This window comes from Anomaloglossus baeobatrachus, chromosome 5, assembly GCF_048569485.1.
Source record: "Anomaloglossus baeobatrachus isolate aAnoBae1 chromosome 5, aAnoBae1.hap1, whole genome shotgun sequence".
In the NCBI taxonomy this organism is placed as follows: domain Eukaryota; kingdom Metazoa; phylum Chordata; class Amphibia; order Anura; family Aromobatidae; genus Anomaloglossus; species Anomaloglossus baeobatrachus.
The window spans coordinates 450,022,930-450,095,018 of record NC_134357.1 but is presented as its reverse complement, the minus strand read 5'-3'; positions in this window follow the sequence as shown (position 1 = coordinate 450,095,018).

The following is a 72,089-nucleotide window of genomic DNA, read 5'->3' as shown; positions in this document are numbered from 1 at the left end:
CAATTGCCATGGACGGGAACGGAGAGGCACTAGTAGTCCCGCTCCACGCGCCAGATCAGCCGACGTCCTCGGTATTAGCTCAGATAGGGTACCTTCCAGAGGGGACTTTGTTCCCTCCTTTGGTTAGGTTTGACGGTAGCAACATCAGCCTTCAGGATTGGATGGAGAGGGTTCTGAGTGCAGTTAAGATGTATAACTTGACTCCGGAGTTACAGCAGAAGTAGCTCTGAATGCCCAGACTGTCCGGGATGCCTACCCTCTTCCGCGGATTGAAGAGTCGTTGTCCGCCCTAGGTCATGCAAAGTTTTTTCGACTCTGATTTGGCAAGTGGGTACTGGCAGGTACTAGTGGCCAAGAAGGACAAGGCGAAGACGGCTTTCATTCTACGTATGGGACTCTACGAGTTTAATCGCATGCCATTTGGCCTGTCCAATGAACCGGGGACCTTTCAGCGGTTGATGGAGCACTGTCTGGGTGACCTCAACATTGAGTCGGTATTGATATACCTGGATTATGTGATAGTGTTTGGAACTTCATTCGAGGATCACCTCCAAAAATTGCGACAGGTCCTAGGGCGGTTGCGAGACTATGGTCTCAAGATCAAGGCCAGGAAGTGTCAATTGTTTCAACATCGGATAGAGTACTTAGGACATGTGGTCACCCCAGAGGGGATGCAGCCGGCCACCAGTAAGGTGGAGACAGTTCAAAAGTGGCCACGGCAAATAACCTACGAGAGGTGCGGGCCTTTCTGGGTCTGGCCGGGTATTACTGAAGATTTATACAGAAGTTTGCTTATCTGGCCGGCCCGATAAATGAGTTGCTGAGGGGCACGGCTGGGGAACCCAAGACTCGGCCCATCGAGTGGGGACCACATCGGCAAGAAGCCTTTGAAGCAATGAAAAAGGCTTTGACGAGTGCCCCAGTTCTGGCCTATGCGCGGTTCGATGCCCCATTCTTGTTATATACTGACGGGAGTTTACGGGAGTTTACATGGTCTGGGGGAAGTGCTAACACAAATTCAAGATGGACATGAGAGAGTAATTGCTTATGGCAGTTGGTCTCTGAGGGAGTCAGAGCGCAACCCCGACAACTATAGTTCCTTTAAGTTGGAGCTTTTGGCACTGGTATGGGCCATGACGGAAAACTTTGATGAGTATCTGACGGGTGCCGAAGTGACTGTAATGACTGATAATAACCCATTAACACACTTTGGGAACGCCAAACTAGGAGCTCTTGAACAGAGGTGGATGGCTCGCCTTTCCAAGTAACAATACCACATCCAGTTTCGGTCAGGAAGGGAGAACAGCAATGCTGATGCACTCTCCCGAGTTCCTGTAGGATTGCCCACCCAGAATGCTGATGAGGAGCTAGAGGACAGTGAAACACCGAATCTCGGTCTATTACCTCTATTCCAGAACTTGGCACATTCAAGAGGGGTGGCTTCTGGGATGCCAGTGGTGTTGGGGAAGACTTTGGATGATTGGGGGAGAGTCCAGGATGGCTGTCCGTACCTACGGAGAGTGAAAGAGTGACTCTGGACCAAAGTCTGGCCAGGGCCAGAAGAGAGGGCCTGCCTGACCACAGAAGGCCAGAAGTTGCTGAGGCAGTGGGATAAGCTAAATGTTATCCAGGGAGTCTTGTGCCGGACTGTGTACTTAAAGTCTGAGTTGCAGTACCGACAACAGATTGTTATCCCTATGTCTTTAGGATCAGAGGCCGCCCGGGAAGCCCATGAGAGGGGCGCCCATTTTGGGAGCGATAAGACCTACAAGTGGCTCCAACAGCTAGTATATTATCCTGACTTGGGAGATATGGTAACTGAGGCATGTCTAAAGTGCCGAGCTTGCGAGTTGAGTAAGAGTCCCGAACAATGGGCCACTGTCCAGGCCATCTTCACGTCTGCACCCCTAGAAATCTTGATGATTGACTATGTACAGATTGGGTATTCTGCCTCAGGACACTCATACTGCTTGGTCATGACAGATCATTTTACAAAATATGCAGTGGCCGTACCCACCATTGACCAGACAGCAGAGTGAGCAGCTGAGGCAGTCTGTAAACACTTTAAACAGGTGTTTGGGTGTCCAAAGAGGATTCATTCAGATCAGGAGGCATACTTCCAGGGCGCCCTGATGACTGAGCTGTACCAGCTTTATGGCGTAGAGCGTTCCCGCACAACCCCATATCACCCCCAAGGGAACGGGGCATGCGAGCGATTCAATTGCACCTTGCTCCAGATGCTGCGGACTCCGGAGGATAGTCAAAAGGCTCGGTGGCCTGAATACTTTCCTGAACTGATGTGGGCCTATAACAACAGGGTACACAGTACCACCGGTTACTCACCACATATGCTCATATTCGGGAGAGCCGGACGGGAAATCGAGGATCTCCATATGCCTGATTCAATGGAGCCACCTCCGAGAAATAACACTGCATGGGCGCAAGAGCACCGGCGTCGGCTGAGAGCAGTGCACAAAGTTGTGGGGTAGTGCCTCAAACAAGTGGTACACCCCAATCCGAGACCCGTGCATAAAGACGAGTATGCTCCGGGTGACCGGGTGAAGGTTAAGGCCAAAAAGCCAACTGGGAAGTTGGATGGGAGGTGGGAGGCAATCCCATATGTGGTGAAAAGGAGGGTAGATCCTGCTGTACCGCCCCGCGGGCTCGGCTGCAACCACCGAGCCGCTCGGATCCGTGCTCGTACGGTGGGTGGTGGCTCGAGTCTCTCACGGACCCGGGGGTCACGTCGCTCTGCAAGGGAGTTGGCGCTATACGCAGGGACTTGACGGGGAGTTCCACGGCCGGGGCCACGGTGGTTTGGTTTGGGATGTAAGGTCGTGACGCCACCCACGGTTGTGGTGAATAGATGGACATCACCACTGCCGTTAACTAGGCCTCCCGGGGACGGTGTTGCGCAGCTTGGTGTTGACCCCTCCGTGGGTAGGGGAATGATGGTCCCGGGGGAGGTGTTGAGGCGTGGGAGCGGGTGCGTGCAGGGTGCTTATGCTGTGCGGCGCAGTGCGCGGCCCGAAGGCACTGCTGTACTCACTATGACACAATACACTGGAGTCTCTGGTAAACCAAATGGGGTGATGAACGGGGCCCGCAGCCAGCTGCAGCTTCTCCCAGAATAGGTTGGTGGTTTCCGCCTTTCTCCTGCACCTCTTTGTATGAATGTTTGACTCCTATGCCTAAGCAATGGTAGTCCGCTCCCCGACTTGTATATGCCGTAGGAACCCGTGTGCCCGCAGACGCTGGCCCTTTGGGTCTCTCTTGTGTCGTTTGTTCTCCCGCCTCCAGGCCTGTGAACTCCTCGGTGGACGGAGCCAACCACCTGGCTCCGCCCCCTGGTGTGGACATCAAACCTGGAGGGTGGTGACAAGGGTTTCTAGGTTGGTTGCTGTCACCAACTTGGGGAGGGGGTCTTGTGTGTGTGACTACCTGGGATGACCTGACTAGTCCAGGGCGTCACACTGCCATCCCAGTCTATGAGGTGGAGCCAGTGGGGACTGAGGGACCCTCGCGGAACCTTCATCGTAACATGTTGAGACGCTGCACCTTTGAAGAGCCCAAGGTGACAGAGGAGGTGCTTACCCCTACTCTGAGTACAGCGGAAACCCCTTTAGTTGAGGAATGGTGGGTTGTCCCTGTCCCAGGACCAACTGAGGTTCCATCTGTGGTAAGCTTGCCACCCAGGGAGGGAGTTGCGCAACTGGCATCCCCTCCCCCAATGAATGTACTCAAAGTTCCCAATCCTACGACTCTGCGTAGTACAACCAGGTCCAATGCCGGAGTACCTCCACAGCGCTATGCGCAAGACGAATTTGTATGGGAAGGGTTGCCGAGGACGTCAACCTCAAGTGGAGTGACATGTGATAGGGTAAGAGTGTATTAATGACCTTTATCCACTGTGAATGCAAAATGCTTATTTACTGTTCATCGTATGCATTGTTACTGACCAGCCACAAGAGGCCGCTGTTTTGCATCTGCCTTTGACTGTTTGGTTACTATAGCAACAGCTCAACAGACTTCGGCTGTGGACTTGGAGACCTGAGGAGGTGCTGTGTGTGAGCTGCAGGGTAAGCGAGAGGTGTGCGTAACAGAAAGAAGCCGCCGCAGAAACACAAGTAAATTGTGAGAAGACTCGTGTTAGAGTTTAGTGAGGAGGACCGTGACGCGTGTGAGCAGCATCCTGTGCCGGAGACCGCCATTTTTTAATTGCTGGCTATACTGGTCACCGTGAGAGGATCTTCAAGTCTCTGTTTATGGCAGCTGGACACCACGGTACCCGGGTACGGTAGGCTGGGCCCAGGACTGCATGCACGTAACACTTTGTTTTGGTACCAAAACACAAATCGGTTCTGCTTAGGCCGACTATATACACAGTAAGACTTGCTGGCTCTGCTCTGTCAGTTACAGTTAAAACCTTAAAGGGACAGCGCCACATGTTTGCATTGACTGTTGCTTTAGAAGATTTCCAGGACTGCGTTGCTGAGCTGTGTAGTTTGCCTTCCCACTTTTACCATCTGCATTATCTGTGAGGCTTCAGCAATTAAGGGTATTCAGGGGGGTTAATGGGTTTTGTTTATGTTTAGGTAGATAAGTTGTAAGCTCTTGTGCTGCACCACTGGTAGGGTGTGTTCAGAGGGATTACCAGGTATTAGGCGACTGTTTAGACAGTCCCTTGGTTAGGCAAAGGTTGGTGAGAAGGCGGCATAAATCGCCATTACGGGTGGCGCAGCACAGGGGTGTAGGCTTTTGGCCTTGTAATTATATTGTTCTATTCTTTCTGTTTTATGCATGGTTTTTTTATCTGTTTTGGTAAAGTAAAAAAATCATTTTTCAATCCAACTGCCTAGAGTCCTTTTCCTGGTGCGTGGTTTTGCTGTATACAGGGGAGCCCACCCTGCACACGACTTACAAATGGACTGTCGCAGGAAGTAGCTGCAGCAGAGTAGGCTGAGCTACCAGCTACCGCTACAAACGGTAGCGTTCCCAGTTGTTCTCAAGTTAAACTCTGAGAGTTTGTAAAGTTAAAGTGTATTTCCTCCCCTGTGTGGGAAGAGTATTTAACCTGTTATCTTTTCCAGTTCCTGCTTAATAAAACTCTAGCTGCTCTGTAGCTCGGGGAGGAGCTACATTTAACCAAGAGGGAATGTAGCGCCCCTGAATACATCAGGGTGCTACAGGGAACTGCATCCTGTCACCGAGGGTGCAGGGCCTACCCCCTATGGTTCCAGGTTCTCAACAACGGTGTCATTAACATCCGAACTACAAATCCCAACCACACCTCACACCATGACCTGTACAGACACACCAGTGGGTTGGTCAAGTTGGAGCACGGCCGCCCACCTAGGGGTCAAGCAGACTGGTGGGAGGGTCTGAGTCAGAACAGTGTTAGCCCTCAAAGAGTGAGGAGTTGTAGCTCCTAGGGAGGCGACAGGTTGGGTCACTAACAGTGGTCCAGCACCATAGGAGTTGGGGACCGGTGGTAGTGACATTGGAGAGGGTGTGACGGACATAGTCTACGAGGACTGTCGGCATCAAGACCCCAAAAGAACTGACCGGTACCGAGCACGGCGGGGTACAGGACCTTAGATCAGGGAAGAGCTTCAGGCGCCTTGATAATTAACCTGTGGAGGATAGTCTCTTTATGAACTTTCCCCAAAAGCTCAGAGATTGAAGGCATCAGCACAACGCGGGGGATAGGGTTCTCCAAAGCACACAATCCACTAAAATCCCAAGTGCCAACCATCAAGATCACAGCTGCCATACGCACAGGTAGCGGGGCCATGAAAGCTTCAAGCCGAGGGGCCACAACAGCCAATCAATTTGTGCATGGAAGCAGGGCTCCGGACTTACCAAGTGACACCGGTGGGAGCGGGACCTGGACAAGCTCCCCCACAGAGACTGCGGTACCTAGAGACTTTGGTTTACCATCTGTGTGATGTCTGTTTATTCCACCTAATCCAGCACCAAGACTACCGCAGTGAGTAACCTGACCCCTGCATCCTGCTTTCCCCAAGGCTGAGCCACCCGATCACCAAACCTCCTTACCCCCCACCATCCGGGGCCTTCCCTACCTGCGGAGGGACTGACACCTGGCTGCCTCCACACCATCTGCCCTGGTACTCCCTTCGGCAGCGGCGGTACTCCCCTTACCGCAACCCGCAGGTCACGAACATTTATCCCCTGTAAATACTCCCTTTACATTTGAGTGGCCGCAAGCCCCCGGGTCCGGAGACCCTCGAGCCACAGCAACCCCAGATCCGACCAGTTCCAGCACAGACATAGTGGCCCTGGGGACGCTGAGTGCATACGCTGGCAGCACTGGAAGATGCTTAGGGCCCAAGCTGGCAGCACTGCAGGACGCTGAGGGCACAGGCTGGCAGCAATGCAGGACGCTGATGGCACAAGCTGGCAGCACTGGAAGACGCTGAGGGCACAGGCTGGCAGCACTGCAGGGCGCTGAGGGGACAGGCTGGCAGCACTGCAGGACGCTGAGGGCACAGGTTGGCAGCACTGGAAGACGCTGAGGGCACAGGCTGGCAGCACTGCAGGGCGCTGAGGGCACAGGCTGGCAGTACTGCAGGTCGCTAAGGGCACAGGCTGGCAGCACTGCAGGATGCTGAGGGCACAGACTGCTAGCACTGCAGGACACTGAAGGCACAAGCTGGCAGCACTGCAGGACGCTGAGGGCACAGGCTGGAAAAACCTGCTGACAGATTCCCTTTAAATGTATTTTATTGGGATTTTATGTGAGTTTAAGTATCTTTGAAGTATGCAGGAAAGGATACATGGTTTCTAAATATTTAAAAAAGTATAAATCTGAAAACTGTGTTTTGCATTTGTATTCAGCCCCCCAACCCCCGTGTCAATACTTTGTAGGACCACCTTTCCCTGCAGTTACTGCTGCAAACCTTTTGGGGTATGACTCTACCAGCTTTGCACATGTAGAGGCTGAACGTTTTGTCCATTCTTCTTTGCAGACTTTCTTTAGCTCAGTGAGATTGGATGGATGGAGGTGTCTGTGAACAGCAATTTTCAAGTCTTGTCAAAGATTCTCACTAGATTTAGGTCTGGACTGTGACTGTCCCATTCACACACATGATTATGCTTTGATTTAAACCATCCATTGTAGCTCTGGCAGTATGTTTAGGGTTGCTGTCCTGCTGGAGGGTGAAGTGTTACATCTCGTGGCTCTCCTGAGGCAAGGACTGAGGCAGTCTCCCATTCCTTGCCTGCCACGAGCACTCCTGCTCAGCAGCGCCGAAGGTCTGCCAGACTGCGCAGTGTGCAGGAGATACCTTCTCAGAGAGGCAGCAGAAGGGTGACACCTAGTGGTTCTCCTGTTTCAAGGAGTGAAGCGGTCTCCCATTCCTGGCCTGCCGCAGACTCTCCTGCTCAGCGGCCCCGAAGGTCTGCGAGGCTACGCAATGTGCAGAGGTTTACTGCTCAGGGAAGCAGTGAGATTCCCGTTATCTCTGCACATTGTGAGACCGAGGATCCCGCCTCTATTTCTCAGAGGCAGGAGGGTGAGCATGTGCAATGCGTGGTGGGTCCTGATTCGCTCACTGACGTCACACGGCTTGATGACAAGGCTGGTGACGTGGTGAATCCTGACTGGCCAGGCTGGGACGTCGTGGACCCTGATTGGGTCAAGTCCGTCATCTCCGCCTCGCGCCCGCCCTCGGGTGGAGCTGCACCTCCTTAAAAGCTCCCCCTGCCATCATGGCGGCGTGCGACCGTCCTTCTATGTTTGGATGTCTGGCAGCGTGCTGCCACGCCACTGCTCAGGCATTACTGTCTCTTGTGGGCTTGGCCCTTGCTGCTCCGGCAGTACCTCGTTTGCAGGCCGTGTTCCTGCCTTGCTGCTCCGGCAGTATCCCCTTCAACAGGCCGTGTTCCTGTCCCAGGTGAGCTCCTCGAGTCTCCACCGGACTCACCTGGTTATTGAAAGCACACGTGCGTGGGCACCTCTGTGCTACCCTCGTGCCATATTCTCGTGACTTCCACTGGCACACGTGCGTGGGCACCTCTGTGCTTCCCCGTGCAACAGGTACACCGAGCCGTGAGATCCGTGCCATACAACCCTCACGGGTTAGGGCAGATCGGTGTACATAGATCGTCTGTGACATTCCAGACGATCGCTAGCAGCAACCCGCTCACTCTTCACCCACCATAGCGGCGGTCCCTTACACCGCACAGTGGACCTTGACCGGCGGAAGCTGTCCATTTCCCATCTTGGCACGCTTCCCTGGGCCCCCCTCGTAACAGTGAAGTACGTCCCAGTCTCAAGTCTTCTGTAGCCTCTAAGGCGGGCTTTGCACACTACGACATCGCAGGTGCGATGTCGGTGGGGTCAAATTGAAAATGACGCACTTCCGGCATCGCATGCGACATCGTAGTGTGTAAAGGCTCGATGATACGATTAACGAGCGCAAAAGCGTCATAATCGTATCATCGGTGCAGCGTCGGCGTAATCCATGATTACGCTGACGCGACAGTCCGATGTTGTTCCTCGCTCGTGCGGCAGCACACATCGCTGTGTGTGAAGCCTCAGGAGCGAGGAACATCTCCTACCGGCGTCACTGCGGCTTCCGTAGGATATGCGGCAGGAAGGAGATGGGCGGGATGTTTACATCCCACTCATCTCCGCCCCTCCGCTCCGATTGGCCGCCTGGCGTGTGACGTCGCTATGACGCCGCACGGCCCGCCCTCTTAACAAGGAGGCAGGTCGCCGGCCAGAGCGACGGTCGCAGGACAGGTGAGTCCATGTGAAGCTGCCGTAGCGATAATGTTCGCTACGGCAGCTAACACTAGGAAATCGCTGTTGCGACGGGGGCGGGTACTATCGCGCTCGGCATCGCAGCATCGGCCTGCGATGTCGCAGCGTGCAAAGTACACCTAAGGCCGGTTGCACACTTTGAGAGTTTGGTGAGTTTTTACCTCGCTTTTTTTTTAGCCAAAACGATGAGTGGAGCAATCAGAGGAAAAGTATTATAGAAACACGGGCACCACTGCTGTATTTTTTACCCACTCCTGGTTTTGACTTACAAATAATGAGGTAAAAAACTCTCCAAATACTTAACATTCCAGTTTTGCCCTGTATTTAGCTCCCTCTATCTTTCCATCAACTCTGAGCAGCTTCCTTGTCCCGGCTGAAGAAAAGTATCCCCACATCATTAAGGTGCCACCTCCATGTTTGACGGTGGGGATGGTGTTTTCAGGGTGATGTGTAGTGTTAGTTTTCCGCCACACATAGCGTTTTCCATTTAGCCCACAAATTTCTACTTTGGTCTCATCTGACCAGTGGACCTTCCGTCCACATGGCATGTGGAGGAAGGTGCTTTCGTCAAATGAGACCAAAGTAGAACTTTGTGGTCTAAATGGAAAACGCTATGTGTGGTGTAAAACTAACACTACATACACTTAAGATTGTAGCTTTAACTTGAAAAAATGTGGAAATGTTCATGGGGTATGAATACTTTTTTAAGGTACTGTGTATGCATATGAGTCTGCTAAATTTGGGTCAGGAGAAAGTCCTTCCTCACACCGATTTTCACGAACTCCTGAAGGAGCCCTAACTGGTAGTTGTGTGTATGCGCAAACACAGCAAAAGGTAATTCACGGAGCGCTGATTTTCCCTACATCTCTGCCACCATTTTACACACCAGATCCATCCACTCTCGTTTCTGGAGACGCACAGCCCATTCTGCTTGCATATGATGCTGCAGATAAGACTTGTTTACTCAGTTTATGGGATAAGTCATGCAAGCTTGATTTGCATCGGATCACAAGTTCCCTCCAGGCTGCGAGTGCTGCTGGATCATGGGAGCGACGTTTAGTTCCAGTTAGATGAGGAATTAGGTGGTTTTATTTCAGGAGCCTGTAAATCATAACAAAATGCTAATGCAATCTGCTGAAGTTATTTCTAGCTGTTTTGCTGAATGGGGCGGCGTTGATTTCCGAGCAAAAATATATAATCGAGAAAACCTGATACTCGTCTTTAGCAACAGATACTGGATGATGACTACAAGATTTTCTTTGTAACGACAGCTTGAAAAAGGAGAGAATCCTCAAGCAGAATAGTATGTAGGGGCGTAACAGTAACAATCACGGTCATAGAGGTCACTACTGCGACCGGGCCCGCGGGGTTGAGGGGCCCGCCATGAAGAGAAGCAGTCGGCTCCTTTCAGTCAGAGAAGAGCTGCACTGTCCCTACAATCTCAATGGGAACTGCCAGGCAGCTCTTGGCTCCAACTCCTGTATCTTCTGTCTGCGACTTCAGTCTGTGTGTGTGACAGTTGGTTGGCTGTGGCAGATGATAAATTAGGTGAACACAGTGGCGTACCACCAATTGTGGCAAGCCACGTGACTGCTAGAGGCCTGTGAGTCAGGGGGACCCATTGACAGTGCATGCCGGGCCCCAGCCAAGGATCGCATTTTCAATTATGCCGATACAATTGCAAGCAATGATGAGAGGTGGGGCGGAGTGCTGCCTCTCTCATCATTCTCCTGCTGTGTCTGCAGCGCTTTGACTTGTCAGCACAGCGGACCGTGATGACGCTACTACTGTGTGCTGCTGTGCTGAGATGCACAGAGCGGCAGAACAGTGTACACGCTAAGAAGACTGGAGCAGCGGGGGAACAAGGAGAAGTGAGTATGTATTTAATCACGGTGGGCAGACAACTATGGGCGTGTATTAAATGATATGGGGGCTGTATGCTACTACATGAGGGTGCAAAATACTATATGGGAGCTGCATACTGCTGTATGGAGGAATATAAGGGGGGCATAATGTTATATGGAGGAATATAAGGGTTGCATAATATTATCTGTGGGCTGCATAATACTATATGGAGAAATATGAGGGCTGCATACTACTATATGGGGGCTGCATAATACTATATGGAGGAATATAAGGGCTGCATACTACTATATGGGGGCTGCATAATGCTATATAGGCAGGGGCAGGACAGTATCAGGGATCACAACAGCGACCAGGCTCAGAGGTGCAGGCGGCCCTTTGGCCCCAACGTCTCCTTCAGCTGGATGTGCATCCGAAGCTGCAAATCCAGCTAAAATGCATTGCGGTGCAGAGACCCGTCGGGTTCCTATACTGCGATATATGCTGCCAGCTAAATAGAAGCCACCAGCTTTCATCTGCATCCCAGTGACTAAGGGCGGCACATGGTAATTACATCATGCATTGCAACAGCACTGACACCAATGAAAGCTGCCAGCCACTGTGCGCTTGCTACACAGGAGGATGCTGCACGGTTTTGACATGACACAAGTGCCGACTTTATTTATAGTCAGGGTATTTTTTCTACAATTATCTCCTGGTTTTTTTCTAGTCTTGAGGCTGCAATTCACATGCTTGTAATGTTGCATGTTTATTGAACAATTGTCACAGCTCAGTTTTTTTGGTGTTTTTTGTCTGTTATCTTGCTTTAATGCAAGTTGGGGGTGCAGCCCTCCTGATACTGAGGCTGAACAATTACCTGCTTCTCACTTTTTGCTGTGTATTTAATCTGGGACCCAGCTAACCACTTTACCATCCATATTGAAGTTTTGACATGACACAAGTCAGGTACAGAATATGTTTTTAACTTTAGTATGTTAGGGACTGTCTCAGATGGGTACACCGTGACGAGGTGAGACAGCTTCTTACCTTTTTGCAACGATGTAGGAGCCAGGGAGAGTGAGTACAATGTTGTTGTTTTTTATGAGAAGGGTGGCATATTTACCAGGATGGGGACATATATACCAGGAGAGAGACAGCAGATACCAAGAAAGGGACAGTATGTACCAGGATGGGGCGGTATATACCAGAATGGGCCCAGTAGGGGGACAATATAGACCAGGAGGAACCCAGGAGGGGGACATTAGATACCAAGAGGGGGACAGTACGAGGGGCGATCCAAAAGTAATGATAATCAATAATAAACACAATGAATATATTAAAAAAAATATTTTTTATTTTTCTACATAGTCTCCTAACAAGTCTATACATTTAGTCCATCTCTTTTCTAAACTTAGAATTCCCTTCGAAAAAAATTCTTGATCTTGACCCTCAAAAAAATCCCCAACAGCGGTTATCATGTCGCTATTGTCGTCAAATTTCTTGACCCGGAGGTGTTCCTTGAGGCGAGGAAAGAGAAAGAAGTCACTGGGGGCTAGATGTGGCGAATAGGGGGGGTGTTCCACCAGTTCAAAGCCCGCTTCTTGAATGGTTGCCATGGCAACTGCAGCTTTGTGAGCCGACGCGTTATCTTGGTGAAACAGCACTCCAGCCCGCAGTTTGCCACACCTTTTCTCCTTGATAGCCTCCCGCAATCTTCTTATTTGTTCTGCGTAGTAGGAGCCCGTAATAGTGGCTCCCTTCTTCAAATAGTCCACCATAATAATTCCTTGAGCGTCCCAAAAAACGGACGCCATAACCTTCCCTGCTGAGCTTGACACGTTGAATTTCTTTGGCGTCGGTTCGTCGGCTCGTTTCCATGTCATCGATTGTTGTTTAGTTTCGGGATCAAAGTGGTGGATCCAGGTCTCGTTCATGGTCAAAAAACGTGACAAAAAATTCTCCTTGTCTGCTTGGAACTTTTCGAGATTTGCTATTGAAATGTCAACTCGTTTCTTCTTTTGCTCGTCGGTTAACATTTTTGGCACCCAATGTGCGGAGACCTTTCTGATATGCAATTCTTTTGCAAGGATTCTTTGAATACTGCCATATGAGATGCCTGTGACCTCAGCTACATGCCTGATAGTCACTCTTCGATCTGCCAATACAACTTCTTCAACTTTTTTCACATTTTCTTCATTGAGGGACATGGATGGGCGTCCTTCACGATGTTCATTTTCCGTCGATGTTCTTCCCAGCTTAAATTCCTTGGTCCAGCGTGCAACTGTGGTATATGGAGGAGAAGAGTCCCCCAATGTTTCCACCAAGTCGCTGTGTATGTCTTTGGTAGTCATTTTTTTCAAGCAGAGGTATTTGATGACAGCTCTGAGCTCGTTTTTTTCCATTTTGATGTTCACTCCTCGGCAGTTCATATTCAAATGAATGTAGTTCCCGGGAATCGTGGCCTATTTAAGTGATTATTTTTTTCCTGGACTAGTGGGTACCTAAGAGAGAAGAAAACATTTTATTTTAATTTCTGTGTGCAATAGAAATAACCGATTATCATTACTTTTGGATCGCCCCTCGTATATACCAGGAAGGGGACAGTAGATACCAGGAGTGGGACAGTATATACTGTACCAGTAAGGGCCCAGTATGGTGACATATATACCAGGATGGGGACATATATATATCAGGATCGGGAGATTTTTAAAATGATGGAGTTATACATACACCAGGATGTGGGCTAGAATGGGAAACATATATACCAGGATGGGGGACATACATATCAGGATGGGGGACATACATACCAGGATGGGGGACATATATATGAGGATGGGGGCACATATGCCAGGATGGAGACATACCAAATGGGGGCATATATACCAGGATGGAGAACTTATTCACCAAAAAGGAGCCCAGGATGGGGACATTAGAACAGGATGGGGGACGCTACTACATAGTGTGGGGGAAACTCATATGTCTTTATAGGATTTAGAACACTAAATGTATATCCATCGAACTCTAGTTACACCACTGATAGTATGTAATCCTGAAGTAGTTGTATATAAATAATTGGAGTCATAATAGTGGAGCTACATCTGCCCACGTCACCGTCTGGATCCACTCTACCAAAAGTGATAGGACAGTCATTGATCTCAACTCAACTCTGCCGTCCCTTGCACTTACAGGCTCCGTATGACTGGTTTAATTGAAAATAATTTTGTCCAGTTTTATTATAGTAGGCCTTTTATTTTTACACTTTTTTTTAAGTTTTAACTCACATAACATCACCATATAGCATCACTACAAAATTGCCATATATAACTGAAATAATACCATTATATGGTGAAGAAATAATGTCTAGCTTAGATTAGACAAAAAAAACTACACAAAATAATTGGCAACTAGTAACAAGGAATACCGATGCTAGAAAATAGCGCTGACTTGCAATAAGGTATTATCTACAAATGATACATGCATGTATTTAAATGAAATGCTGAATAAAATGCTGAAAAGCGTCTTTGAAATGCACTAGAAAACACAAAATGGCAAGTGTGTAGAAATACACGTACCCTAATCTGTACTGAAGAAATATAGAAGTGAGTAAAAAAAAATGGAAGTCTGAACCAGACTTAGGCGGGCTTTGCACGCTGCGACATCGGTAACAATGTGTTACCGATGCTGCAGCGATAGTCCCGCCCCCGTCGCACGTGCAATATCTAGTGAAAGCTGCCGTAGCGATTATTATCGCTACGGCAGTTTCACACGCACATACCTGCCGTGCGACGTCCCTCTGGCCGGCGACCCGCCTCTTTCCTAAGGGGGCGGGTCGTGCGGCGTCACAGCGACGTCACACGGCAGGCGGCCAATTGAAGTGGAGGGGCGGAGATGAGCAGGATGTAAACATCCCGCCCACCTCCGTCCTTCTCATTGCAGCCGGCAGCAGGTAAGGAGATGTTCCTCGCTCCTGCGGCTTCACACACAGCGATGTGTGCTGCCGCAGGAGCGAGGAACAACATCGCACCTGTCGCTGCACCGGCATTATGGAAATGTCGGAGGCTGCAGCGATGATACGATAATGACGCTTTTGCGCTTTTTCATCGTATCAAAAAGGATTTGCACGTTGCGATATCGACTGTGACGCCGGATGTGCGTCACTTTCGATTTGACCCCATCGACATCGCACGTGCAATGTCGCAACGTGCAAAGCCGCCCTAAGATAATGATGAACTATTCAAGATTAATGCTGAGAATTAAGCTAAATTTAGGCAAAATATTGGTAGCACAAGGCAAAGCACAAGTGCAAGGGAAAGAGTCTCATGGTGCAGCTGTAATATGGAGCCCCATGTCTATCAATGCTAAAGTGTTACCTGTCCCAGCTCTAGCGCCGGGCCTTGCTCCCTTTTTCTGTGGCCAGCTCCTGTCCTAGAGCTTACTCTGGTCTTTTATTCAGTCTCAAACACCCATGCCATGTGTGTCTGAGTATTTATAAAGCATAGTTCCGAGATACCATGTTTGTCAGGAGGTGCATTTCCTTCCACTTGGCTCAGCTCCAGCCAGTTGTCAAATTATCTCTTCTGTTACTCCTGACTTTCCATCTAATATCAGCATTTATTTATAAGCTCAGTCCAGATTAGGCTACTTTCACACTTGCGTTGGACGGCTTCCGTTGCTATCCGCAGCCTTGAGGAATTACGGTAACCATTGCAGGAAACCGTTATATTCCTCATAGACTTCTATTAGCTACAGATAGCAACGGATGGTCTTGTGTTGCATCTGCTGCACGACGTAGCGTTGTTATTTTGACGCTGCGTCGGGCGGAGGGAACGCTGCATGTAGCGGTTTTTGAGCAGCGCAATCCGTAGGATTTCGCTGCGCATGCTCTCTCTGGCTCCCTGCACACGTAACCAGGGTAAACATTGGGTTACTAAGCAATGCGCTTTGCCTAGTTACCCGATATTTACCCTGGCTACATGTGCAGGGAGCCCGACGCTTTCCCGCTCAGCTCCGCCCCCTCCCGCACTCCACTCCACATGTACACACGCATGCACACACACACTCACACTCACCTGTCCCCAGCCTTGCATTCCTCGCTGCACTGACATCCTCAGCGCCATGGTCCCGCTCGGCTCCACCCACCCCGCACTCGACCCCCCTCACACATTCTCGGCGACTGAACGATCAGCTGATCACCTGGCGACCGGCTGCTGTGAGCGATCAGCTGATCACCCGGCGACCGGCTGCTGTGAGCGATCAGCTGATCACCCGGCGATCGGCTGCTGTGAGCGATCAGCTGATCACCCGGCGACTGGCTACTGTGAGCGATCAGCTGATCGTTCACAATAGTCTGCCGCCGGTAAAACAAAAGAAGGAAAGAAGAAAAAAAAAAAAGATTCCGTTGTTTTGTACGATTCATTGCATCCGTTGTGCCACTAAATGCAACACATCCGTTGCATCCGTCACACAACGCAATGCAACGGATGCCGTTCAACGCAAGTGTGAAAGTAGCCTTACCTAGGTGTTGTTCACAGCTACCATTATGCTATCAAAGAACAAGAGAAACATGGAGTAATAAATAGTGCAAAAGTAGTAACAAATTTTATTCAATTATATGAAAATGAACAAGACACAAAAAAGGGGGGGAAAAAGGGAAACACTCATCCTCGAGTTGCTCCACTTTGCCCTTACACATAATTTTTTTGTTTTTAAGGACCAATTTTACCTTCAGGGGCGTGGCACTGCGATGGGCGCGGCCTGTGCGCCTTCGTACGCCAATCTATTCCTAGGGTTCTGGGAGCGTAACATCTTTGGCGACGGAGGCGTCGGGGCCAGCGCCCATGTGCAGTGCTGGCTAAGGTACATTGATGATGTTTTGTTTTTTTGGCAGGGCACGGTGGAGCAACTCGATGTTTTTATGGGGCTACTTAATGTCAATGATTTTGGCATTAGGCTGACTTATAGGCATAGCAGCAGTAGCATTGATTTTTTAGACATCAAAATAGAGGTTGGAGCTGATCATTTAATACAGACTGATGTCTATCGTAAGAGTACCTCGGTCAATGCTCTGCTGCATGCCTCGTCAGCCCACACACCCGCCACCATTCGTGCTATCCCTACCGGCCAGTTCCTAAGAATGAGACGCATTTGCTCGACCAATGATAAGTTTGAGGCTCAGTCGGCCGACCTAAGTGGCCGCTTCAGAGAGCGTGGCTACAGTGGGAGGATGGTGAAGAAGGGCTATTTGAGGGCTAAAAAAAACCCCAGGGCGCAACTCCTCACCTACAGGCCCAAACAAACGTCTTCTGGTGGTGAACCAAGGTTCATCAGTACATATAATCACGAGTGGGGCACCATGAGGGATATCCTTCATAGGCATTGGCCGGTTTTACTATCTGATCCAATATTATCGGGGATCCTCACGGATGCTCCACTCGTGGTAGCGAGACGTGCCAAGAACATTAAGGACCTGTTGGTGAGGAGTCACTACGTCCCAGATATTAAGAATCCCTTCAGTACTCGGGGCCCAACCCTTGGATGTTTTAAGTGCGGTCACTGTTTGGCTTGCAACAACATTGTCCGCACTAGGACATTCTTCTCCTCTGGCCACGTAAAGACCTTTGAGATCCGGAAATATATATCATGTGGCACTACACATGTTGTTTATTTTGCCACTTGCCCGTGCTCTCTGATCTACGTGGGGCTTACTTCACGTGAGCTCCGCGTTAGGGTCAGAGAGCACGTGCGTGATATTTCGGCAGCAACATCTGCACAGGATCTCACTCTTCTCAAAACTCTTCCCCGTCACTTCAGGAGATTTCATAATTGTGATCCCACACTTCTTGAGGTACGTGGAATTGACACAGTTAGTTGTGGCTCCAGGGGGGGAGATATAAAGAAAAAATTGGCTCAATGTGAGGCCCGGTGGATTAGTACTCTCGAAACTCTTGTTCCTAGAGGACTTAATGAAGTCATTAGTTTTGCATGTTTTCTTTTCTTTGAATGATTCTCTCCATGGTCCTCTTTCATGAACATTTTTTTCGCCACTTTTTAACTGATTTTTATTATAGTATTTTTTCTTGTAAATATTTTTATGCTATTTTACACCAATTTTCCATGTTTTGCCCCCTTTTCTCCCCCCCCTTTTTTCTTTTGAATTCTGTGCCTCATTGCCCTTATTTATTGCATTCTTTACACCCCTATATAGGTGGTGCTCAGTGTGAATACATTGGGTATCCATCCTCTGTTGATGTCTGGGAACCTTTTGGATTTGGGACCCATTAAGTGAAGCTAAATCATACTTATACCAACTACTTCAGAGTCATCTGGATGGGATTCTCGTTCCTGGCTACCTACATGGACTGACTATTGATTGTGGCAGAGGATCGCTATCTGTGTTACCTGGTGTTGCGTCTCCTATGATACTTATTGATCTGTATGTCTGCACTGTCTGTATACTCGATTTGGCCCCGCCCCACTTGGTCATATGATCGGACTCCTCTTTGCCATGTTACTGATGTTTCCCTGACTTCCTGGTCTGCCGCCCTCCAGCACGCGCCGGCTTGCCGGCCCCTCCCCTCTCTCTGATGCGATCGCCGTCTCATTGGACGGGGGCACGTGTGTGGGATGTGAGTCACGCGTCCCTGCTCCCACGTGCGTGTCCCTGGTCTGACGGCGGTCCTTCAGTGGGGAGGTGTGGCGCCGTCTCCCGTGCGCGTCATTTCCGGTGGGCGTCACTCCAGGAAGCCGCATACACAGCGGGCTTTATAAATGAGTGAGGCTTTCTATCTTTACTACCCTCGCCTTTCCTCCCTGATGAAGCGGTGCCCACAGTGGTAACATTTATCCTGCGAAACGTACGTTGGAGGTTATAGGGGGCTTTCCTTCATGGGGGGTCTCCCTAACTGGGGATCTTGGCTTCATATTTACAACTAGCATTTTGCAAGCAGCTTTTTATATACTGTTATACATTGCACTATGTTGATGGCAGGTGATATAGTGGATTCCACACATGTACTGTGCTTATAGCAGCTTTATGTCTTCATGTTTGCACTTGGCACTTTATAATCTCTGTATGCTGCTATTTTCTGCACTGAATCCACTTATGCACTTAGCACTTTAAAACTATTTATTTATTACATGCTGTCATGTTGGTGTTTGGTCTGTAATATCTGCCAGCCAAGTCAATAAACTGACACCTTGCGATTGTTTCCATATATGCTGCTGCCTTTTCCCCTGGGATCACCATTTACTTTTATCCCCCCATTTTCATGTATTTTATTGTGTTCACATGGCCATTTCCCTTTTTCCCCCCCCTTTTTTGTGTCTTGTTCATTTTCATATAATTGAATGAAATTTGTTACTACTTTTGCACTATTTATTACTCCATGTTTCTCTTGTTCTTTGATATTGCATAGGAGTATGTGCTAGGCACATGTTGTGCCCCATTGAGGGCAACTGTGCCTTATATTGTAATAGATGATGGTTATGAGGTATAGTTTTCTCATCATTATGCTATCAAGTAGCCAGCTTGCAAACTTCTCGCAACTGTTCTTGGTATTGATCTATGTCTCTGCTATCAAGGTAACACATTTCTGCAATCAAGTTATCAGTTTGCCAGTATATATCTGTTATGTGTGTACTGCATTCTTTACAAGCCAGTTTCTAGTTTGCCAATACATCAGTGATATCTCATGGATAACCTTAGATTTGCTACAAGTTCCTGGTTGTATACACATCTCTGCTACCCTAAGGTTAACAATATCCTGCTACAAGTTCTTGATTGCATATGCATCTGTATATAACTGTACTTCTGCCTCCACCTTCATTTGCTGTTTTTAGCTCCGCTTGACCATGTGAAGTCCTGCATTGTCTGCTGTTCAGGTCCTTGCTGATCCATGTGGTATCCATTTCTACTACATCATCGCCTCCGGTTTGTGCTGTTCACCCTGACCTTTAACTTAGAGGATCCACCTCCTGAAACGAGGCCATAACATAGAGGCATCTTCCACAAGGGTGATCAATAGTGGAACATATTGCAGCTGTAATATGCGACTGTTATGGGCAGCATATTAATCTGGCAAATCTGTTTTAAAGGGAAGGCCAGATATACAGTATCACCACTAATAGGGTTGTCATAGTGTAAGGTTTATATGGGTCAATGTGAAGGATGCCGGCTCGTGAGGCCTCCACATTCCTTCGCCAGTTGTAGATCATATGTAACCTCCTTCCCCTTGCTTATTCGTTGGCTAACCGTGGTCCTTTCCACTACCCTGGACAGCTCCTAGTCACTCAACTTCTTTTGGCCTGTCCCAGGTACTCTACCTTGCCGGCGATAGTCACTGAACCCTTCTAAGCCCATCCCGAGGTGGGCCATAGGCTCCAAACCCTTGAAGGATTCCTCTGGGTTACCCGACGGACCCAATTTACAAGGCCACATCTTTACTCCAGGAAGCCCACTGCATAACTGGCCCCTTCAACACCTGTCTCTCTACCAACCCAATGGCCATCTGTTACTCCTCCCACCTTTAATCTAAGCTACCTCTGTAACGAGGAAGTGGCTAATACTGCTACATCCGTACAACCTTTATACATTAAGCTACTTTACATTGGGATAAAGCACATAAACCAGCATAAAACACAGTATGAGTGGGGGGTAATATGACCACCTCCTACAAATGTGTAGCGCTGCAGACACCAATGAAACAAGCTCCTCTGCGTGTGTTACAGTTTTACTCTTATCCCTCACTCATGCTACATACTGTATGATGCTATAGGAACTAATGATTTATGCAGTATACAAGGAAGATCTCAGTTCACTTTGTGAAAAGAGAGCCTGGTATAACGTATATCATTTTTCTCGGCAACACAAGGCCTGTTTACACAAGATGACGAGCTGCCGAGAGCAATGATTTTTAATGCAAGCTTAAAAAATGTATCTCTCGATGAATAAGTGTATTGCTCATTTATCGGCTGATTGTCAGCCTGTTTAGACAGGCTGATTATGGATAAGCGATCCTGGGAACTACAGTCCCCTTTTGTAACAGTGACAGGCACAACAGTCCCCATAACAGAACCAGTCACAGTATAACCACAATAATATGTTGTTATTATTATTAAAGGGCTTTTCCACTCTTACAATATTGATCACCTGTCCTTAAGATAGATCATCAGTATCAGATTGTTGGTGTTCGGACTCACCCCCCCCCCGTCACCCCTTCCCATTGCTGTTATCAGCTGCAGCAGAGACTGAGTGTAAACAGTGAGCAGAGGGTTGGTGTTCTGCTCCATTCACTGTCTATCCACAGCCTCCACTGGAGCTGATAACAGCCGATGGGAAAGGATACCAACATTCTGATACTGATGATCTATCTTAAAGAAGCCCTCCTGTTAACTTATTTTTTTAACTGTTAATTTTTTTTAAATACAAACAAACAGGGAAATAAATATACAAAAGTAAAAACTTTTGATTAAATGTAAAAAGAAAAACATTAAGGGAAACAGCTGGGGGAAGGGAAAGATGGAAGGATAGGGGGGGTGAGTCAGAGACGGAGTCAAGACCTATTGATTGGATGGAATTTGTTAAGAGTACCGTAATCGGAATCTATAGGCATTTGTAAGTGTAGGGGTGGTGAGGCGAATAGAGTATGGTGACTGTATACTGGCCACGGTGACCAGATTTTTCCGAAATAGTTTTTAGTTAATCATGTTCCGTTTATTTACTTCCAGGAAGTCTAGCCCTGGTTTTCTCCAAACTGAAGCAATATTTAATTACATTTGGTGCTGAAGAGGTTAAGGTTTCTTTTCTATCCTGCTGAAATTGACATGTAGCTGCTAATCTCAGCTGCAACCAATCCATTCACTATATCACTCCTTACGCGCTCCTATGCCGGCTATAGTTCATTCTGTGCTGACCTGTGACAGAGATGTCTCACGAGAAAGCTGTGGTTCTCTTTCCAGCAGGATTTGGTGGAGTCCCTCTCAGGAGAATAATTGGAGTTGCTTTTGTTGTATCTGTTTCCCTTGTTTGTCTCCCCTTCCTCATGTTTTCTTTATTTTAGTAGTATGACTACTGTCATGCTGGCTTGCTCACTAGTCAGTTCTAGCCTATGGTGAGCCAGGCCTAGGCACGGATTGTGCCCAGTGGGGAAGGACCCACCTAGGGACATTAGGGAGCTCAGGGATCAGCCAAAGGTGAGTTAGGCGGTGATCCCTTTCTCTGTCATCAGGGCCTACATCTCCCTGGTGTACCTCTCTTCTTGTGCTGCTCGCCGGCATTCCCTCACCCTGTCTGACAGTATGATCCCCCTACTATGACCCCCACACAGCCCTCCATGCAGTCTAATGAGATTTCTTACAACATAATGACCCCCAAACCTCTTCTCACTGTATAATGGCCTCCATTAACCCTCCAAACAGTGTAATGACCCCCACTCAGCCCTCCACACAGTATGATGAACCCCAAACAAACCTTCATACTGTATAATTGACGCCATACAGTAAATGGCGCTCAAATAACCCTCCATAAAGTTATAAAAGCTCCATCATAGCCCTCCAAATAGTATAATGTCCTCCACATAGCCCTCCATATACTGTAGTATAATGCACATATCATAGTTCTCAATAATGCACACCCCAAAGTTCACCATATAATATAATGCACCCCATAGTCCTCCATATATTATAATGCACCCCGCATAGTCCTCCATATAAAATAATGTACACCCCATAATCCTCCGTATACAGTGAGGAAATTAAGCATTTGACACACTGTCGATTTTTAAAGTTTTCCAATCTACAAAGAATGGAGAGGTCTGTAATTTTTATTGTGGGCACACTTCATTTGTGACAAACAGAATTTAAAAAATCCAGAAAATTACATTCTATCATTTTTAAATAATTAATTTGCATTTTATTGCATGAAATAAGTATTAGATGCAATAGAAAAACAGAACTTAATATGTGGTTCAAAAATCTATGTTTGCAATTACAGCGCTCAGACGTTTTCTGTAATTCTTGACCAAGTTTACACACACTGTAGAAGGGATTTTGGCCAACTCCTCCATACAGATCTTCTCCAGATCTTTCAAGGTTTCGGGGCTGTTCTGGGCAACATTGCGTTTCAGCTCCGTCCAAAGATTTTCTGTTGGATTTAGGTCTGGAGACTGACTAGGCCACTGCAGGAGCTTGAAATGCTTCCTTTGGAACTACTCCTTAGTTGCCCTGGCTGTATGTTTCGGGTCATTGTCATGCTGGAAGAGCCAACCGCGATATGTGCTGGCATGAGGAGGGGGATCTTGCATGCCTTGCAGGATTTTAATCCATGATGGCGTACTGTGTTACTAATGGTTATCTTTGAGACTATGATCTCAGCTCTCTTCTGGTCATTGATCAGGACCTCCAATATAGTTCTGGGCTCATTCCTGACCTTTCTCAGAATCATTTTACACCATGAGGCGAGATGTTGCATGGAGTCCCAGATTGGGTAGATTGACAGTCATCTTGTGTTTCTTCCATTTTCTAATAATTGCGTCAACAGTTGTTGCCTTCTCACTAAGCTGCTTGCCTATTGTCCTGTAGCCCATCCTAGCCTTATGCAGGTCTACAATTTTGTCCCTGGTGTACTTAGACAGCTCTTTGGCCTTGGCCATGTTGGAGAGGTTGGAGTGTGATTGAGTGTGTAGACAAGTGTCTTTTATACAAGTAACAAGTTCAAACAGGTGCAATTAATACAGGTAATGAGTGCAGAGTAGGAGGGCTTCTTAAAGAAAAATAAGAGGTCTGTGACAGCCAGGATTCTTGCTGGTTGGTAGTTGATTAAATACTTCTTTCATGTAATAAAATGCAATTAATTATTTAAAAATCATACACTTTCTATATTTTTTTTTTCTGTCTGTCACAGTTGAAGTGTACCTATGATAAAAATTACAGACCTTTCCATTCTTTGTAGGTGGGAAAATTTGCAAAATCGGAAGTGTATCAAACACTTAAGGCCCCCTTACACGCTATGATTTATCTCACGATATGTCGTCAGGGTTACGGTTTTCGTGACGCACTTCCGACGTTGTCAGCGACGTTGCATGTGACACCTACGAGCGACTCCCAACGATCTTAAAAATAGCGAAAATCGTTGATCGTTGACACGTCGTTCAGTTTCAAAATATTGTTCGTCATTTCAAACGCAGCAGACATATTGCTACGTTTGACACCCTGTCAACGTCGAACAACATCGTTAGTGCATCCGTCATCAGCGATGCGGGCGTGTTACGTGCAATGCTCCACGCCTCCTCCGCTCTGTTTGGTGGTACCAACTGCATTCTGATTTGGCAGGTATGGTTGATAAGGCGGACACAATTATACGCCTGTCGTTGCTGGAATCGTTGGGAGAATTGCTGTGTGACGGTGTGAACACGACCGCCTTGGTCAAACAATATATCGCTGAACAATGTTGCGTCGTTTATGAGATGGGTACGTGTGACCGCTACAAAACGACCTACGGGAAATCGTGGCAACGATCTGGGCGTGTCACATCGCTAGAGATATCGTTGTGTGTAAAGCAGCCTTTATTTTCCCCACTGTAGTATAATGCACACTTCATAGTCCTACATATAAAATAATGCCCCTCATAGTCCTTCACATAGAAGAATGCACACCTAATAGTCCTCCATATACAATAATGCACACTACATAGCCCTCCATATACAATAATGCACACTCGATAGTCCTCCATATAGAATAACGTGCCGCCCCTGCAGTGGATCGAACCGCTGGGATCCGGGGGTGGTGATCGTTCGCGGCTCAAGGGTTTCCGGACCCGGGGGCTTAGGGGCCACACTCAAATGGAAAGGGAGTATTTACAGAGGATTTGGTATAGTTCGTGACGCCACCCGTGGTGTGTGGTAATTGGGAGTACCGCCACTGCCGTTGGGAGTACCCGGGGTGATGGAGTGGGGCAGCTAGGTGACGTTGCACTCCACGGGTAGGGTTAGACCCCAGGACTCTGGTGGGAGATGCGGGGACGCAGTGCAGAGGTCAGTCGGGTACTCACTCAGCAATGAAGCAGACGTGGCAACAGGGTAAACCAAGTCTCTGAACGCTGTTGCCTCTCGAGGGTAGCTCGTCCGGGTCCCATCCCCCACAGTACTGCCGGTGGTCCGTAACCTGCCTCCTGGCACTAAGTTTTAGATTGTCTGTTGTGGCCCGGTACCTTGGAGCTATCCGGGCCCCGCTCCCCACTGTGGCTAAGTGGAGGAGCCTGCTCTCAGGAGCTAACTCTTGGGATTTCAGTGGGCTGTTTGTTAGGAAAGCCCTATCCCCCTCATTGCACTACTGCCCCCAATCTCTGAGCTGGTGGGAACAGTCCATAAAGGCTCCTCTGCAGGTTAATTGCCGGGTTGCCTGAAGCTTCTCCCCGGCTGCTTACCGTCCTCCTTGACAGGTCCCAGGCACCTAGCCTCAATCCCCTGTGACCGGGGGTCCAACTCCTCTAGGTCCAGACCACCGTCTCCGACCTAGTTTACTTCTCCCCTGGGAGCTTCAACTCCCAGCTTCCTCAGAGTTCCTCACAGCTCGAGGGTTCCAACTCCACTGACTTGACACCTCCCACCTCCCCGTCTGACCCCTAGGTGGGCGGCCCTATTCCTGCTTTAGCAGCCCACTGGTGTGCCTGACAGGTGTGGTGCAAGGTGTATCTGGGATTTGTGAATGCTGGTGGAGGCAGTACTGTAGGATAGAGACCCAGAACCATGGGGGGTTGAATACTGCACGGGTAGGGCAGTTTGTGCAGTACCCAGTGACGGCCTGAATAGTCTAGGGGCGTCACAATAATGTACACCACATAGTCCTCCATATTGTATAATATACACCCCATAGCCCACCATATAGAATAATGCACACCCCGTAGTCTTCCATACAAAATAATGCACACCCCATAGTCCTCCTTATCGTATAATGCACACCCCATAGCCCTCCATATAGAATAATGCACACCACTTAGTAGACCATATAGAATATTGCACACCTCATAGTCCTCCATATCATATAATGTACACTCCATAGTCCTCCATATAGTATATTGCACCCCGTCGTCCCCCATATAATATAATATACTCCCCATAGTCCTCCATATTGTATAACGCACCCGCTATAGTCCTCCATATAATATAATGCACTCCGCATAGTCCTCCATATAAAATAATGCACCCCCATACTCCTTTATATAAAATAATGCTCACCACATAGTCCTCCCTATAAAATAATGCACCCCCATACTCCTTCATATAATATAATGCACTCCCCATAGTCCTCCATATAAAATAATGCACCCCCATACTCCTTCATATAAAATAATGCTCACCACATAGTCCTCCCTATACAATAATGCACACCCCATAGTACTACATATATTACCGTATAATCCACCCCATAGCCCTCTTTACAGAATAATCCACACCCCATAGCCCCCCATATAGAATAATCCACACCTCATAGACCCCAAATAGAATAATGCACACCCCATAGTCCTCCATGTAGAATAATGTACACCCCATAGTCTTCCATATAGTATATTGCACCCTGTAGTCCCCCATATAACGTAATACACTCCCCATAGTCCGCCATATTGTATAATGCACTCCCTATAGCCCTACATCCTGTATATTATAATGCACTCCCCATAGTCCTTCATGTAAAATAATGCTTAGCGCACAGTCCTCCTTATAAAATAATGCACACCGTATAATCCTACATATAGTACCATATAATCCACTGCATATTTCTCTATATAGAATAATCCACACCCCATAGCGCTCCATATAGAATAATCCACACCCCATAGCGCTCCATATAGAATAATGCACACCCCATAGTTCTCCATATAATATAAAGCACACCTCATAGTTCCCCATATAAAATAATGCACTCCCCATAGTCATCCATATAATGCACACTCAATAGTCACCCAAATAGAATAATACACACCCCATAGTCCACTTTATAAAATAATGCACATCCCATATTTATCCTCGATATAGTATTATGGCCACCAGTCTACTCATTGATAAAAAAAAAAAAATATTCACTTCTCATCATTCTCCAGCTACTCCGATCTCAGTGGTGAGAGGTCTACAAGCCCTGCTAATCTCGGCACAGCGGGTGCACAGCCGTGGCGTCATTGCACCCGCTGCGCTAAGACATCAGACGGCGAAGGAAAAGGATAGAGTGGGGAGCGTCAGTTGAGTGCTCCATCCCGATACAGTTTGATGGGTGGGATAGGGATGCATTGCCAAGTCTGGCATCGGCACAGGGGCTTCCCGACCTATCGGCCTTATAGCGGCAAAGTGTATGCCATTGTTAATGGGAGTGCTTCTTTATGGACATGTCATCAATATCGTAAGGCCAGAAAACTATTTTAAAGTAGACAGGACATGTTGGTGATTAAACACCAATTGAATCATCAGATCCATCATTAATATCTATATATATAATTGCCTTATTCTGTCTGTCTGTCTGTCTTGCTCCAAAATTGTGTCACCGTGACAGTGTCACCGTGACAGTGTCGTTAGCGTGACAACTGTCGGATTGGCCGCTGGGCTCGCCCTGGCCCCGCCCCCCCACGGATTGGCCGCTCGCCTTGGCCTGGCCCTGCCCCCCGCATGGATTAGCTGCTCTCCCTGGCCCTCTGCACGCATCGCCCGCTCCAGCGTACACCGGCTCCCGGTACACGTGCAGGGAGCCGGCATACGCTGACGCCTCGCCCGCTCGCCCCCGCCACACACGTTGGCACACTCGGCCCCGCCCCCGGTGGACATAACCTTGCGATGCTGGGATCGTGACGGAGCCGGTGTACACTGGTAACCATGATACACATCGGGTAACTATAGGAAGCGCTTCCCTTAGTTACCCGATGTGTATCATGGTTACCAGCGAACACCGGCTTCTGGTACACATGTGCAGGGAGCCGGCATATGCTGCGGTCAATAATGAAGTGTCATGCAGCGGTGAAAGAGTTAAAGACACTGCAAGACACTTCATTATAGGCAGCGGGCACCCCCAGAAGAGAGAAGACAGAAGAAAGAAGACCCCGCAGTCATACTCACCAGACGCCGACCGGGAGCAGGTGAGCGCATCCAGGTCCTGCAGCGGTGGAACACACACACACGCACACACATAAGAACAGACACACACACATCAGATCACACTCACTCTCACACACACCTCACACACATCAGATCGCATCCACACACTCAAAGCATCCAGTTATATCGCTTACTTCTCGGCGGCGATACTGTGCGTGCAATGACCTTCCAGGACCTGCCGGAGGATCACATGGCCGGAAGCATGTGGTATCTCCGGATGTTGTGAGTGTGTGAGCGCATATGTGCGATATCGTCAGTGTGTGTGTGCGTGTATGCGAATGGATGTGTGCGTGCATGCAAATGGATGTGTGCGTGTATGCGAATGGATGTGTGCGTGTATGCGAATGGATGTGTGCGTGTATGCGATCGGATCTGTGAGTGTATGCAATCGGATCTGTGCGTCTGTTCTGATGTGTGAGTGTATGCGATCAGCTCTGTGAGTGTATGCAATCGGATCTGTGCGTGTGTTCTGATGTGTGAGTGTATGCGATCGGATCTGTGAGTGTCGGCAGAAGGCAGAGGAGCACGGCGTGCAGCACAGCTGCTGGGACCATCCACCGGAGGGCACAGGGAGAAGTGGGGTGTGAGTGTATGCGATCAGATGTGTGCGTGTATACTGTCTGGTGTGTGACTGTGGAGCACGATGGGGAGTGCGCAGCATGGGGGATGGAGCACGATGGGGGGTGCGCAGCATGGGGGATGGAGCACGATGGGGGGTGCGCAGCATGGGGGATGGAGCACGATGGGGGGTGCGCAGCATGGGGGATGGAGCACGATGGGAGTGCGCAGCATGGGGGATGGAGCACGATGGGGGGTGCGCAGCATGGGGGATGGAGCATGATGGGGGGTGCGCAGCATGGGGGATGGAGCACGATGGTGGGTGCACAGCATGGGGGATGGAGCACGATGGGGAGTGCGCAGCATGGGGGATGGAGCACGATGGGGGTGCGCAGCATGGGGGATGGAGCACGATGGGGAGTGCGCAGCATGAGGGATGGAACACGATGGGGGTCCACACCTCCCCCCAAAACACACACACAGCGCCACACGCGCACCGCACAACACACCACACACACACTGGGAACCACAAACACCGCCCTACACAGACACCCACACACAGACAATGCCGCACACACACAACACCCAACACACAAACACCGCGGCATACACAAATATACGCACATACCGCGCAACACACACACTGGACAAAACATTCCTCCCCCCAAAACACACACCCCACACCCACACAAACCGCGCAACACACACAGCACTACAGACAGACAACACTGCAGACACACAGCGCTCCACAAATAACGCAACACACAACGCAACACACATACAACACCGCTCTCACACACCCCCACACCCAGACAACACCCAGAACATTTACAGCGCCCTACACAAACACTGGCAACTACACACAACAACATTGATATATATAACAAAAAACATACATTAACTACACAATAAATTCTAGAATACCCGATGCGTTAGAATCGGGCCACCTTCTAGTTATAATATAAGTACCTACTTAGGTCCCTGATTAGAACAAAAACCTATATTTGACATATACTATTCCATGATCACTTATTCAATAAAGTCCAAAAATAGACAATAAATATACAGAATTTATAGATATTTTTATTTGTGAAGCCAGAGCACACTACAGCAGAACGTGATGCTCAATAAAATCATCAACACAGAACACACAGGGCAGTGTCGTCAATCAATTATAGGGACAATAATACAAAATGAGGATACAATGATTAGAGATATACATAATTCATCATACAATGTAATGTCAGAAACTGCATATAAAGTGCTCATTTGTAGTGCATTAAATCCTCAATCCATAAATACCTGATAATATCTGTGCACAGCACAATGATCAGTACAGGAAATATGTATAAATAAAGTGCTTCGTTATAGTACATAGAAGGCTAGATACCTAAATATTAATTTGCATTTTTTATATATATATATATATATATATATATATATATATATATATATATATATATATATATACATACATATATATACGGTATATATATATATATATATATATATATATATACTGTAGATAGATACACAGCTAAGGTAGTCTATAATACAATAGCACTTTACTTATAAATGTATGTACAGCATATCTGAACACACATGCATCATTGAGGGGTATATTCTTTGGATATGCAAGCACTCATATGTACAGTATGTATATCAGTCATTAAATTGCATATTGATATATGGCACAGAGGTCATATATGTTAAATTAATAGTCAGCAAATTACAACCAGAGTATTACTTATCAGCGCTCATGCATTCTTCTGCAGACAAGTATATATTTGGCCTAAATGACCAGAATTGCCATAGATAGTAATAACATACAAATTTTTTTTTTTAGGACATGTCGGTGGTTGTAATGTTCTACTGTATTTCCAGTGTACACTTGGGCCTCCTTCAGATGTCTGTGAGACCCATAGGAGTTCTGTCCGTGTGTTTCACAGTTCGTATTTTCCCCCCAGTTATGGATCAAATATACCAATGCGAGTTTATAGGATGGGGAAACTCAGTGACAGTACAAAGATGGCATCAATGCACAGTCCATGTGCTGGCTGTGATTAACATTGTAATGGGTAGAGAAAACTTTGAAATTCGTTTATTTCATCAGTGAAAATCACTTATGAAACGCTTATGGTAAAAACTGACAAATGGAGAAGAAACTGGGATCCAAAACATTGACCAACAACACTGCTTGTTTTCATATACCATAAAAAACCCAAGGATCACCCATCCATGATATGTGGTCTTTGATCACAATACCAGGAGTGACCGGCTTATCTCCTGACCTAAGCTAATTGCCCCATACATGTGTACGAGTTGGTTCAGGTGAGGCTTATCTCCTGACCTAAGCTAATTGCCCCATACATGTGTACGAGTTGGTTCAGGTGAGGCTTATCTCCCGACCTAAGCTAACTGCCCCATACATGTGTACGAGTTGGTTCAGGTGAGGCTTATCTCCCGACCTAAGCTAACTGACCCATATTTTTTGTATGAGTTGGCTCAGGTGAGGCTTATTTCCTGACCTAAGCTAACTGCCCCATACATGTGCATGAGTTGGCTCAGGTGAGGCTTATCTCCCGACCTATGCTAACTGCCCCATATTTTTTGTATGAGTTGGCTCAGGTGACGCTTATCTCCCGACCTAAGCTAACTGCCCCATACATGTGTACGAGTTGGTTCAGGTGAGGCTTATCTCCCGACCTAAGCTAACTGACCCATATTTTTTGTATGAGTTGGCTCAGGTGAGGCTTATTTCCTGACCTAAGCTAACTGCCCCATACATGTGTATGAGTTGGCTCAGGTGAGGCTTATCTCCCGACCTAAGCTAACTGCCCCATATTTTTTGTATGAGTTGGCTCACGTGAGGCTTATCTCCTGACCTAAGCTAACTGCCCCATACATGTGTATGAGTTGGTTCAGGTGAGGCTTATCTCCCGACCTAAGGTAACTGCCCCATACATGTGTATGAGTTGGTTCAGGTGAGGCCGGGTATTGCAATTCGAGCACAGACTATAAATCTTGAATGTGTGAACCTGACCATATCTTCTGTGGGCCACTCTGGCAGCTAAAGAAACTATGCCCTTGCCTAATAAATCCAACTGATTAGTCAGTTTTATTAAGTAAGTACATTACTTATGTAGGATAGCTGAATTCTCTACAGTATTCTGCAGTCACCAGTAGAGGGCAATGTTGTTCTCCAGTAGAAGGCCCAGGACTCTTCCTCTACTTAGCTATAAATGGTGACATTGTGATTGTGGCAAGGTCACAGTATTATTGTGCCATGTGCATTAAGAAGCTATGATAAATTATCATTGTCTCTTTGCATGTTTTACACACAGGCTCATAAGGTTCTCTTATTTAGCAGAGATGATGTACCATCAGTGTTTGTACAATGGAGGATGGCTGATACTGACACTGTTCAGATTTAAAGTGCATTTATCAATTATGTATAATGGTTGAAGCTATTCTCTTATCAGGACCAAGACATTAATGTACTGAAAGGTACCTTCTGCTACGATGAAAGGCCTTCAGTAGTCCAAAATATGCCTGTGTTGGTGCCTATTTTATGGGATGGTGTTTATAAAGCATGTATGATGTTTTTTAATTGTATAAGAATAAACTAAAAGATTTGCTATGTGAATGTTGGCATTTTCTTGTGTCTTTCATCTGTGACAGGGATAAATGTGTGTATAATTCTGACTGGAGCACTAGGACAAACAGTCCATGCCCTAATTGAGGAGCACCCTTTAAGTCCTCTGTGGAGCACAATCACACAACCTTCAGTATTGAACATTTCTGCAGTGTGCATATGCTCGATTAAGTCTGACGCTGGCCAGTGCCAAGGTCAGGGTGTTCTTTCTGAGTGGAGTTAGTTTAATCTGGTCTTCAGCCTCTGTAATGTATATTTAGCAGTCTCAGTGTCTCCTATGTTATGTATACAGCAGTCTTGGTGTTTCCTATGTGATGAAAATACAACAATCACAGTGTCTCCTGTTACGAGGGGGACCCGGGGAAGCGTGCCAAGATGGGAAATGGACAGCTTCCGCCGGTCAAGGTCCACTGTGCGGTGTAAGGGACCGCCGCTATGGTGGGTGAAGAGTGAGCGGGTTGCTGCTAGCGATCGTCTGGAATGTCACAGACGATCTATGTACACCGATCTGCCCTAACCCGTGAGGGTTGTATGGCAGGGATCTCACGGCTCGGTGTACCTGTTGCACGGGGAAGCACAGAGGTGCCCACGCACGTGTGCCAGTGGAAGTCACGAGAATATGGCACGAGGGTAGCACAGAGGTGCCCACGCACATGTGCTTTCAATAACCAGGTGAGTCCGGTGGAGGCTTGAGGAGCTCACCTGGGACAGGAACACGGCCTGTTGAAGGGGATACTGCCGGAGCAGCAAGGCAGGAACACGGCCTGCAAACGAGGTACTGCCTAAGCAGCAAGGGCCAAGCCCACAGAATACAGTAATGCCTGAGCAGTGGCGTGGCAGCACGCTGCCAGACATCCAAACATAGAAGGACGGTCGCGCGCCGCCATGATGGCAGGAGGAGCTTTTAAGGAGGTGTAGTTCCACCCAAGGGCGGGCGCGAGGCGGAGATGACGGATTTGACCCAATCAGGGTCCACGACGTCCCAGCCTGGCCAGTCAGGATTCACCACGTCACCTGCCTTGTCATCAAGCCGTGTGACGTCAGTGGGCGAATCAGAACCCACCACGCATAGCACATGCTCACCCTCCTGCCTCTGGGAAATAGAGGCGGGATCCTCGGTCTCACAATGTGCAGAGATAACGGGAGTCTCACTGCTTCCCTGAGCAGTAAACCTCTGCACATTGCGCAACCTCGCAGACCTTCGGGGCCGCTGAGCAGGAGGGCCTGCGGCAGGCCTGGAATGGGAGACCGCTTCACTCCTTGTAACAGGAGAACCACTAGGTGTCGCCCTTCTGCTGCCTCTCTGAGAAGGTATCTCATGCACACTGCGCAGTCTGGCAGACCTTCGGCGCTGCTGAGCAGTAGCGCTCGTGGCAGGCAAGGAATGGGAGACTGCCTCAGTCCTTGCCTCAGGAGAGCCACGAGATGTAACAGTCTCCTATGTGATGCATATACAGCACTCACAGTGTCTCCTATGCGATGTATACAGCAGTATTGGTGTATCCTATGAGATGTACACAGCAGTCTCAGTGTTTCCTTTGTTATGTATGCAGCAGTCTTGGTGTTTCCTATGTGATGTATATACAGCAGTCTTGATGTCTGCTATGTGGTGTATAGACAGCAGTATCAGTGTATCCTACAATATGTATCCAGCTTTCTCAGTATATCCTATGTGCATTATATATGTAGTGGTAGAAGGGGGAAGGAACCGCTGTGCAAAACTCAAGTATAGTGCTGTAGACAAGGAGGTTGAAGCAAATGCCAGTTTTATTGAACAAAGGGATATAAGTATCGGAAATCCAACTAACAAGGTGGTGACGATATACCCGTGGACGAAGTCATAGGTAATCAATGACAATTCCCATATAAGTATACAGGGATTGTGGATGGAGAACGCAATGACAGATCACTGATCTACACAGTTATGTTTAAACTGTTGCAATACAATGGTGACCAGATATAATAACAAACAGTATAGGCTACTGTACTCACTACAGTCCTGCCTGGCTCCTACTGGCAGAGCCATGTTTCTCCAATGCTCTAGAAGAAACCTTCCTCTATGCCCTGATGCAGATTGGCACCGGTACACTCACAGATCTGCAGAGATGTAGTAGAGAAAAATGATATGTGATGTGCTCTTAAGCCATAAGTCTGTTGTGTCACTCGTGGGGGTAGATACCGCTTCTTAACCCCTTCACGACAGACCGATTTTGTACTTTCCGGTTTTTTTTTTTACTATTCTTCTTCCGAGAGCTATACCGTTTTTATTTTTCCGTCAATATAGCCATGTGAGGGCTTGTTTTTGCGAAACAAGTTGTTGTACTTTTGAATGAAACTATTAGTTTTACCATATAGTGTACTGGAAAACAGCAAAAAAAATCCAAATACGGAAAAATTGCAAAAAAAGTGCGATTGCACGATTGTTTTTGAGATATTTTTTTCACTGTGTTCACTATATGGTAAAACTGATGTGTTGATGCAATACCTCAGGTCAGTGCGAGTTTGTAGACACCAAACATGTATAGGTGTACTTTTATCTAAGGGGTTAAAAAAATCAGACGTTTATCCAAAAAAAGTGGCGCACGTTTTGTGCTATGTTCCGCCACCTGCAGCGTTCTCATTTTTTGGGATCTGGGACTCAGTGTGGCATCGCGCTGCTGTTTTTAGTGGTACCATTTTTGTGCAGATGCTACAATTTGATCGCCTGTTATTGCATTTTGCGCAAAATTTGCCGCAACCAAAAAACTTAATTTTGGCATTTAGAATTTTTTTGCCGCTACATTGTTTACCGATCAGATTAATTGATTTTATATTTTGATAGATCGGGCATTTCTGAACGTGGCGATACCAAATTTGTGTGTATTTTTATTTTTTTAACCCTTAAATTTTCAATGGGGCAAAGCGGGGTGATTTCAACTTTTAGGTTTTTTTAAATTTTTCAAAACTTTTTTTTTACTTTTTTTTTATTTTCTTGTACCCCTAGGGGACTATAAGGATCAGCAGTCTGATTGCTCTTCCATATCTACTGATCACAGCTACACCGCTATGAACAACAGATATGCTCATCTCCTATCTCACACAGTTCTCAGCCGTGTGAAATAGGAAGTGAGTCTGTGAGCTACAGGAGTAATCACATGACCCTGTGCTACCATGACAACTATCGGATCCACGTGATCACGTCACGTGACTTCCGGTGTCGGGCGGTGAGTAAAGATTAACTGCAACCGCTATTATAATGGCGCTGTCACATCTTGACAGCTCCATTTAAGGGGTTAACAGGTACGGGCAGATCGCGGATCTGCTCGTGCATGCTAGGCCCACATGTCAGCTGTACAAGTCAGCTGACATGTGAGCGAATCCCCCCGGCTGCCCCTGGGATTAACACTATGACCGCTAGGACGTAATTTTACTGTCGGTCGGTAAGGTGTTAAAGTCAAAGAGGCTAGAAACTACCGGGCATGTTCAAGCATAATGTCACTTAGTCCTTTGTTTAGGTCTGACCCCTACATATACAGTAATATTGATGTGTCCTATGTGATGTATATTCAAAAGTTGCAATACCTTCTACGTGATGTATATATAGCAGTCTCAGTGTATCCTGTGTGATGTATATACAGCAGTTACAGTGTATCCATTGAGATGAATAAAGCAGTCTAAGTGTATTCTATGTGATGCATATACCGCAATCTCAATGTTTCCTATGTGATGTATACAGCAGCTTAAGTGTATCCTGTGGTGTACAAGCTTCAGGAATTTTGAGCATTTTCAGAAAGACTATTTTTGTTTTTATCCTTTTGTTACCTTATTAGTGCAAAGTAACAAAAAATGTATGATCCACTAAAAAGTCACAAAATTTGAGTCAAAAATTTCTGCCATACATAAAATTACTTTGCATTTATGCAAAACGCTTTGAAGTTGCAATTAATGAATTGCTCATAAACATCTGTGAAACAAGAAAACATCCTCCATTGGCAAACATTAAGAAAAAAACAGTGAACACGTTAAAAATAAATAAAAAAAAGAGAGTATAATTTAGAAGAAAAATTTAACATAAATCTAACATAGCCTAAACCCCCCGAGAAACTAGACAAAAATATTGCACAACTTCACTAATGAACTGGGCCCAAAGGGTATGTTCACATGGAGAACTTTATGTGGATTTTGAAGGCAAATCCATATAAAAGAAAGCTTGTTGTGAACAGAACCTTAAGTGGGCTTTACACGCTATAATATATCTAACGATGTTGTGTCGGCGGGGTCACGTCGTAAGTGACGCACATCCGGCATCGTTAGTGTTGTTGTAGCGTGTGAAACCTACGTGCGATTGCGATTGTACGAAAACACGTTGATTGCATACACGTTGTTCAAATTCTAAAATTTGAGCGTCCGGTTGTTCAATGTTCCCGAGGCAGCACACATCGTTGTGTGTGACACCCCAAGAACGATGAACACAGCTTACCTGCGTCCCGCCTGCAATGCGGAAGGAAGGAGGTGGGCGGGATGTTTACGTCCCGCTCATCTCCGCCCCTCCGCCTCTATTAGCCGGCTGCCGTGTGACGTCGCTGTGACGCCGAACGTCTCTCCCACTCCAGGAAGTGGTTGTTCGCCGCCCACATCGAGGTCGTATGGAAGGTAAGTGCGTGTGACGGCAATTAATCGTTTGTGTGACACGGGCAACAAATTGACCGTGCCGCACATATGATGGGGGCGTGTGCGATCGCATACGATATCGCATGTGTAATTGTAACGTGTAAAGCAGGCTTTAGTTAGTTACACATATATTCTACTCTGTTTAATTGTCCAAGCAAAGTGGATGTGATTCCATGAGAAGAGGCCGCTGAACTCTGCAGTTTTGGTGCTTTTTTTTCCTCTACAGGTTTCTATGTGCAGCTTAAAAAAATGCAGGAAAAAGCTTCTCTGTACAATAAAAAGACTTAAAAACGCAGATTCACATCTGAACCAAAAACACATTAAATAATGGAGAAAAAGGCATAAACAAATGTAGCAAAATGGATTGTGTAGTTTGGTGCAGACAGCAGCAGAAACAAAAAGATACAGAATTTATGCAATGTGTGAACACGGCTTTATAGGCACAAATAAGCAATATGTCATATAGTGACACATATATATATATATATATATATATATATATAAGAAAATTCTGTCTGCTATGACTATGAATGAACAGTCTGGTCATCTGCTGAATGACCTTTACTGCCAAATGGGTGTGGGCAAAATTAGTCTTTGTCCCTCTTTTCTTTCTTCAAAAGATGGGAGGTATGCATACTTAGTGTGTGTGTGTGGGGGCATTTTTGGGAGCATGATACTTTATAATGGTCAATAAAGGGATAATGCAGGTGAAACCACTAAGGGGCTTCAATAATGACATAATTACTGTTATATAATCATCATGTTGATGTGGGGGCTCTCATACTGAGTAGTGGGCTGTAGGGGCCTTCATTCTAAGTGGGGGCTGTAAGGGCCATCATATTGAATGGAGACATCAAACTGACAGGGCATTATACCATGTGGGGGCCATGATACTGTTTGTGTGGGGTTACTATGGGGATATAATACTATGGGAGGAACTTTTGAGGCACTGTGGGAGTATAATACTGTACTGGTAGCACTGTGGGGACATCATAATAACAGGGCATTATGCTCTGTGGAGGCCATGTTACTCTTTGTGTGTGGGGTGACAATGGGGATGTGATACTATGGGAGGAACTTTTGAAGCACTGTGGGAGTATAATACTATACTGGTAGCACTGTGGGGACATCATAATAACAGGGCATTATGGTGTGTGGAAGCCATGTTACTCTGTGTGTGTGGGGTGACCATGGTGATATACTATGGGAGGAACTTTTGAGGCACTGTGGGAGTATAATGCTGTACTGGTGGCACTTTGGGGACATCATACTTTGCTGGGGGCACTGTGAAGTCATCATAGTGTGTGTGAGGTTGAATGTGTGTGTGTGTGTGTGTGTGTGTGTGTGTGTTTGTATATTCATTGTGGGAATACCATACTCAGTGTGTGTGGGTGGGGGCAGTTTTGGCAGCATGATACTCTATAATGGTCATAAAAGGGGTATTTCTGGTAAAAACACTAAGGGGCTTCAATTATTACGTAAGTACTGTTATATCATCATCAATGATCATATGGTCGCGCCCAGGGAAGGGGGTATTCGGTCCCGGGCGGTAACAAATGGGAATGTCGCTCCTGTGGCCGTTGCCCGATCCCATGCCCTGGGGCTTCTTTTGTAAAAGGGGGTATTTACAGGGGTGAATAGAGTTAATGACATGTAACGCCACCTGCGGGTTGCGGTTAAGGATAGAGAACCGCCTCTGCTAAATGTGGGTACTCCCAGAGCTGATGGTGGTTGCAGCAATGGTGTTAGGCCCTCCACAGGTAGGGCCGTGCCTGGGAGATGATGAGGGATAATAATGGAGACCACACTAGGTTGTCTTTAACAGTCTCTACTCACTTGGACCCAGGGGTTGCTGGTTCAGGTCCCTTGGAGTATCAGTGCCAATGTAGTGACTCAGGTTGCTCTGTCCCCGGGACTCTCTGTTGATTGGGTCTCCGAAGCGTGGAGCGTTTGGGGCCCAACTGTTCTTTTTGGGGTACAGTCTCCTTCTCCGTACGGCGAGCAGTGCGGACCCTGTGGGGAGGTAAGTATACGAACCCCGATCCTAGTTTACTGCTGATGCCCCCGGATTATTTGGTTCAGTGAAGTCCGTAAAAGTGTCCTCACCAGGCAGGTATTTATCAAGCCGTGTAGAACTGGCACCTGATCTAGGGCCCTGTGTCACGTGCGTGCTCTGGTCCCAGCGGTATCTCCGGTACACGACCTGGCGACCTCTCTCCTGTGCCCCCAGGTCACCGTTGCACAGACCCACCTGAGGCACGTCCGCACACCTCTCCTGTGTGCCACACTTCTCTAGACTCTCTACTGACTGCTGACCCCTCCCAGTAGGCTGACTAATCCCAGGGACTCGTTCCTTTCCATGGCGACCATACCCTTACATGGTTAACCCTCTATGCCCGGAGTGGAGAGGAGAACTAGGATTTTGGTTGTGCTTTGATAGTACACTGGTACTCCATGTCCCAGGGGGTAGGTCCAAGAGGATGCAGTTCCTTGTACTGCCCTGAGTGTCTCAGGGGCTCTACAATATCACCAAACTATGTCAGGTGGATATAGTTTGTTTTAAAAGATGATCAGATATTAGCACTAATAGCTGGAAAACATATGAACTAAAACAAGCTTGTAGTCGGACGACTTTCTGCACACATCACAAAGTGTAAGTGCACTGTATATGGGGAGAATGCGGATAGAAATGTAATGTAATCAGATGCACTGTGTGATTAATCTCACATACACAGGTCACTGACCCTCCTTTGGCTTTCCTACTATTGTGTCATCGTGAGCTCTGGGTTTAGGAAAACTGCAGGTTCTTGCGAGGTGGAAGGGACACTTGGGACACCCGTCCTCTTCCCCTCTATTGTCATAATTTTGGCCATATCCTAAGCTGCTATATATAGATTCTAACATGACATTCCGGGTATGTCCCCTCCAGCTGTGAACAGCAGATAATAATGGGGTCATAGTAAATGTACAGAGCATCCATCAAATGTTCTTCCATGTGCCCACTCCATTCAGAAATCCTCACCTCATATAGGGGCCTTTTATTTCTATCACCACATACAGTGGGTACGGAAAGTATTCAGACCCCTTAAAATTTTTCACTCTTTATTTCATTGCAGCCATTTGGTAAATTCAAAAAAGTTCATTTTTTTCTTATTGATGTACACTCTGCACCCCATCCCCCATCTTGACAGAAAAAAACAGAAATGTAGAAATTTTCAAAATTTATTAAACAAGAAAAGCTGAAATATCACATGGTCATAAGTATTCAGACCCTTCTATCTTCGTCTCTTCAGACCAGAGAATCTTATTTCTCATAGTCTGGAAGTCCTTCATGTGTTTTTTGCAAAATCTATGAGGACTTTTATATGTCTTGCACTGAGGAGAGGCTTCCATCAGACCACCCTGCCATAAAGGCCCGACTGGTGGAGGGCTGCAGTGATAGTTGACTTTGTTGAACTTTGTCCCATCTCTCTACTGCATCTCTGGAGCTCGAGCTCAGCCATAGTGATCTTGGGGTTCTTCTTCACTTTTCTCGCCAAGGCTCTTCTCCCACGATTGCTCACTTTGGCTGGATGGCCAGGTGTAGGAAGAGTTCTGGTGGTCCGAAACGTCTTCCATTAAGGATTATGGAGGCCACTGTACTTTTAGGAACCTTGAGTACTGCAGAACTTCTTTTGTAACCTTGGTCAGATCTGTGCCTTGCCACAATTCTGTCTCTGAGCTCCTTGGGCACTTCCTTTGACCTCATGATTCTCATTTGGTCTGACATGCACTGTGAGCTGTGAGGTCTTATATAGGCAGGTGTGTGCCTTTCCAAATCAAGTCAAGTCAGTTTAATTAAACATAGCTGGACTCCAGTGAAGGAGTAGAACCATCTCAAGGAGGATCACAAGGAAATGGACACCATGTGACTTAAATATGAGTGTCTGAGCAAAGGGTCTAAATACTTATGACCATGCGATATTTCAGTTTTCCTTGTTTAATAAATTTGTAAAAATGTCTACATTTCTGGGTTTTTTTTTCTGACAAGATATGGTGCAAAATGTACATTAATGAGGAAAAAAATGAACTTTTTCAATTTACCAAATGGCTGCAATGAAACAATGAGTGAAAAATTTAAAGGGGTCTGAATACTTTCCGTACCCACTGTACTTTATGTTTTTTTCTCTGTTTCTTGAAGAACAAATTGAGCAAAAAAATAATATCTCATTTAGAATTTGGGACCATAATGAAATCTAGCAAAGTTCAAAAATTTTGTACCCACAGAGAGATCCCAAGTTATGGCCTTCAGAGCTCTGGTCATAGAATTTTGCCCTCAAGATTATTCAGGATGGAGTTCTCTGTTAGGGTGTATCTAGGTCATTTTTTAACTACTTAAAGCTCAGATCCACTTTCATCACTAAGCTGTTATCATACTTCACTTTAGGTATCACCAAACTGCCACTATGCTTCACTGTAGGTATAACCAAGGCACCATCATGCTTCACTGTAGGCATTACTGAGCCACCATAATGTTTCACTGTAGTCATCACCAAGCTGTCAACATGACTTACTGTAGATATTAGTGAGCACTCAACATACTTCACTGTAGGCATCACCAAGCTAAAAACATGCTTCATTGTAGTCATCACCAAGCATCCAACATGATTCACTGAGCCAGCAACATGATTCATTGTCGGCATCACCGAGTGCCATCATACTTTACTGTAGGAATCACCAAGCCATTAAAATGCCATACTGTAGGTATCACCAAACTACAATCATGCTTCACTTTAGGCATCACCAAGCTACTACGGGAAAATGCTTGACTTTAGACATCATCGAGCCACCATCATGCTTCACCATAGTCATCACCAAGCAACCAAAATGATTCACTGTTGATTTCACAGAGCCACCAACATGCTTCACTGTAGGCATCACTAAGCTACCAACATGCTTCACTGTAGGTATCACCAAGCCACCATACTTCACTGTAGGCATCACCAAGCCATTATCATGCTATATTGTATCCTTCATCGAGCTATCATGCTTCACTGTAGGTATCACCAAGCCACCATCATGCTTCACTTTAGTCATCACCAAGCCAACACCATGCTTCAAAGTAGTTATCACCAAGCTGACACCATGCTTCAAGGTAGGCATCACTGAGGCGCCATCACACTTAACTGTAGGCATCACCGAGCAACAACCATGTTTCACTATAGGTATCACAAAGCCACCAACCTGCTTCACTATGGACATCATCGATCCTCTACCAGACCATAAAACCCAGTCTTTCATAGAATCATAGAATAATAGAGTTGGAAGGGACCTCAAGGTCCATTGGGTCCAACCCCCTGAGAGTGCTGGTTTTCCTACATAATCTCAACTGTGTGGGAGTGTGCTTGTAAACCAAGTTACTCTTCGAGCAAAGCAAAATTTCAAAGAAAATAATGCAAGCTCAGACAATTCATTCCATAACTTGTACAATGTCCCATCCTGGTCCCCTATAATGCATTCCACACATGCACACAAACACACATGCACAAACAAGCACAAACACGCACGCACACACACATAATATGCTCACCTTACCTTCTGTTCCATTGCCGGCCTTTTGGTTCTTGTAGTTCGCTGGTACAGTGTTTCGGGGGGCTGTCTGATAATAACTTAAAGGAGTATCAGACAGTCAGGGTCCACCGTGCAAAGACTCTGCTGCAGACTATGGCAGAGTGCAATACCTCTGTTAACTCACAGAAGGATATAATAAGTAAGTAAAGCAATTCCTCCCTTACTTGGAGGGTGTGTGGAATGATCTCTGTTAATAATCACAGAGACAAAGGCAATGTGTGCGAAATGGCACCTACCTAGGTCCGCTCTTCTAGTGGTGCAAAAGAGACGAACAGCAGCGTAAGCCGCACAAAGCTCCTACCTGCGTTCGCTCCACTAGTGTGCGAGGACACGAACCACTAGATATGGCACCTGCCTAGGTCCGCTCTTCTAGTGGTGCAAAAGAGACGAACAGCAGCGTAAGCCGCACAAAGCTCCTACCTCTGTTCGCTCCCCTAGTGTGCGAGGATACGAACAACTGCCAGACGCAGTATAAGGAACGTTACCCTAGCGGCAACGTCCACCTACGAGTCGAACCACAAGGCCCAGCCAGACCATGTGCCTCAGGCACCTGCCTATGTCCGCTCCCCTAAGAGGTAAGGATACGGACAGCAGCCGAAGCTGTAAGGTATAAGAACGCTACCCTGCCGGTAGCGCTCACCTAGCATAGACAGAGGAATGCCTAGAGGAACGCGCACAGAGCGTCTACTCTTATGCATGAACCAAGAGGACTGAGCGCCATGCGGCGTGTGTCAGGGTCTTATATAGACTCTGTGCCTCATCCAAGATGGAGGACACAAGAGCCAATCCGCTGCCAGAACGACAGGAGTGACGTCATGCTGGCCTATCACGGAGCAAGGCATCACAAGCACATGACCAGCGACCAATCGGCATAGAAGGTGTCAGAGACATGTGACCTCGTGTCAGCGATGATGTCACCCGCACATGTGCAATGGCTCCAAGATAGGACTTAGTCTCCGGCGCTCGCACATGTGCAGTAGCAAGAAATCTGGACTTAGTCTCCAGCGCTCGCACATGTGCAGTAGCAAGAAATCTGGACATAGTCTCCAGTGCTCGCAGCAACCGTAACAGTACCTCCCCCTCAAGGACCCCCCTCCCGGCGACGCAGGTAATCGGCAACTAAGTCGGGAGCATGGACAGCCTCCTCAGGCTCCCAAGAGCGATGTTCCGGGCCGTAACCCTTCCAATCTATCAAGAAGAACCTGCGCCCTCTAACCATCTTAGAACCAACTATGGCTCGTACCTCATAGCTAGAGCGAGAGGAATCAGAGGCAGGAGAGTACACTTCACGAGCGTGAGGTAAAATAGCCGGCTTTAGCAGTGAGACATGGAATTTGTCATGAATCCTAAGATGGACGGGTAACTTCAATTGGTAGACTACAGGATTTACCTGTCGAAGAACCTCATAAGGACCCAGGAAGCGAGGAGCAAATTTGACAGAGCTCACTCTCAGTCTCACGTGTTTTGCAGAGAGCCACACAAAGTCCCCTGGAGAAAAGACAGGAGCCGGGCGACGAAACCGATCGGACACCGTCTTCATACGGTCCTTAGCTGCTTGGATCGACTCTTGAGTCCGATCCCAAACCTCTCTGGCATTAGTTGCCCAGTCGGCCACAAGAGGAGGAGGTGCAGCAGCGGGAAACGGTACCGGTACCCTAGGGTGTTGCCCATTATTGAGTACGAACGGTGTCTGCCCAGTGGCCTCAGCCAGCGAATTGTTAAGGGCAAATTCTGCCCAGGGTAGGAGGGAGGACCAGTTATCGTGGTTCTCAGCAACAAAGTGTCGAAGGTATATAATCATAGATTGATTGGTACGTTCAACCAAACCATTGGTCTCCGGATGGTATGCCGAAGAGAGATTCAACTCAATTTGCAGAAGGCTACAAAGATCTCGCCAGAAACGGGAAGTAAATTGCGGGCCTCTATCACAAATGATACGATCTGGCATCCCGTGAAGCCTAAAGACATGCTTGAGGAATAGTTTGGCTAGTACCCTGGAAGATGGGATTCTCGATAACGGTACGAGATGAACCATCCGGGAGAAATGGTCCGTAATGACCCACACAAATCTATGTCCCTGTGAACATGGAAGATCACCCACAAAGTCCATGCCTACCACCTCCCATGGTCTATCTGGCACTGGTAAAGGATGCAAGAGCCCAGCCGGTCTCTGCCGTAATGGACGGTTGCGAGCACACGAGTAGCAGGAACCGACATATCTCTTGACGTGGCTGGCTAAGTGTGGCCACCAATACCACCTCTCCAGTAACTCTCGTGTCCGCCTAATACCAAAATGCCCACCCACCTTTGAGGTGTGGGCCAATGACAGTATATCATTCTGTCGATCAGGCGGAACAAAGGTCTTGCCCGGTGGGATTTGGTCTAACGTCACAGGGGAGAGCGTATGAAAAACCCTGGAGGGAAGGATAAGACGAGGTTCGTCAATCTCTTCCTGGGTAGAAAGCATAGAGCGAGACAGGGCATCTGCCTTGTTATTCTTACTCCCAGACAGATAGTTGATGGAGAAGTTAAAGCGGGAGAAAAACAAGGACCAGCGGGCTTGGCGAGGATTCAGACGCTGAGCGGTTTGTAAGTACGTCAGATTCTTATGGTCTGTATAGACCTGGAAAGGATGTTTCGCTCCTTCCAGCAAGTGACGCCACTCCTCCAAGGCTAATCTCAAGGCGAGCAGTTCCCTATCCCCAATGGTATAGTTTCTCTCTGCCGGTGAAAAGGTTTTCGCAAAGAAGAAACACGGCCTTTTTCTACCTGCACCGTTCTTTTGATACAAGACCGCACCAGCACCCACTGAAGAGGCATCAACCTCTAAGAGGAAGGGCTTACTCTCATCGGGTCTTTGAAGAACGGGTGCAGTTGAAAAGTGTCTTTTTACTGCCTCAAAAGCCTGAGATGTCTCAGTAGACCAGGCTTTGGGATTAGCACCTTTCTTAGTCAAGGCCACCAAAGGGGCCACCAAAGTAGAAAAATGGGGTATGAACTGCCTGTAATAATTTATGAATCCTAAGAAGCGTTGCACCGCCTTCAAGGAATGAGGTTCGGACCATTGCAGGACAGCAGAGAGCTTCGCAGGATCCATAGCCAGGCCCTCTTGTGAGATAATGTAACCCAAAAAAGGCAATGAGGACTGCTCGAATACACATTTCTCGAGTTTAGCAAACAATGAGTGCTCCCTTAAACGGGAAAGGACACGAACGACATCCTGACGATGAGTCTCCAGATCAGGAGAAAAAATCAGGATGTCGTCCAGATACACCACTACTGAGGATAACAGTAAATCCCTGAACACATCATTTACGAAGTCCTGAAATACTGCGGGTGCATTACATAACCCAAAAGGCATGACGAGGTATTCATAGTGACCGTCTCGGGTGTTAAAAGCGGTCTTCCATTCGTCACCCTTTCGAATTCGTACCAAGTTATACGCACCCCGCAGATCCAACTTCGTAAAAACTTGAGCTCCTCTCAGTCTGTCAAAGAGCTCCGAAATTAAAGGTAATGGGTATTTGTTCTTTATTGTGATTGCGTTGAGACCCCTGTAATCTATGCAGGGACGCAAATCACCCTCTTTCTTCCGAACAAAGAAAAACCCAGCTCCCGCGGGAGAGACAGACTTACGAATGAACCCCTTCTCTAAACTCTCTCTTATATAGGTCGACATGGCCTCCGACTCAGGTATCGACAGGGGGTAAACCCTGCCTTTAGGTGGAACTGAACCTGGGATAAGGTCTATGGCACAGTCATACGGCCTATGGGGTGGAAGAACCTCAGCACCCTGTTTGGAGAACACGTCAGCGAAATCCAGATAGGGTGTAGGTATGGGAGAGAGATCAGTAGATGCAACCGCAATGACCTTAGGTGGTAAGGGAAGACATCGGGACTGACATTTCGAACCCCAACTAATAATGCTGTCAGACTCCCAGTCAATGTGAGGAGCATGAGTCCGAAGCCATGGGAGACCCAGAAGGATGTCGTCTATACCCTCAGGCAAAACAAGAAAAGAAATCTCCTCTATGTGACCCTGAGACAGGGAAAGGCGCAAGGGAACTGTCCTCAATGTAATGGAGTCAGACAACATAGTTCCATTAACAACACGGACAGGAATAGGCGCCTCTAACATGATAGAGGGAATATTGTGTCCCTTTACAAATCCTGAGGACACAAAAGTCCCGTCAGCTCCGGAATCCACAAAAGCCATAATAGGCCATGTATTCTCAGATAACGAGAGCTGACCTGGGATACAACACTTAGAGGGTGCAGAAGACGTCTCTAGTAACCCCCCTCTAATGGTTACTAGACCAGGGAGTTTCCCTGACGACTAGGACACTTGTTGGCATGGTGCCCAGTCTGACGACATACGTAACATATAGGAGGACCAGACTTGCGTAGTCTGGAAGACGTATGACCTAACTCCATAGGAGTGGGAGATGTTTCAGATGCTGAGGAAGATGGTAGTGGACCCTCAACAACTGGAATAGCCCGATGCTTAGGGCGTGAGGAAGAGACCTCGAGTCTACGTTCCTTATGGCGTACATCGATCCTCGTTGCTACTGTGATCAAGTCCTCCAGAGAAGCAGGGACCTCACGAGTAGCAAGAGCATCCTTGACATAGCCTGCCAACCCTCTCCAGAAGATAGGAATCAACACCTTCTCTGGCCAATCTAGTTCTGCCACCAGAGTTCTAAAAGCAATGGCATAAGAACTAGTGGATAACGAACCCTGAGATAGATCTAACAGTCTCAGGGCCGCATCATGGGTAACCTGCGGACCCATGAATACCGCCTTAAGAGCATCAAGAAAGTCTTGATGTCTCAGAGTAACCACATCAGAGCGCTCCCATAGGGGAGTCGCCCATTCTAAGGCTTTGTCCTGAAGTAAGGAGATGATAAAGCCTACTCTGGACCTCTCCGTAGAGAAGCGAGAAGAGTTGACCTCTAGGTGTATCTGACACTGACTAATGAAACCACGACATGATCTGGCATCGCCAGAATATCTGTTTGGCAGAGCAAGTCGAGGATCATGTGCAGATGTCACCATGGTCTGAGGTTTATCCTCTATACTCTTGAGCCGTGACTCAAGTACTTGTATGTAACGGTGTAACTGCTGATATTCTGCCATAACTGCCAGACCCTTGGCTCAGTCCTAATGTTACGGGGGGCTGTCTGATAATAACTTAAAGGAGTATCAGACAGTCAGGGTCCACCGTGCAAAGACTCTGCTGCAGACTATGGCAGAGTGCAATACCTCTGTTAACTCACAGAAGGATATAATAAGTAAGTAAAGCAATTCCTCCCTTACTTGGAGGGTGTGTGGAATGATCTCTGTTAATAATCACAGAGACAAAGGCAATGTGTGCGAAATGGCACCTACCTAGGTCCGCTCTTCTAGTGGTGCAAAAGAGACGAACAGCAGCGTAAGCCGCACAAAGCTCCTACCTGCGTTCGCTCCACTAGTGTGCGAGGACACGAACCACTAGATATGGCACCTGCCTAGGTCCGCTCTTCTAGTGGTGCAAAAGAGACGAACAGCAGCGTAAGCCGCACAAAGCTCCTACCTCTGTTCGCTCCCCTAGTGTGCGAGGATACGAACAACTGCCAGACGCAGTATAAGGAACGTTACCCTAGCGGCAACGTCCACCTACGAGTCGAACCACAAGGCCCAGCCAGACCATGTGCCTCAGGCACCTGCCTATGTCCGCTCCCCTAAGAGGTAAGGATACGGACAGCAGCCGAAGCTGTAAGGTATAAGAACGCTACCCTGCCGGTAGCGCTCACCTAGCATAGACAGAGGAATGCCTAGAGGAACGCGCACAGAGCGTCTACTCTTATGCATGAACCAAGCGGACTGAGCGCCATGCGGCGTGTGTCAGGGTCTTATATAGACTCTGTGCCTCATCCAAGATGGAGGACACAAGAGCCAATCCGCTGCCAGAACGACAGGAGTGACGTCATGCTGGCCTATCACGGAGCAAGGCATCACAAGCACATGACCAGCGACCAATCGGCATAGAAGGTGTCAGAGACATGTGACCTCGTGTCAGCGATGATGTCACCCGCACATGTGCAATGGCTCCAAGATAGGACTTAGTCTCCGGCGCTCGCACATGTGCAGTAGCAAGAAATCTGGACTTAGTATCCAGCACTCGCACATGTGCAGTAGCAAGAAATCTGGACTTAGTCTCCAGCGCTCGCACATGTGCAGTAGCAAGAAATCTGGACATAGTCTCCAGTGCTCGCAGCAACCGTAACATACAGGATGTGTATCGGGTAACCATCGCGACCGATGCCAGAGCTTCCGCTGCCAGAGCGCTGACGTCAAAGGCAGGAGCCACTTTCCTTTGATTGGAGAATAGGGTAGTTCCCTCTGCACTTAGGGGTACTTTGCACGATGCGACATCGCTAGCCGACAATAGCGATGCCGAGCGTGATAGTTTCCGCCCCCGTCGCACATGCGATATCTTGTGATAGCTGCCGTAGCGAACATTATCGCTACGGCAGCTTAAAACGCACTTACCTGCCCTGCGACATTGCTCTGGCCGGCGACCCGCTTCCTTCCTAAGGGGGCGGGTCGTGCGGCGTCACACCAAGGTAACACGGCAGGCGGCCAATAGAAGCGGAGGGGCGGAGATGAGCGGGACGTAAACTTCCCGCCCACCTCCTTCCTCATTGCAGGCGGGACGCAGGCAAGGAGATGTTCCTCGCTCCTGCGGCTTCATACACAGCGATGTGTGCTGCCGCAGGAACGAGGAACAACATCGTACCTGTCACTGTAGCGAAATTATGGAAATGACCGACACTACACAGATCACCGATTTAATTTTCAACGCTTTTGCGATCATTTATCGGTGCTTCTAGGCTTTACATGTTGCGACGTCGTTACCGGCGCTGGATGTGCGTCACTTTCGATTTGACACCGATGAGATCGCAGTAGTGATGTCGCAATGTGCAAAGTAACCCTTAGACCTTTCAGATATTTGTAGACCGCTATTAAGTCTCCTCTCAGCCTTCTCTTTTGCAAACTAAACCTTTATAGTACCTTTAGCTGGTCTTCATATGACATGGTTTGCAGACCTTCTGGCATCTTGGTTGCGCTTCTTTGGACATGCTCCAATATATCAATGTTTTTTTTTTAAATTGGGGCCCCCAGAACTGTACACAGTATTCAAGTGGTAGTCTGACCAGGGAAGAGTATACGTGAATAATTTTTCATTTTATAAAACGACCCCAATTTAGAGGAGGAAAATAGGAAAAAATAATTTTTAATGTTAAAATGAGGGTCTGTTTTATAATCCTAGTTCGTGTTAATCCTAATGCTCACCAGGGGGAGCGGCAGTGGAGGAGGGCTCAGGAAGGTCACAAAAGGCAGAGTCAGTGATGCAGTGGGCTCAGAGGAGGGGGTGTTGCGGCTCAGAAGGGTTGGCGATACTGTGAGTTTGGTGGTGTCGCAGCGGCGGGCACCATTGATCTGCTGATGGACTGCGGGGTTGTCACGGCGGCGGTAGGTGCCATGATCTGCTGGCAGGCTGCGGGGGTGTTACTGCAATTGAGTGACTCAGCAGGGTCACAGGACGGGGTGTTTAGGTAGCGGGTGCCATTGATCTGATTGGGGGTTCCGTTGAATCGCCCGCGGTGGACACGATAGACTTCAAGAAAATGGCCGCGGAGGTGACGCGTGTGCAGATAGGACTCAGTGGTCATTATCTTTAAGTCCTTCGTGTCAACCATGGGCAAGTCAATGGAGCCCGCAGTCAGATCAATGCACACGCCGCCGAAACACCCCATCCTGTGACCCTCCTGAGCTGCTGCTCCTCCGAGCCCTCAGTATTGCCGACCCTGCCTCCTATGACCCCGCTTTACCACCGCCGCCATTACCAAAGTAAGCCATATCCGAATTGTGAGACGCACCCCATTTTACCCCTAGTTTTTTTTTTGGAAAAAAGTACGTCTTAAAATATGGAAAATCCGGTACCTCTCTTGATCTAGATTCAATGCTTGTCTTGATACATCCAAGAATTTTGTTAGCCTCTTTAGCTGTAGCCCCACACTGTTGGCTCATGTTAAATCTGGGATCTACTATTATGTGGCGCCCTGGACAAGCCAGGGGCCACAGAGCACAACACCCACACACCCCACACTCCCAGCAGGCACATCAAGGTCAGACACAAAACCCTTGTTGCCTTCCTCCAGGGGCTGAGGTCCACACCAGGGGGTGGAGCCAGGTGGTTGGTCTCCGCCCACCGAGGAGTTCACAGTCTTGGAGGTGGGAAAACCAGGCAGTTGAGTTTTGGAGAGGAGTGAGGAGAGTTGAGAAGTGAAAGCGAGAGAGGAGAAAAGTGACAGCTAAGCAGCCTGAAGTTGGTCCGGGTGTGTGGCCCGGACAGAGCAGCAAGGTTGGCAGACGGTGGTGACCGTCTGCAGGAGTGGCCTATTGGAGTCTACCGTAAGGACCGTGGACGGGCGGTGGCCTGGCGGTACCGGACCGGTACACAAAGAGAAGCCGGCACCATCTGGCAGGGGCTTTTCGGACCCCGGCAAGGCTAGGAGTCGCCGTGAATTTGCCTAATCCGTTAGTGAAGGGGACCTCCTGGGTTTCCAAACAGTCAAGTCCCGACAGAAGGCAACAGTCCAACCGGGTGAGAGAGACACCGCCACCGCCAAGGCAACCGTTTCTCAGGGCCAGCGCCTGCGGGCAAAAGGGGCTCCTCTGGCCAATATCCAAGCCGGGGAGCGGGTTACTGGTGGGAACCCATTGGAACCATACAGACATCTTAGGTGCAGGGAAAGGCAGTTACCACCAACCTGCTGGGAGCAACAACACTGCAGCCGTCTGTGGGACCCGTCCATCCAGCCGTGTGTGTTACCGAGAACTGTGTCTTCATCATTGGGCTGAGTGAGTACCACCGTGCCGTGCGGCACAGCGCTGCCCCCGCGACCCTGCACCTCTCCAGGCCCCGTAACCTGCCTGCCATCCATCCCTACCCCATCACCGGGCCCCGAGACAACCAACCCCCTACCCACGGAGGGGAGAACTAACAACCAAGCTGCTCCCAGTCACCGCTCCCGGGATCCCCGTCTAGAGCAGCGGTGGTGTCATCAAAATCACCACAACCGTGGGTGGCGTCACGGACAATATCCATAATCAAATCCCCACAATCCAATCCCCACCCTTTTCACTCACGGGCGAGGAGCGCCGCTCGAGTCCCCGGGATCTGGCCCACCGCTCGAGCCACCACCGAGCAGCAGCAGCCGCAGCAGCGGCTGGACCCGAGCAGTGGGAGAGCGCAGCGTCCCATCCTCCGCCCGCGACAATTATACCCCAGTCCTTTGTAACGGGGGCAAGGGGCGCCTCAGGGGGTGTAGTCGGGTCCCCTCGCCTTGTGGGCCGCAGGCTGAACCCCGCCCGGCCGTTACTTGCAAAACAGGTGTGTTGTTGGGGCAGAGTGTGGATGCATGGGGCCCATTCATGACAGCGTTCTTTCTGTGCTCTCCAGCTCCTTCTTCACTTTCAGGAAAGAGACAATTGCAGGCAGCGGGTAAACCAAACACCGTTTTATTAAACAAAGCTTCCATCTTTCTGTTTGCAGCAGGCTTACTTTAGTACGTTACAAGTTACAAGTCCTTTTCTACGAAAACGGTTTCCTTTTTCTCTACGGGCACTTTCCTTTGCCTGCAGGGGACATACGTTAACGCCCTAGTAGCTGCGCTCTAACCCGGATTTACTGTAGGGCAGATCCAGCACACACTACCGGCTCTGGATAAGTTCTCACCTCTCCACTTCTTTGTCAGGGCACTAACCTTCGCCTGCAGGGGCCACTTGTTATCCCCCTGATAGCTGCACTCCACTCTAGTACACACCACCGGCTCCGGACTAGTCCCAACTCTTCCACCGTTTCTCATGGGTTTCCTCTGCTTTCTAGCCAAGAGTACTCACTCAGGCTGACTGCCTCGTCTCACTCCCACACTCTGCCCCGTCACCTCAGACCGAGCTTGCTCGCCTCTCACATCTCACTGCACACTGGACTCTGCATTCAGAACCCTTCCTTCCCCACCTAGGCTGCCCTGCCCCTTCCTTCCCTGCCACTGTTACCAGGGGAACCACTGCTGTACACTGGCACCTAGTGGGGAAACAGTTTATGACAGGTAACATTTTACCATCAACATTTACAATTTGCCACCATACTACTGTGGCATCTTCAGGGGGGGAAAAACCACTCCTTCACTACCAGGGGTCCAACTACCCCTTACATTCCTCCCCTCTTTAACCTCAGCCTCCTGGCGAGGTTCGTACCTGCAAAACAACACATGTAGGAAAACACAATACTTAAAACACACAGACTGGCACACAAGTTTGGTGCCCGGAGTCCCTCCAGGGAAGCTCCCGGTCTTAGTCGCACATCTGCCCGGAGGCCCTCCTCAGGCGCTCCCGGTCTTAGCTGACCTTCTGCCCGGAGGCTATTTCCAAGCGCTTCCGGTCTTTGGGTGGGCAGAAAACAACAAGACAACAAGATTCCTTCTTAACAGTCACGGAAGGAGTCCACGCACAGTTCTGCATTAAGCTCCTCCCGGGTTCAGTACTTTTAACGTTACTGTAACTGGAAACATTCACCGGCTTTCAACAGTACCGGTTTTCAACGGCAAACAAATCACTCTCTTCCGGACGATTACCTCCTCACTGCGGGTGGTATGCACGCAGCCATTCGGCCCGCTGGGCCCTCACATGGTCGGAGAGGGACTGTCCAGGTAAGCGGGGTAGCCTACGAAACAGCTCATAACCCGGTGGCTCCGGTACTTCCTTCTCCGGTTCCGGCCCTTCAGCCTCCTGCGGGGGTGAGGGGGTAGCTGGACGGGACCGCAGTTGTCTGCCGACAACAACTACCGGGTGCGACACCATACTCTGATGTATCACCAGTAATGCCGATGCTTCTCTTGGCTTGTCTCCAGCCGTAGGTTCGGCGGCCGCTTTTGGCGCAACCGTCGGGGTACTCTTCAGCCCACAGGCTTCAGCGAGCGCTTGCTTATGCTGAGCGCGCCACGCTCTGTTCTCCATTCTGCTTGGTCCAGGTATTGGAGTTTGCTTCTTCTTCCACTGCCGGGGTTGCAATCGCGCCGGGGAAGGTGGAGGCGGTTCTTCTTTTCCCGCTTCTGCCCATACTCCGCCCCCGGCCTCACCCACCAGGTCGGCACAGCGTTTGCGACGCCTCTTCTTTCTTGCGGCGCCGCCCACGTCTCTAGACCACTGCAGTATCTCGGGGCAAGCACCTCCCCTCTTTGGGCGGTGCACTCCGGGCTTCTTCCTTACAGGCCAGCCCAGCGCTTTTCGTTTGGCGCCCACTTTTCGCGCCTTCACTAAATCCATGAGGACGGCCGCCATCTTGCCGCCATCTTGTGGCCTGTTCAGTACATCAGGCACCACTTGGTCTCTGCTCGGGGTTTCTCTTCTGCGGGCTTGATCCTGCCGACTACGCCAAAATGTAACGGGGGCAGGGGGCGCCTCAGGGGGTGTAGTCAGGTCCCCTCACCTTGTGGGCCGCAGGCTGAACCCCGGCCCGGCCGTTACTTGCAAAACAGGTGTGTTGTTGGGGCAGAGTGTGGATGCATGGGGCCCATTCATGACAGCGTTCTTTCTGTGCTCTCCAGCTCCTTCTTCACTTTCAGGAAAGAGACAATTGCAGGCAGCGGGTAAACCAAACACCGTTTTATTAAACAAAGCTTCCATCTTTCTGTTTGCAGCAGGCTTACTTTAGTACGTTACAAGTTACAAGTCCTTTTCTACGAAAACGGTTTCCTTTTTCTCTACGGGCACTTTCCTTTGCCTGCAGGGGACATACGTTAACCCCCTAGTAGCTGCGCTCTAACCCGGATTTACTGTAGGGCAGATCCAGCACACACTACCGGCTCTGGATAAGTTCTCACCTCTCCACTTCTTTGTCAGGGCACTAACCTTCGCCTGCAGGGGCCACTTGTTATCCCCCTGATAGCTGCACTCCACTCTAGTACACACCACCGGCTCCGGACTAGTCCCAACTCTTCCACCGTTTCTCATGGGTTTCCTCTGCTTTCTAGCCAAGAGTACTCACTCAGGCTGACTGCCTCGTCTCACTCCCACACTCTGCCTCGTCACCTCAGACCGAGCTTGCTCGCCTCTCACATCTCACTGCACACTGGACTCTGCATTCAGAACCCTTCCTTCCCCACCTAGGCTGCCCTGCCCCTTCCTTCCCTGCCACTGTTACCAGGGGAACCACTGCTCTACACTGGCACCTAGTGGGGAAACAGTTTATGACAGGTAACATTTTACCATCAACATTTACAATTTGCCACCATACTACTGTGGCGTCTTCAGGGGGGGAAAAACCACTCCTTCACTACCAGGGGTCCGACTACCCCTTACACCTTTTCTCCGGTGCTATTGCTTAGTTATATTCCTCCCATACTATATATGCTTTTTACATTTCTTTTATCCAGATGTAGGACTTTGCATTTGTCTCTATTAAACACCATTGTGTTTGCCTCGGCCCATTTTTCGAATGTTTCTAGATCCTTTTGATATGCTCTCTCTTCTCAAGTGTTGGCTATTCCTCATATCTTGGTATCATCTGCTAATTTTATGACAAGTTGGTAAAATTATGAAGCCATAACAAAACTTTAAAGAAATGTAATAAGTGTCCTAACGTGTGATGAGTAGAGTTGAGCGCGGTTCGTGGTTCGAGGTTCTCCAGTTCTAGGCTCGAGTGATTTTGGGGCCTGTTCTAGATCGAACTAGAACTCGAGCTTTTTGCAAAAGCTCGATAGTTCTAGAAACGTTCGAGAACGGTTCTAGCAGCAAAAAAACAGCTAATTCCTAGCTGGCTTTCCGCTGTAATAGTGTAAGTCACTCTGTGAATCACACTATTATGACATTTCAGTGTATAGTGTGCGTGAACAGCGCCTTCAGATCACTGCTGTTTCTATAATGGCAATCGCCATTTTTTTTTTTTCCTTGTCTTCCTTCCCAAAGCGCGCGCGTGTAGTGGGGCGGGCCAGCATGTCAGCCAATCCCAGACACACACACAGCTAAGTGGACTTTTAGCCAGAGAAGCAACGGCATGTGTGATAGGATGTCCATGTCACATGTCCCTGCATTATAAAACCGGACATTTTCCTCCAGGACGCCATTATCTCTTCTGCGTCTTTGGTGTCAGACATCACTGTCGCAGCTCCGTCCTCCTGAGTCCTATCGCCGATACAGCTGTATGCGCTCCATACACAGCGTTAGACAGCTTAGGGAGAGCACTTTCTATCAGTCCTTTTAAGGGCTCAAGCCGGCAGGGTCAGAGAGCCATAGGTGACAGGTCCTGAAAACAGAGACAGCGTCTGTGTAGCCAAGGTCAGGGATTTCGTCGCTGCATTTCACCATTAGGAGGGAATAGAAAGGCAGGCTTCCATTCCTCTACCCAGAGCCCCACAATCCTGCCACTGTACCCTCCTCTCCTCTGCACACTCCAACTCATTATAACTAAGCCATTATACTAGCAAACACTCAGTGTACCTAGTGGCATCCTAAACGTGGCTATTGGACTTTGCTATAGTCCCACTAGTGCAAAGACATTTGCAGAGCACGTCTGCCTGCATTGCACACTCCAACTCTTTTTAACTAAGCCATTATACTAGCAAACAGTCAGTGTACCTAGTGGCATCCTAAACGTGGCTATTGTACTTTTGTCTAGTCACACTATTGCAAAGATATTTGCATCACGTCTGCCTGCATTGCACACTCCAACTCATTATAACTAAGCCATTATACTAGCAAACAGTCAGTGTACCTAGTGGCATCCTAAACGTGGCTATTGTACTTTTGTCTATTCACACTATTGTAAAGATATTTGCAGCACGTCTGCCTGCATTGCACACTCAAACTCTTTTTAACTAAGCCATTATGCTAGCAAACAGTCAGTGTACCTAGTGGCATCCTAAACAAGGCTATTGGACTTTTGTGTAGTCACAGTAGTGCAAAGATATTTGCAGCACGTCTGCCTGCATTGCACACTCCAACTCTTTTTAACTAAGCCATTATACTAGCAAACAGTCAGTGTACCTAGTGGCATCCTAAACGTGGCTATTGTACTTTTGTCTATTCACACTATTGTAAAGATATTTGCAGCACGTCTGCCTGCATTGCACACTCCAACTTTTTTTAACTAAGCCATTATACTAGCAAACAGTCAGTGTACCTAGTGGGATCCTAAACGTGGCTATTGTACTTTTGTCTAGTCACACTATTGCAAAGATATTTGCATCACGTCTGCCTGCATTGCACACTCAAACTCTTTTTAACTAAGCCATTATGCTAGCAAACAGTCAGTGTACCTAGTGGCATCCTAAACGTGGCTATTGGACTTTTGTGTAGTCACAGTAGTGCAAAGATATTTGCAGCACGTCTGCCTGCATTGCACACTCCAACTCTTTTTAACTAAGCCATTATACTAGCAAACAGTCAGTGTACCTAGTGGCATCCTAAACGTGGCTATTGGACTTTTGTCTATTCACACTATTGTAAAGATATTTGCAGCACGTCTGCCTGCATTGCACAGTCAAACTCTTTTTAACTAAGCCATTATGCTAGCAAACAGTCAGTGTACCTAGTGGCATCCTAAACGTGGCTATTGTACTTTTGTCTATTCACACTATTGTAAAGATATTTGCAGCACGTCTGCCTGCATTGCACACTCCAACTCTTTTTAAACTAAGCCATTATACTAGCAAACAGTCAGTGTACCTAGTGGCATCCTAAACGTGGCTATTGTACTTTTGTCTATTCACACTATTGTAAAGATATTTGCAGCACGTCTGCCTGCATTGCACACTCAAACTCTTTTTAACTAAGCCATTATGCTAGCAAACAGTCAGTGTACCTAGTGGCATCCTAAACGTGGCTATTGTACTTTTGTCTATTCACACTATTGTAAAGATATTTGCAGCACGTCTGCCTGCATTGCACAGTCCAACTTTTTTTTAACTAAGCCATTATACTAGCAAACAGTCAGTGTACCTAGTGGCATCCTAAACGTGGCTATTGGACTTTTGTCTATTCACACTATTGTAAAGATATTTGCAGCACGTCTGCCTGCATTGCACACTCCAACTTTTTTTAAATAAGCCATTATGCTAGCAAACAGTCAGTGTACCTAGTGGCATCCTAAACGTGGCTATTGTACTTTTGTCTATTCACACTATTGTAAAGATATTTGCAGCACGTCTGCCTGCATTGCACACTCCAACTCTTTTTAACTAAGCCATTATACTAGCAAACAGTCAGTGTACCTAGTGGCATCCTAAACGTGGCTATTGTACTTTTGTCTATTCACACTATTGTAAAGATATTTGCAGCACGTCTGCCTGCATTGCACACTCCAACTCTTTTTAACTAAGCCATTATACTAGCAAACAGTCAGTGTACCTAGTGGCATCCTAAACGTGGCTATTGTACTTTTGTCTATTCACACTATTGTAAAGATATTTGCAGCACGACTGCCTGCATTGCACACTCCAACTTTTTTTAACTAAGCCATTATGCTAGCAAACAGTCAGTGTACCTAGTGGCATCCTAAACGTGGCTATTGTACTTTTGTCTATTCACACTATTGTAAAGATATTTGCAGCACGTCTGCCTGCATTGCACACTCAAACTCTTTTTAACTAAGCCATTATGCTAGCAAACAGTCAGTGTACCTAGTGGCATCCTAAACGTGGCTATTGGACTTTTGTCTATTCACACTATTGTAAAGATATTTGCAGCACGTCTGCCTGCATTGCACACTCAAACTCTTTTTAACTAAGCCATTATACTAGCAAACAGTCAGTGTACCTAGTGGCATACAAGAAGTGGCTATTGTACTTTTGTCTATTCTCACTATTGTAAAGATATTTGCAGCACGTCTGCCTGCATTGCACACTCCAACTCTTTTTAACTAAGCCATTATGCTAGCAAACAGTCAGTGTACCTAGTGGCATCCTAAATGTGGCTATTGGACTTTTTTCTAGTCACTCTAGTGCAAATCTATGTGCAGCACCTCTGCATGACACCCTCCTGCTCTGTTTTTAATAAGCTATAATGATAGCAAAAAATACTGCCATTTAGTGGCATCATAGAACTGGCTGTTGTATTCCATTAGTGCCCCACTGGTGCCAAGCTATTTCTAGCACCTCTGCATGACACCCTCCTGCTCTGTTTTTAATAAGCTATGATGATAGCAAAAAATACTGCCATTTAGTGGCATCATAGAACTGGCTGTTGTATTCCATTAGTGCCCCACTGGTGACAAGCTATTTCTAGCACCTCTACATCACACCCTCATGCACATTTTGCTACGCTAATGTTATAGCAAACTCATGGAATTCATTGCTGCATTTGATAATTTGGAGGGATAGAAAGTCAGGCTTCCTTTAGCTTTTCCTTCTGTTCATAGACAGCATCTCCAAGAGCAATTTCCCCTCCACGTCTAAGTGTGGAGAGGCAGCTAGTGCGCATGCGTGTGCCGATTTACCCCAGCTGCAGCCTAATTACAGTGTTTCGCCTAGTGAGTATGCTCAGCCTGACTGTGTTATTCCTGACGCTAAGTCTTCATTTCGGGATACAGCGCATGCTCCCACACTAAGTGTGAAAAGCCTCTTTGCACAGGTGCTTGCATTCCGTGCCGGGTCTAAGTCCTGTTTTGTGCCTAGACACCATGCTAAAGCTGATAGTCTTTTTTCAGAGACTGTATTTCATGCTACTGAGCATGCTCAGGCACTTACTGCATCAGAGACTAGGTCCGGTAATGAACTCTTTGGCCCTGCCCCTGATGTGGGGGGGCACATATAGACCACAGGGCATCAGGTGTCCTCCCAAATGGCTTGCAGAGGCCCACCCCTATGACTTTTCACCGCATTATTGATGGTCAGACGATGACTGGTGAGGTGTTTGGGTCATGGCAGCCATGAGGTCATCATTGAAGTTGCGGTTCCAAATAGGACGCTAGTTATGCCACTCATGACGTGTCACTCTACTTTTGTCTCCAGGAGGTGCATTGTGGTTCACCCTGGTTTGGGGCGGACCCAGGTTATAAAAGGGGCTGGAGCCAACAAGGAGGTGCGCAGTCTTCTATTATGCTCCGAAAAAGCACACCTCCATGTGTTGAACCCATTGCGGCTTTAGGCCAGAGGTAGGCAGGGATAGGGTGTCGATGCAGGCCACCACCACAGTTGGTAACGCAGAACGGTTAAGACCAGCTCCTGTCCTACCAGTCCTGCTTGTGCAGCCCAGTGGCAATAACAGGCCTGCTGCTGCTGATGCGCCTGCTGTCCACAGGTGTGCCCCTACGCACACGGTCAGCGTACTCAATGGCCCCTGGGTTGTTAACAGGGAGTTCCTGGGCTGGGTGGGCATGTGGACCCTGTGACGCTAACAGAGCTCACAGTCTCCAGATCCGAATGGCGTCTAACTCGGTTCAGGCTACTATTAGTTTCATAGCCACACAGCTCTGTATCCTCCACCAAACCTTCCAGTTGCCAACCTCTCCTTTTCCAACTGGGAGCACGGTGGACACTGACTGCTGATGGGGATATATACCTTTCTCTTTCTTTTCTTATTAATTTTCGTTATATAGCGGTAACATAGTATATACCACTTTATCCAAATCTGCCAGTCCCACTGTAACAGATGGTGTTTCTTCAGCAAATGTTACTGTTGCTTAACCACCAAATCCACGGACCAAAACTTTTTTCCCCTTTCCAACACACCTGTTCCCCTTTCCACCAGCATCTGTCCTTTTTCAACTCATTTTGGTATATGACCAAAAGTGCAACTCTGCAGGGACACCGTACTCAACGCCATCTCAGCACAGCAGCCATCCCTCGGTCCCTCCGATGTGGACAAGTAAAAGACCATTTCCTCATATCCATGACAAAGCGTTGAGATTCACTCTGTGCAGCACTGGTGTTTAGTGGTAAAGTAGATCTAAGATTGCGTACCACATTCTGCAGATACTCCTGTATACGTGCGTCCATTTCTATGGCAGGAATTATTTTGCCAAATTTTGTCTTGTACCGGGGATGTAACAGTGTGGCAACCCAGTATTCTGGATTACTTTGAATTCGTACAATCCGAGGGTCATGTTGTAGGTAGTGCAGCAAGAAGCCGCTCATGTGTCTTGTGCATCCAGGAGGACCAAGTCCTTGGTGTGTTGGTGGCAGAGAGGTGAGAATCGTGCCTCCTTCCTCTGCCCTCTCCCCACAACCTTGCACAACCGAAATGTGAGCAAGCTCTCACTCATCTGCTGAGTCTTCCATGCCCATCGCCAGTTCGTCCTCCATTTCTTCATGGGCTCCTGCACCTTCCTCAACACTTTTTGCTGATACTATGCGCCCTTGTTAATCCCTCTCCCTCACCATGAATGCCGCATAGGTGCCGCTGACCATCTGGACCTCGTAGATCTTGTTATCCCTTCCGCATATGACTCCTCCTGTACTTCCTCCCCTTCCTCTTGTCCCAACACCTGACTCCGAATAATAATTACAGTGCGCTCCATCATGTAGATGACCAGAATTGTCACGCTGAGAATGACATTGCCAGTGCTAAACATCTTCGTCGACATTTGTAAACTGTGTAGCAGGGTGCATAGGTCCTTGATCTGACACCACTCCAGCAGCGTGATCTGCACCACCTCTGGATCAAGTTATCCCAGGCTATATGTCATAACGTATTGCAGCAGGGTTCGGCGGTGCTGCCACAAACGCTGCAACATGTGCAGATTCAAATTCCTGCGTGTGGGCACATCGCATTTCAGGCGTTTAACCACCAGACCTAAAGACTTCTGTAGCGACAAAAGTTGTTGAGCTGCTGTGTGCGCACGATGGAAGTGAGCACATAGCGAGCGTGCCCGCTGCACAAGGCCATGTAGGCCGTGATGGTGTTTTAAAAATTGCTGGAGAATTAGGTTCAACACGTGAGCCATACAAGGCACGTGTGTCACATTGCCCTGACGATGGCCCGCAGCCAGGTTTGCATCATTGCCGCACACGGCTGTTAAGTCACCAACGGAGTCCGCTCCGTCAATTTGTACTCCGGTCGCCAGGTGACAACGTGTTCCTTTCATGAATAGTGCTGATGATGGGAGAGGAGTCGATGCCAGCGGCGCAGGTGGACGCAGGTTATGCTCACCCACTGGGCTGCATTACCTTGACAGATGCAGAATCTCTGGCTGAATGTAGCTGGTGGGTATCTCACAGATGAAATACCATCATTCAGCTACAACCAATGGGAAGACACCACACCCTTTTTTATGCCCATCCTGTCTGCAGACCACTGCCAGACATAGCTATGACCTCTGGTTACTTTTACCCCCAGTTCAGTTTTATGATTTTGTGTGCTTGTTACCTGACTACTTTTCCTGCATGCTGTTTATGTACCTTGTTGGCCGATCCGCATTTCACCTCTGCTTGTTTTCTGATTAAGTCCTGGCCGTCCCATTCTGTTCCTGTTCCTCAATTAATGTTTTGACCCTGCCTGACTACTATTCTCTGGAACTGCAGCCTTCCACAGGTATTAATCACCTTGGGCCCTGTGCAATTCCTAATCCCTGTATAGGGGTTAAAGGGTTTCAGGGTTCTAGGGGTCCTGCTTGGTGAGTGGCTTCCCTCTAGCCTATCATTAACAGCCCATCTGAGTGTGTGGATCAAGGAAGGCGTTACACCGTGCTCTCTGCAGAAGGCCATGTGGGCCAGGATAGTGCTTTAAAAATTGCTGGACAACCAGGTTCAACACGTGAACCACACAAGCCATGTGTGTCACATTGTCACAGCGAAGGGCCGCACCCATGTTTGCATCATTGTCGCACCCGGCCTTCCCTGGCTGCTGGTTGAGTGGAGACAACCATTGATGAAACTCGGTATCCAGAGCTAACCGTCCACAACTTCTCAGCGGTGTGACTCACATTTCCCATACATTTCAAAGTAAAACTTTGACCGCCTGATGGCATTGAGCTCTGCTGCCAGCATAGTAAGGAGGTGTGTGGTAGTCCTTGTGCGCAGTTACAAGGAAGGGTGGCCTGACCACACAGGGTTTGCGCCAAGGTGGAGGACCCACACGAGGTTGAAGAGGCAGAAGCAGTGTATTAACTTCTACATACAGACGAAGGATTGAAACAACTCGTGGGGACGGCAAGACTTGTACAGCAGACCCTTCTCCATCTCTCCCCATAGTTTGCCAGTGCCCAGTCAGTGACATGTAATGACCCTGTCTATGCTTACTGGTCCAAGTATCTGTGTTGAAATGCACCCTGTCGCACACAGAGTTTCTCAAGGAAGTGGTGATGTTGTGTGCGACATGCTGGTGTAGCGCGGGCATGCTTTTCTTGGAGAAGCAGTGGTGATTGGGCATCTTGTACTGGATCACAGCGACAGACATAAGGTCTCTAAAATCCTGTGTGTCCACTAGGCGGAAAGGCAGCATTTCGGTAGCCAACAGCTTACAGAGGGATAGAGTCAACCTCTTAGCTTTGTCATGGGTCGCAGGAAGTGGCCTTTTATTTGACCACATCTGAGGGACAGAGATCTGGCTGCTGTGTGTAGACGGTGTTGAGTAGGGTGTCCCTGGAAAAATGCAGGTTTGTGAGGAAAGTGCAGGCGGAGACATGATGTTGCCTTCATCCAACGTTGGTGCTATCGATGTCTGAGAGAGCTGTACACACTCACTTGTTTCCCCTTCCAAACCAACTGACGACCTACCAAGCAAACTGCCTGTTGCGGTTACAGTGGTGGAAGTTGTGGGTGGAAAAACAGGTGTGACAGCTGTCCCCACAGTCCTAGAAGATGACGAGCGCGCGGATGCACTGGAAGGGGCAGGCGGTGGATGGTTCGCTCCGCTAGGCCGCATTGCAGCACGGTGAGCTTCCCACCGGGCCATATGATATTTATTCATGTGACGATTCATGGAAGAAGTTGTCAAACTGCTGAGGTTTTGACCTCTACTAAGAGAACCATGACAAATTTTACAGATCACATAATTTGGGCGATCTTTTTCTATGTCAAAAAAGGACCAGGCTAGGCAAGGCTTAGAGGCCATGCGACCTGTTGATCCACCCCGAATAATGCTCAGAGGCAGAGTGGTGGCTGAGGATGCAGTTGTAGACGTGCTACCAGTACTCCGACTGTGTCCAGGAAGGCGCAAGTAACTTCGTCATCAGTTGCATCCTCCTCCACCACCTCTGTTGACCTCCTCGAGTGCCTGACTGTGGGTTGACAGTAGGTGGGATCTAGAACTTCATCATCAATTGTTGTGTTTGCACTCCCCTCCCCCTCAGACCGAGCCTCTTCTTGCCCTGACCGAATATTTAAGTTGTCATCCCAATCGGGTATCTGCGTCTCATCTTCATCAGTATGTTCCTCATTGTCTATAACCACAGGTGTTGGAAAGGCAGCATTTTGGTAGCCAACAGTTTGCAGATGCTGAAAGTCAACCTCCAAGCCATGTCATGCCCTTCTAAAAGCATGTAAAACACAGCAAGGGGACTCCAACCACAGTCTCCCTCGTTTCCACTAACTGGGCCACACACACCCCACTTGACTGGCATCAGTTGAGCCAATTTTCAAGATGAAAAAGATGCTTTGCATGAAGCACTCTCAAAAATACGCGTGCCTTTCCCGTCCCCTGGCTGACCCAGGGGAAGAAAAGTCCTCTGAGAGCCATGACTTGTTCATCTTGGTTCTTTTAGAAACACAGCGAGGGGACTCCAACCAAGTCTCCCTCGTTTCCACTAACTGGACCACACACACCCCACTTGACTGGCATCAGTTGAGCCAATTTTCAAGATGAAAAAGATGCTTTGCATGAAGCACTCTCAAAAATATGCGTGCCTTTCCCGTCCCTTGGCTGACCCAGGGGAAGAAAAGTCCTCTGAGAGCCATGACTTGTTCATCTTGGTTCTTTTAGAAACACAGCGAGGGGACTCCAACCACAGTCTCCCTCGTTTCCACTAACTGGGCCACACACACCCCACTTGACTGGCATCAGTTGAGCCAATTTTCAAGATGAAAAAGATGCTTTGCATGAAGCACTCTCAAAAATACGCGTGCCTTTCCCGTCCCCTGGCTGACCCAGGGGAAGAAAAGTCCTCTGAGAGCCATGACTTGTTCATCTTGGTTCTTTTAGAAACACAGCGAGGGGACTCCAACCACAGTCTCCCTCGTTTCCACTAACTGGGCCACACACACCCCACTTGACTGGCATCAGTTGAGCCAATTTTCAAGATGAAAAAGATGCTTTGCATGAAGCACTCTCAAAAATACGCGTGCCTTTCCCGTCCCTTGGCTGACCCAGGGGAAGATAAGTCCTCTGAGAGCCATGACTTGTTCATCTTGGTTCTTTTAGAAACACAGCGAGGGGACTCCAACCACAGTCTCCCTCGTTTCCACTAACTGGGCCACACACACCCCACTTGACTGGCATCAGTTGAGCCAATTTTCAAGATGAAAAAGATGCTTTGCATGAAGCACTCTCAAAAATACGCGTGCCTTTCCCGTCCCCTGGCTGACCCAGGGGAAGAAAAGTCCTCTGAGAGCCATGACTTGTTCATCTTGGTTCTTTTAGAAACACAGCGAGGGGACTCCAACCACAGTCTCCCTCGTTTCCACTAACTGGGCCACACACACCCCACTTGACTGGCATCAGTTGAGCCAATTTTCAAGATGAAAAAGATGCTTTGCATGAAGCACTCTCAAAAATACGCGTGCCTTTCCCGTCCCCTGGCTGACCCAGTGGAAGAAAAGTCCTCTGAGAGCCATGACTTGTTCATCTTGGTTCTTTTAGAAACACAGCGAGGGGACTCCAACCACAGTCTCCCTCGTTTCCACTAACTGGGCCACACACACCCCACTTGACTGGCATCAGTTGACCCCCATTTTCAAGATGAAAAAGATGCTTTGCATGAAGCACTCTCAAAAATACGCGTGCCTTTGCCGTCCCCTGGCTGACCCAGGGGAAGAAAAGTCCTCTGAGAGCCATGACTTGTTCATCTTGGTTCTTTTAGAAACACAGCGAGGGGACTCCAACCACAGTCTCCCTCGTTTCCACTAATTGGGCCACACACACCCCACTTGACTGGCATCAGTTGACCCCCATTTTCAAGATGAAAAAGATGCTTTGCATGAAGCACTCTCAAAAATACGCGTGCCTTTCCCGTCCCCTGGCTGACCCAGGGGAAGAAAAGTCCTCTGAGAGCCATGACTTGTTCATCTTGGTTCTTTTAGAAACACAGCGAGGGGACTCCAACCACAGTCTCCCTCGTTTCCACTAATTGGGCCACACACACCCCACTTGACTGGCATCAGTTGACCCCCATTTTCAAGATGAAAAAGATGCTTTGCATGAAGCACTCTCAAAAATACGCGTGCCTTTCCCGTCCCCTGGCTGACCCAGGGGAAGAAAAGTCCTCTGAGAGCCATGACTTGTTCATCTTGGTTCTTTTAGAAACACAGCGAGGGGACTCCAACCACAGTCTCCCTCGTTTCCACTAATTGGGCCACACACACCCCACTTGACTGGCATCAGTTGACCCCCATTTTCAAGATGAAAAAGATGCTTTGCATGAAGCACTCTCAAAAATACGCGTGCCTTTCGCCTCCCCTGGCTGACCCAGGGGAAGAAAAGTCCTCTGAGAGCCATGTCCACATTGTCAGTGGACAGACGCGTGTGCTTATCTGCCAGCAGACCCCCAGCAGCACTGAAGACAGGTTCCGAGAGAACGCTGGCTGCAGGACATGACAAGATCCCCAAGGCGTACGTGGCGAGCTCAGGCAATTTATCCAGATTGGAAGCCTAAAATGAGCAGGGCTCAAGTTGCACAATAATGGAATCGATGTTTCCTTGCATATACTCATATATCTGTGTGTCCTCCTCTTTTTCCTTGTCCAGCTGTTTTGTTTTCGCATGAGTATATGTCCTTGTCACTTTCCCATGTGTTTGTGTTGTGTTGTGAGTTGTTTGTCACCTTTTGGACACCTTTGAGGGTGCTTTCTAGGTGTTTTTCTGTGTTTGTGATTGCCTGCCATTGTTTCCTATGCAGTTCGAGTTCGGTTCGTCGAACGTTCGACGAGCCGAACTCGAACGGGACCTCCGTTCGGCGAACCGACCTCGAGCCGAACCGGGACTGGTTCGCTCATCTCTAGTGATGAGTGAGCACTACCATGCTGGGGTGCTCGGTACTTGTCATGAGCAGTTGGATGCTTGGATTGGTGCCACTCGTGTACCAAGTATAATGGAAGTCAACGGGGGATGCAAAGATTTCCTGGAAACATGCTTGAGTCTACCATTGATTTCCATTATAGTTGGGTACTCGAGTCGTGCCCATCTGAACATTAACTGTTTGTTATGAGTACCGAGCACCCGAGCATAGTAATTCTCGTTCATCACTAGTCCCAACCTAACCATCAGACTTCCATTGGTGTTTGACAAGTATTTAGTCTTCACAGGCACAATTTAGTGGTCAAATTGCTGACATTGTTAAATTATAATCCAGTTGTCCACTTTTAGACAATTTTTTAAGGCTTATATTTGTTTTGCGCAGCACCTGATGATGAAGTGTTGGTTAGTAGCATGGATTTCAGTAAATCGCATGTGTCCAGCGGTCGTGCTGATAGCCTAGTCTTACTCATCCTTCTCAGGACTGCTCTGACTTTGCTGACCTCCTTCTTCAGGGTTTGCCTGGTTCTCCAGGGACCGTCCCGCACATCTCTGGAAGATGTGACTCACCCTGACTGCTGAGCACATTCCAGCCTCCTACTCCTTGCAACTCGGCCTGAGAGAGCAGAGCTTCCCCTGCGAGAGCGCAGCATTACGTAGACTCCCGGTCTGTGATTGTCTCATTGTTTGTAGAGGGAAGCTGCAGACTGGAATTAACCTGGTGTTCACCCTCTGCTAATAGCCCCACACCCTGTTTCTATCGAGAATTTCAGGGGGGTATGATAAGTATGGGAGGGGAGGGGAGAGAACGCGCAAAACAGAGAAACATAGAAAGGGAGGCATTTCTGGAGAATACAGATGGATGCAGAACGATACGTGATCAGATACAGCAATTCAACTTAGAATTTTACCAGAATCCATCTGTTTTCTCGTGTAAAATCTATAGAGCCGATTCATCATTTGCGGGGTTTTTTGTTAAGTCATTTTTTGTCTTCTGGTACTTGTTGATGTTTTTTGTGCCACATTCTTCAAAATGGTGCACGTTGTTGATTAATTTTGTACAAATTGTAAAAGGTTTTCTTTCTAGTCTATTTTTCTATATTTTACCTTTCCTTTTAGCAACATCTGGAATACATTTGAGCCAAAATTTGCAGACTTTTTTTTTAAAAACTTTAAAAAAAAAGTTGCAAGTTGAAAAATTCTTGAAAACAAAAAACGGTTTAAAAAAAACATGCCGATTAGAAGAATAAGAGGAAAATGAAAAAAGTAGAAAAACAACCAAAACCTGACAAAATTATGCTCTACTGGACCTTGGTATGCCTATAGAGGCAGATAAAGGGTTATTCTCACATTTATACAGAATGTATGAGGGGCTGCTAAGTGTTTGGCTTTACCCAGACAGAAACGAGGATGATGAAGCTTTACATTTATTCCACATACTCTCCACTGATGTCAACACACGTCTTAGGACTCATGCGCATGTTGCGTACTTACATGCATTTACGCTGCATATTGCACTGCAGCGTAAATGCATGCGCCCTGCGTCCCCTGCAAAATCTATGAAGATTGTGCATGAGACGTGCGCACGTTGCTTTTTAGAACGCAGCGATTTGAGTGCTAAAATTTTGACCCAAATTTTGACCCAAATCCGTGCGTTCATAAAAGCAGAATGTCAATTATTTGTGCGTTCTGGATGCAGCTCCCACTCTGTCTATGGTGGGGGCAGCAGCCAGAGCACATGAAATCGGCTTTTTTTAGCAAAACAACTGCATCAATTATGCAGTGTTTCTGCAGCGATTTGAAGCGCACATGTGCTGTCAAATCGCTGCAGAATATTCAGCAGTTACGTGCGCATGACCCCTTACATTGGTATTCCAAGTTCTGTAATCCTAGCAACAAGAAGGATTTTATTCGGTTGTGTCTCAAACTAGGCATCCGTAGCAGTCATGGCATCAGAAATGGTGTGAAATTTGGTTCCCTTGAGGTGTTTAATCAGGTTTGGAAACAGATGATAGTCGGATGTAGCTAGATTTGGTGAATAAGGTGGGTGGTCAACCAACTGGTAGCCCAGCTCTGCCAGTTTTGCTGTGGTCACTTGTGCAGTGTGAGCGGAGGCGTTGTCTTGCAGGATTCCTTTTGACAGCTTGCTGCTCCTTTTGGCCTTCAGAGCTGCCTTCATTTGGTCCAAAAGTTCAATGTAATACCTTGCATTGATGGTGGAGCCCTTATGAAGGTAGTCCACTAGCAGCATGTCCTCCTTATCCCAGAACACAAACACCATAACCTTAGTGGCTGATTTTTGCACCCTGAACGTCTTTGGGCGAGGAGAACCACTGTGCCTCCACTCTTTTAACTGCTCCTTGTTTTTAGGGTCGTACAATAAACATCCAGGTGTCATCCATAGTGACCAGTCAATCCAGGAAGTTCTTATCAGTCCGGAAACGCTAACAAATGGATCGGGAAGTTTGGACTCGCATGCTGCTCTGATCTTTTGTCAAAGATTTGGGGACCCACTTTGCAGATAGCTTCCTCATGTCCAAATGTTCATGGATAATTACACAAACACATTCATGGCAAATTCCCATGATTGCTATTGCTTTAGCTGAAATTAAGGTTGTGCACAGCATCGACGATCTCTGGAACAACCACCACTCTCGGTCGTCCAGGACGCTCCTCATCATTGGTGCTGAAGTGGCCCGTTTTAAATTTGGCAACCCAGCTCTTAACTGTGGAATATGAAGGGCATTGATCCCCAATGTGTGCGACATATCACCATGAATATCCTTCTTGGACTTTCCTTGCAGAAACAAGAATTTTATCACTCCTCTGCTCTCAGTTGCTGTGAATATCGCATTAGACTTCGCCATTTTGTTTTCCCACATGCGTAGAACACTGTTGCCATAAGCAACAAGCGCAAAATTTTGAAAACATAAATTAGACACAAAATGTTTTTCATGTGATGTATCATTTGTTACCATAGAAACAAAAAAAAATCCAAAAGCCAAAGACTTATCAGCAGCCCCACGTAGCTACAAGGATTTGCTCTTTGTGCAGTTGTAAAGACAATGGAGTATGTCACACAAAAACATACATTTACGCACTGTAAAAATGCATATACACATAAGATGAAAGTAACCATCATAGATTTCACGAGGATAGACTAACTATTTAATGTGTATGGTGGAGAAAAATTTATTTCCACAGGAGATTAATCGCTGCCATTATGAACAGCATTCTGCAGCTTGGTAAGTATTATAATACATGCATGCTGCAAAAACCAAATGGTGCATAACTTTTATTAAAAAACAGTTTCAATGATGTTTTTTAACTCAGAATACAGTTGGGATAAAAAATGATTCACACTTGTATAATGGGCGGGGCAGCTGTGGCAAAGGGCAGATTCTGTGCCCCGCCACACTACAGTCACATAAGGATTGTCACGGCGGTTGCGCACTCTCGTCCCTTGCACCGTTCTACTCACTGCATGCGCTGCTCTGCTCCTTGCTGTGTCAGGCCACCATGAACCCTCATGCAGCTTTTCTACTCTGCGTCATATCAATCTTGTTTCAACCTGGCTATAGAAAGGCATGGCTGGATCCTGCTGAGATTTAACCCTTCTGTGTCCTGCATTCCTTGCCTGAATGATGGTTCCGAATTGCTCGCCTGCTAGTGTCCTGTTCTCGCATTTATATAAATTGTATTGATTCTCCTGTTTTTGACTTGGCTTGTTTACCCATCTAGCCTCATCTCTTAGCTCCTGACCATTGGCTACATTTAAAGAATCTGAGCTGCCTGTCCTGATCTCGGACTGACTGATTACGTCTCTGCCTGTGCCTTCTCTACCTCATACACCTGCCTCCGGGCTCTGGATTGCTAGTGGTACCTGGCAACAACCTTCGGCCCAGCCTTTCCTCACTATCAGAGGCTCTAATGAAAAACTGGTAATTGCTTAGTTACTACCCTCAAGAGTAAAGGCCGCTTTACACGCAACGACATCGCTAACGAGATGTCGTTGGGGTCACGGAATACGTGACGCACATCCGGCCTCGTTAGCGACGTTGTTGCGTGTGAAACGCACGAACGACCGTTAACGATCAAAATTACTTACCTAATTGTTGATCGTTGACGCGTCGTTCCTTTCCCAATTACCGTTGCTGTTGCAGGACGCAGGTTGTTTGTCGTTCCTGAGGCAGCACACATCGCTACGTGTGACACTGCAAGAACGAGGAACATCACCTTACCTGCAGCCGCCCGCAATGAGGTGGTGGGCGGGATGTTTGGCCCGCTCATCTCCGCTCCTCCGCTTCTATTGGGCGGCCGCTTAGTGACGCCACTGTGACGCCGAACGAACCGCCCCCTTAGAAAGGAGGCGGTTCGCCGGCCACAGCAACGTCGCTAGGCAGGTTAGTATGTGTGACGGGGACTAACGATATTGTGCACCACGGGCAGCGATTTGCCTGTGATGCACAAACAACGGGGGCCGGTGCGATCGGCAGCGACATCGCTAGCGATGTCGCTGTGTGTAAAGTGGCCTTAAGCCTGGCCCGTGGCGAAGGGTGTGTACCTTTATGTTACGTTTAGGCCATGGACCCCACTAGCAATTCCGGACTCAGGGATCGAAAATCCCATTTGTAAGTTTTGTACAAGGAGTTGTGCTCTCAACGTGAGCAACAGGACCAGATGATGTAGGCTATAAATGTGATGGCAATTCAGATGCAGTGTCTGTCTGCTGCAATATCAACCGTGCCCCCCACCTCTACCAAGTGTGGCCAACCTTTCTCCGCGACCATCCACCTCCTTGAAAGAGCCACCTGGGTCCTCAGTTTCTCCTGGAACAACCAGCTACCACCTTCATCCCACTATGATGGTGATCTCAAGGAAAGCCAGCTCTTTATTAACAAGTGTCAAATCCACATCACATTCCACTCTCACTCCTTCTCTTCTGACCAGATCAAGATAGCGTTTATGGTGTCTCTGCTCTCCGGACAAGCCCTGGTCTGGGAAAATCCATTTTGGGAGCATGGTGGTCTAGAGAACCGCGATGTTGGGAAGTTCCTGGAGATTTTCTGAGTGGTATTCAAGGTTTCTGGCTGCACCTTCTTGCCTGCTTCGTCCTTGTTGTCCTTGAAGCTGAACTGATCAATCTCCTCTTCCATGAGCAAGACCTAGAACAAGATTCAGTGCTCCTCATGCTAAAAGACCTCACTGACTGGCTCCTAACTTCTAGTTCCCTTTGCTTCTGCGAGTCACCCCACCAGCCACTGAACCAATGCAGATTGAATGGGCAATGCTTTCTGTACAAGAATGACAGAGGAGGTACAAATAAAACATCTACTTGTGCTGTGGAGAGAAGGGACATTTTTTTTTGCCAATGCCGAGTGAGACTAGGAAACTCCAGCACTTAGGCGGGCTTTGCACATTACGACATCGCAGGTGCGATGTCGGTGGGGTCAAATTGAAAATGACGCACATCCGGCATCGCATGCGACATCGTAGTGTGTAAAGCCTAGATGATACGATTAACGAGCGTAAAAGCGTCGTAATCGTATCATCGGTGCAGCGTCGGCGTAATCCATAATTACGCTGATGTGACGGTCCGATGTTGTTTCTCGCTCCTGCGGCAGCACACATCGCTGTGTGTGAA